This window comes from Humulus lupulus, chromosome 5 (assembly GCF_963169125.1).
Source record: "Humulus lupulus chromosome 5, drHumLupu1.1, whole genome shotgun sequence".
Classification (NCBI taxonomy): Eukaryota; Viridiplantae; Streptophyta; class Magnoliopsida; order Rosales; family Cannabaceae; genus Humulus; species Humulus lupulus.
In genome coordinates, this window is record NC_084797.1 from 17,953,140 (window position 1) to 18,025,228 (window position 72,089).

Below are 72,089 nucleotides of genomic sequence, written 5' to 3' on the forward strand. Positions count from 1 at the left end.
TATTTTTTAATATGTTTATGTTATTTTTTTATATATGATATTGTTTGTTTATTTGAAATTTATATGACAATCATACAAATTTAATAAAAATGATTAATAAATTCTATAAATAAAACTAAGCAAATGTGGGCTGTATATTATTTGTATCTAATATATATATATAAAAATATATAGCTAGTGCCCCAAAAGATTTACTTTGTTTAAGAAAAACAGTTGTGATAAATAGTTAATTAGTACAAAATCTCTGAAAAATAATCCAAGAACATAATTATATATATATATAACATACAATATATAGAGAGAGACTTTGAGACTAGTTATCTTTTTGATAACAATCAGTATGTAATTGTGCTTCATTTTCTACATATAAAAAACAGAAGAAAACCAGCTTTAAAGGTATAACACGTGGATCATATGATCACCAACCAATCCTAAAAGAAAATATAAATAAATAAAAGCTTTAATTAATTAGTAGAAGATCACCTTGGATCCCAACCTTTTTATTATTTGGGCCCAACATTTTTTTTCTTTAATTAGCTATGAAAAGTATGGCACCTAGACTGATCAATAAATATCTTCATTATTATTATTAATCAAACATTGCAACCACATGTCGAATATATATCCATAATTTACTATATGGATATATAGAGGTTGCTACTCGTTTGGTAGAGTGTTTTGGCCAGACGTGTCTACATTAGGACTAATGAGAGCACCGGTCCCACCTGGGGTTTTTTTTTTTTTTAAAAAAAATTATACTATTATACATAATAAGCCCACGCCTCTTGCCTTTCAAAAAAAAAAAAAAAAAGAGTTAAATGGAATATATAGAGAAATTATCTTAGAGGGACTTCATTTTAAGTCATATCGGTAGAACTCTCAGTGGTCTTAATCTGTGAACAGTTTTTGGCGCAATTTTTTTATGACCGTGTATGTTGTAGTTATTTAGAGTATCCTGCAAATTTTCAGAAAATTCTGAATGGTTTACAGTACCAAAAATTAGGTTCAAACATGTTGCTTTCCACTCGCATAAAAAAAATTAGTCACGCGTGCAACATGTTTGAACTTAGTTTTCGGTACAGTAAACTATTCGGAATTTTCTGAAAATCTGCAGGATGCTCTAAATAGCTATAATATACACGGTCATAAAAAAATCTCGCCGAAAATTGTTCACGGGTCGAGAACACTGAGAACCCCACCGGTAGGATTTAAAGTGAAACCCCTATAAGAGAATTCCCCTATATATATTTGTACATTAAGGAAATTTTATTGTAGGGGCTTCAAAAAGAGTCTCACCGGTAGGGCTCTTGTGTATTCCCGACCCATAAACAACTTTTGACACATTTATTTTATGACCGTGTATTTTGTAGTTATTTAGAACATCTTTCAAATTTTCAGAAAAATTTGAATAATTTGCAGTGCCTAAAACTAAGTTCAAAATAGGTTGTTGCACATGGAAAACAACTTATTTTGAACCTAGTTTTTGGCACTGTAAATTATTCAGGATTTTCTGAAAATTTGTAGTATGTTCTAAATAACTACAAAGTACACAATCATAAAAAAAATGCGTCAAAAGCAACCTGTTTTGAACCTAGTTCTTGGCACTATAAATTATTCGGGATTTTCTGAAAAAATTTACAAGATGTTCTAAATAACTACAAAATACGGGCTCTTGTCTATTCCCGACCCGTGAATAATTTTCGACGCGATTTTTTTATGACCATATATTTTTTAGTTATTTATAACATCCTGCAAATTTTCAGAAAATTCTTAATAATTTACAGTTTTAGGTTTAAACATGTTGTTTTTCATGCGCATAAAAAATTTAGTCGCATATGCAACAACCTATTTTGAACTTAGTTTCTGGTTCTGTAAATTATTTGAAATTTTCTGAAAATTTGCAAGATGTTCTAAATAACTACAAAATATAAGGTGATAAAAAAAATTCACAAGTGCTCCACCGTCGAGGCTTTTTTGAAAGTCCTCTAGTTGAATCTCCCTATATGTATAAAACTCACGTGATGTTTGTATTAATATTATATGTATTTTTTATATCATATTTTAATAGTTAAAATCGGTAAAGTAAGTGTCAAAATAAAGAAAAAAAATAGTTTATATTTGGTTGAAGCTTCATAAATCATATTGGCATTCACTAGAGAAGAAAGTTGGAGTAAAAGTTGCAACAGCTTTTAAAATTACATTTGCATCTATTTCCTCGTCTTATTTAAATTTAAGGAAGAAGTGTGAAGCCTAAAAAATGTAATTTAATAGGAATATCAATATGATTATGTTAATTTATTGTTTGGTTTGGTATTTTTTTGTTGGAAATGACTAATTATTTCACTCGTTGCGGTTATGGGTTTAGTCCATTTTAATTCCGACTTTGAGAACATTTGATATTGAAGAATTATTTTTGTTTTAGAGTAAGCCTTGTTTAATATTAAAGACTCTAATATTTTTTTAAGAGGAGAAACTAGACGGTTTATGGGTTTTTAATCCATTAATATACATTGCACACCAAGTGTTTGTTAAAAATCTTGAAACTCTTTTTTGTTTTGTTAATTGTATTTTGTATTGTATATATGATGTCGTCAAATTGTGTAAGCATTATTCTATTTGGTATGTTATCGTTATGTGTAGCCGATTCAATGATTTGGGGTTACAAGGGTTAGAAATATGGTAGGATAGCTAATTCAATGATTTGGGGTCGAAGATTTATGATTTGATTCGATTCTTAGGTTAAGAAATTGTAAGTGCGATCTCTAAAATTAGAGACCTAGCGAGATCGCGCCTAACCCTAGCGCGACCGCACTACATAGTTGGATTGGCCTCGCGCTCTGTGAGCGCGACCCTGCCAATTTCCCAGAAACACATATTTTAGAGATTTTAATACACCCTTTAGATATAAGATTGTACATTTTTTGGAGCTTTATGAAGTAGAGTTTTAAGACTTTCTAAAGGGTATTGTGTGGATGACTTAGCTTTAAAAACAATATGAGTGTATCTTAATATGGTGTAGTTTGGTTGGAGATTTTAAACTTTGATGTTATGTGTCATGTTTAGGCTCGCTAAGGATACTTGAAGAGATGCGTTAGGATGTGTGGATTGCTCCTGCTTTTAAGGTAAGAAGAGTGGGCACCTGAACACAGAGTGTACGCTTGACGTACTCTATGGTAGCAACTGTTTTATATGATATGTTTATGCTAATGTATGAATATGCTAGTGTATGATTATGTTTCATAGCTTACATGTAATTGTTGTTTATGTGTTTTATGTGTAAATGTGATAATTGTGTGGCACGCTTACGTTTTAAAATACATGTCTACATTACGAAACTACATGCTTATGATATGTTGAAATTGTATGCTTACATTATACGACACTTGTCTAACTCAACTTGGGATATGTTATTCATGATTTATGTTGTATTGACCTTTATTGTTATTGTTTTGAACTCCTGGTTAAGATTATGGGGTTGTGTGTTACACAACTTTTTTTGCTAGGCTTTGGCTCATGGGTAGTCTGTACTGCAGGTAAATGCAAAGATGTGGTTACAATGCAATAAGTTGGAGAGCTTTGGCAGAGAGTGTACATGTCAAGGATTTAACGACCATAAGTGATCAGGCCTACTAAGGAAATTTATTAAGTAGTTTTAGAATAATGTTTTAGTTTTGTTTGACTGGATTTAAAGTTGTTTATTTTACTTTATTCACAATAATTACGATACTTCAGAGTTTCATTCTTTTTAAACGCTCGGTTTGTACTCGTGATGGATTTTCTATAAATAAAGAGTATTTTTATTTCAAAAATCAATTATGCTAATAGTGAGTTAACGTTTCCAGAAATTGGGCCTTACAAATTTGAATAATAAAATTTTATCAATATAACAAAACTGCCTTAAGTTATATGTAATTAAGTAATTAAATTTAAATTTGAAACTAATATAATTGAGAGTAGTTTGATCATGTTGATAAAAATTTATTGATCAAAATTGAGTTCAAGGTACCAAATATGTATGATTTCAAATTACAAAGTACCAGATAAACATTATTGAAAATATAGGGTACCAAGTACGTATTTTGATCAAACAGAGTACCAAATGAGTATTTATCCTTAAATAAATTATCTTATAATAAGAAAATAATTAAACTCTCCCAAATATTTATCCAAACATGATTAGTATTTATTTTAACATAAAGTTTTTAAAATAAAAAGTATATAGTTAATTAATCAATTAATTCACCATTAATCAATTGTCCATAATTATCACATAATTATTTCCTTGCCCTGGAAATTTTTTTCCTTTGCAATTAAGTCATTCTCTCTATAAATCTTTCTTGTGACATCCTTACCATTGACAGTGTAGGACAGAGGCAACCCGGGGACCATGGACCTATAATACGAAACTCCAATAAACCATATTATTAATTAAACTCTTCAAATCAATAATCTTATTTATTAATTTCATGATTACTCCACTATAAATATGAAATTGCACTCTAAGTATTTATATAATCATATTTACAGAGTTTTCTCTTATAGTCCATCGATATAATCAATAAATATAGTTCTATCCTCCATTTATTGGTTCGTTAATTAGAGTTGGTCAAAATTACCATTTTACTATTATAATTACCTCTTGTTCTTTAAGTACCATTAATTCACTATAAAATAATTAATCTATAATCAAATTATAGATTTGAGCTCAATAACTATTCAATTCCAAAATTAACCCTTAAGGGAACCAATATTCGATTCGTTAGGAAAGCATAGATTCCATTATTGTAAAATCATGTTCTCAGCCATTCATGATATTGAATCTCCAAAACAAAAGTCACTAGCCTCATTACATCAAGAGATCTTACTGAATGAACCAAAAGATCCAATAAGAACAAACAGGAGTTAATGACAACTCATGATATAGACTGATCTACATATGATCATCTATTATGATAAGAATTAAATAGTTATGTCAAATGACAAGTTTATAAAGATTGTTAATTCATATTCGTCCTGTCATATATAATCACTATTATATACAATACATTTACCAAGATGTATATCCACATCAGTAGTATCTGAATCTAGACTACTTGCATCTCGTATGCTTAGTAAACCAGACAATCATTCATTAAAGATTTCATACTTTAATATGTTATTGGCTATTTTTTTCATTATATATGATCTTAATTCTCTCGTACTAATACAAGATCATATCCTCATAAATGAATATAAAATTTTCTTGCTATTTATACAAATTATTCAAAAAATAATTATAACATTCAAATATAATAAAATTGTACTTAAAATTAGTAAAATATCATTTTACATGCTTTTAGGACATAAACATTACCAGGTAGTTGGAGAACCAAAACCATTTATTTTGTAAGAGAGAAAGTGAGAGTACATTTATAAAGAAAATTACATAGATATCCTTCAATATATAAAAATTAAATATATATTATATAACAAGTAATTTAATACTTTTGCATGAAATTTTAAATTCATCCTTATCTCTGTCCTCTCAACACGAAACAACATAAAATAAATTTATTATCCTCCCCATCTGTCACCGTGGATATATTTTTTTCTTAGTCTTTTCTAAAAATTATACTTTCGGCCCACCTAAAAAAAAGTTCATCTTTTGACCCTCCCTACCATATTATTCTACCTCCGTCCCTTTCCATTATATACTCCCCATCGTTTTAAACTTTTCATCTGGGTTAATATCAAGAGAGGTCCCCAATCTTTCTGAAAAGTATCACTTAGGTTCTCAAAATTTATTTTGTATCACTTAGGTGCTCAAACTTACTGGATGTGTATCACATACATCCTTTCTGATGGAAAATGATTTACAGAATGCAAAACGTAATGCAATTTATGAGCAAATTAATTTAAAAAAATGGGTCATAAATCGCTTTCTACTGCGCATTCTAAAAATTATTTTCTATCGAAAAAAGACAATATTTATATATATATATATATAGGTCAAGATATTGGTCGCATAAATACCTAAGTTCATGCTTCTGTTGCACTTAAATACCTAACTTATTATTTTTACGGCATAAATACCCAACATTTATTTTTTGTTGCAACCGTTACTTTTTTCTGTTAACAGGAAAATATTAAACTTTTTATTTAGGGATATTGGCAGCATTAATATTGTTGACCCAAGATTTGGCCAATTGACATGGAGTCAGAATATGCTTGATATGAATGAATATGATGAGAAGAACGTAATGACAAAAGTAAATAAGACACAGTATTTTATAGTGGTTCGACCCCAAGATCTGGTAATGACCTACGTCCACTTAGACTGATATTGATCTAAGGGTCAAATGAGTGATCAAAGAACTAGGGTTCAATGAGTTTCACTTACCTCTGAAGAACAATACAATATTGCTAGGAGAATTGCTATAGTCTCAAATGATTCAAAAGCCAAAAAGTCGAAAAGTCCCTTCCTTGAGCTATCTTTTGCTATTTATAGGCTCAAGGGGAGTTACAAAAGATTGTTACAGATATTCTCTCCTGAATAATCAGATATCCAGGAGATTGTGTGAGATAAATTCAGGATTCACAGAGATCTTCCCATAAATGTTGCTTTGTACGCGGAACTATCGACTAGACTGGTCGCAGGTAAGACTGGTCCGCACTACTTCTAATGTGTCTTCTGGTCGATACTCTAGCAGAACGTTTCCAGGTGTCAGCCACGTGTCCAGGGATCACTTGCCACGTCATCAATGCTAATTTTTTGGATAACATTTGCCCCCCAAGTTTATTTATCACGAGCAGTCAAATAAACTTTTGGACGAACGACTCTTCGGTAACCCCGTCTTACGTGTCAGAACCCTTCGTGCGTTCTTGGAAAAAGTAACCCACTTCTGTCTAATCACGTCCTTTCGGTTCCCCAGAAATGATTTCGACGGCCATCCCGCTTCCCCATACTTTGAAAAAGGGAAACTAATGATTACACTTTTTAATGCCAGAGACAAACTTATATAAGATCTTCGAGGTCTTCCTTTTTATTTTTACGTACGCTACTGTCTTTGCAAGAAACCCTAAAACCCAGAGTTTTAAACTTCTCCGGAGACCGTTCTCCTGCACTCCCAAGACTCAGACCGAGAGTTCCTTGATCTCCGAAGACCATTCTTCCATCTCCACGATCATTTCTTGGTAAGTTTCCGAATTCTCATGCTTCAGATTTTTGTGGTGCATGCCTCTAAATGTGGGCTGGTTAGAGATGCTTGTAGGCAGAATAGAGTTACGAGTTAATTTAAAATTCAGGATCATTCTTTTCAGGACGTAAATCGAAGTAAAATTTCGATCTTTAGGCTAGTTGGAAAATAGGTTTTTCCCGCCCTAAGGGGACTTGAAAAGCTTTCTCAGAAAAACTTTTGTTTTCACCCTTTGAACCGTTTTTCAAACTGTTCGTGTAGAACAATTTAGCTTTTTGTTAGAATGCTGTTGTATAAAAGCTTAACTTTTATACTCGACCAGCGTTATTCTAAAAAGCCTTTAAAAGTTTATTATCCTCACCTCCCCATTCTTCTATTTGCAGACATTGATGCCAGATTTGTGGGGAGGTGAGCGGCCCATTGACGACGACCTTCTCGCCCAGTTGCTCGAGGGAGAAGAACAACCGGCCGACCGTGTCCACAAGATTCCTTTCTCGCGATCCTCTTCCAGACCCCACCTTTCTACTCCAATGGCCCGCTCTAAATCTTTAGGCAAGAAAAGGCCTGAGTCCGAAAAGAGCCCAAATTCTCCTGTCCAGCCTGATTCGCAGGCTAGGGCTCCCTCGACCAGTGGTCGAGAAAATCTTGTTCCTGACCCTAATATCCAAACCAGGGCCCGCCCTCGCCATCAGAATTTGCCTGATGTCGAGTGGTACACTTCCCCGGCCAGCTCAGTGACCATGCGAATGGTTGATAATTACTTCAGGAAATACCCTCTCACAGGGGTTTCCATTATACGTCCTACCGCAGACCAAAGGGCTAACCTCCCCGGAGGTGTAAACAGCGCCTGGTCTCGGTATCACATTGAGGCGGGAGCTTATCTCCCTCTTCATCCTTTTTATGAGGGGGTGGCCAATTATTTCGGTGTCGCTCCCTTCCAAATAACTCCAAACGGATATAGGATGATGGCCGCACTCTATATCCTGTATAAACTTAAGAAATGGCCAGAACCTTTCCCTCATGAGGTCAACTATATTTTTGACCTTAAATCTAACCCGCAACAGCATGGAACGGGCTTCTTCCACTTCTGTCACCAGGAGACCAACCGGACGTTCCTGAGTGACACCACGCACATCTCGAATGTGGGGTAGAATAGTAAGGAGTACTTTCTTACCCCGGACATAACCAGCAACAACCTGGCCTTCGCCCGAGGAGGTAAGCGCTTGTACTTGACTGGTCGATACTTTTAATCAAGTTGTTCTCTTTCATTTTTCTCAAACTGAAATCTGTTTTTCAGGCCCATGGTTACGTCCGACCCCAACACCAGACATGGTGTTAAGGTCCAATACCTTGGCCAGGATGACTGACGCAGCTAAAAGTGTCAAGATCCTGGTTACTGATGAAAACCTGAGGCTGTCTGGCCTCCTGGCTCCTCGCCATGAAACAAGAGGGTCTGTGGTGGATGAAGCCACTGCCGAGGGGGTTCCCTAGCAGCAACCTCCTGCGTCCCCTCCTCGGAGGAGGCCAACGGGGGTTACTATCAGGGAGCCCACGGGCAATCCTTCCGCAGAAAGGTCTTCTGCTCCCCAAGGCAAGGGGAAACAAAAGGCCAAAGAGCCAGTTGTGGACTTGGGGGAGTCTTCTGATGAGAACGGTAACACCATTTTACTTTTGAACAGTTTGCCAATTCCCTGTCACTTGTTTGATGGGGAAGGAAACTTTACATATACTCCTAAATTAGGGCTAGACTTCTTCATGCTAGATAGTGAGTGTATGACTAATAGAGTCAATAGTATAGCGACCAGTAGTTGTAGCTCGGGTATTCACTTTGTTACCTCTTTTCTGTTGTATAAAGAATTTTCATCTGCCTCTTGTCTTATCATTTGATTGTGTTTACTTGTATGCAGACATGGCCACTCCCAACATATTTGACATGTACCAGGCCGAGGAGGAAGAGGAAGTTCCCCAACTTTGGCGAAAGTCATCAAGGAGGCATACCGGCGAGACCAGTTAGGGGCCCACCAAAAAGAGTCGAACCGAAGATCCTCCAAGGGACGCACCTACTCGGCAAACTTCTGCTCATCCTCCGAATCCTACGGAGAAACAGACTCCTTCTGCCACGCCAAAACCTCCGGCTGCGCCTACCGGAGAACAAATTACTCGGGAAGAAGCTCTCGGGGCCAAAATCCTGAGCCGCACTCTGTGATCAGCTAAGGATCTCCTTGTACACATTGGTAAGAATGCCCGTGTTAAGGATACCATGGTTGAGGCTGAAAACATGTCGGTTGACCTGATCCTGAACAGGACCCTGAACGAAATTTCCAGCGTAAGTACTTCTTCGTCTCTCAAGCCTTGGTCTTTTATTTTTCACGATAGGTTCTAACTCCTTCTTGTTCACAAGCCTTGCTGTCTGCTACTACTGCTCGAACCCGTGCCCAGGCTTCCATCGAGCAGGCCACGGCAAAGGCCATTGAGGGGTATCAGGTGAAGGCAGCCGAGGAGCTTTTGGCTGCAGAGGCTAGGCACGCCAAGGAGTTGGAGGCAATGGCTCGAGAGAGGGACGCTGCGGTGACTAAGCTGTCAGAGGTTGAAGCTGCCAAGGAAGCTGCAATAAAGTTGAGGCAGCAGTATCGAGATTCCAGCGTAACCCACCTTCGCGAAATCAAAAGGTTGGAAGGGCTGCTAAAGTCTAAGGACGAGGCCACTGCCACTCTTGAAGGCAAAGTGAAGCAGTTGGAACTTGAAAACTCCAAAAATCTGGAGAGGTACAAGAGGACGACGCTCTGATGTTTCTACAACTTCTGGAAACACAATCAGGGTGCCGACTTCAGCTATCTTTCTGAAGACGTTAGGACTGCCGAGCTGGCGCGCTGTGCTGCCCAACTGGCCGAAGAGGAGGCAAGAGCGAGGATCCCTGACTCCCCAAGCCTGGCTGTCGTAGAAGAAGAAGTTGCTGCTGAGGATGCTGCTATCCAGGATGCCTGCGAGGACCCTCCGGCCCCAAATGCCTCTTAAACTTTTCCATTATTTTTCTTTCTTTCTGGCTACACGACCCACGGGTCGTGATGTAAAGACAATATTTTCTTTTTTGAATTTATTGCACGGGCAGTAAATCTTTTCTTTTACTTGAACAGTTACATCCAAGCAGTGATGCTTGCGGTGTAAAAGATTGCATGATGCTATAATATTTTCATTTATTATAACACTTGTCCGTATGACTGAACTTAGCATAGTACTTTGGCATGATTTAACAAAATATAAATTTTGAAAAATACTCTAAGTACTCTAGCATGCTTTCACTCATTTTGTTCATGTGTTTACATACCTTGCAGGTATGCTTTGCTATCGATGTGCCTTATATGCCCCCCAAGTGATCGAGGAGCTTTAGGTCCCTGGTCACTTGCCTTGACCATGACCTGTTCGAACATTCCTGTTCGTGTGCGAAAACGATACTTGTAATACAGCAAAACAACACACGTAATGAACAAATACTTGTAAATATAAATTCACAAAGGTTGGCAAGAATGACTGGTTGCGCACAGTCCCTTATAATCTCATATTAAAAATGGACTAAACATGTCTTTACGAGTGATTCTGAAATAGAATCTAACAAATACGAGCGATTAGCCATATAGCGTGGCTCACCCTCTTTGCTAAACTTGTAAAAAAGAAAAATTAATACAAGCCAGCCCTTTAAAAAGGGCTGTTTATTGATAATACTTGCGCAGGTGTTCTCCATTCCAATAACGTGGAACGAGATCTCTGTTTAAGTGTGCAAGTTTGTAGGTGCCTGGATGAAGGACTTCTTCAATCTGGTAAGGTCCTTCCCAATTAGGTCCGAGCACTCCAGCAGTAGGGTCGCGGGTATTTAAGAAAACTCGTTGTAGCACCAAATCTCCGACGTTGAGTTTTCTTTCTTTAACTTTGGAGTTAAAGTACCGGGCGACTTTTTGTTGGTATGCAGCGACTCGGAGTTGGGCCTTCTCCCGTATCTCGTCAATCGAGTCTAGGGATTCCATCATTAGTTGGCTATTCTGATCCTGGTCGTATGTTAGACGTCGATGTGAGGGGGGATCTAACTCGACAGGTAACATTGCCTCATATCCATAGGCTAAGGAAAATGGGGTATGTCCTGTCGTAGTTCGGTGAGACGTTCTATACGACCAGAGGACTTCAGGTAGCTGCTCCGGCCATGCTCCTTTAGCTTCCTCAAGCCTTTTCTTCAGGGTGTCTTTAAGAGTTTTATTCACGGCTTCGACCTGCCCATTCGCCTGAGGGTGTGCAACTGAAGAAAAGCTTTTAATGACTCCATGTCTTTTGCAAAAATCGGTGAATAAGTCGCTGTCAAACTGAGTCCCATTGTCTGAAACTATCTTTCTAGGAAAACCGTATCGGTAGATGATGTTCTTGATAACAAAGTCGAGAACTTTTTTGGTCGTGATGGTAGCGAGCGGTTCAGCTTCGGCCTATTTGGTGAAGTAATCGACCGCTACGACTGCGTATTTTACCCCGCCTTTCCCTGTAGGCAGGGATCCAATCAAATCTATCCCCCATACTACAAAAGGCCACAGACTTTACATCTGCCTCAATTCGTTTGGAGCTGCCCGTGGAATCTTGGAGAACCTTTGACATTTGTCGCATCTTCGTACAAACTCCATGGAATCTTCGTTCATCATTGGCCAGAAGTAGCCCTGCCTTAGGATCTTTTTTGCCAAACTCTGCCCCCCAGCGTGATCTCCGCAGAAGCCTTCATGCACCTCTTTCATGAGTTCCTCAGCTTTTTCTAGTGTAACGCACCTGAGTAGTGGCATTGAATATCCTATTTGGTACATTACACCGTCAACCAGTATGTATCTAGCAGCTCGCCTTTGTAGATTTCTAGCTTTGTTCCTATCTGTTGGCAGCGTACCATTCATCAGATACTCCAAGAAAGGCACCATCCACGTATCCTCCATTCGAATCTCCATACTGGATTCCGCGACTTGTATGCTCGGCTTACTCAGTCTTTCTACTGGCACGATGTTCAAGGTGTCAGCATCCTTTGCGCTCGCGAGTTTGGCTAAGGCATCTGCGTTTGAATTCTGATCTCGCGGGATTTGCTGGAGGGTGTACTTCGTGAACTGGGCTAGCAAGTCTTTTGTCTTATTTAAGTAGGCCGCCATTTTCAAGCCTCGCGCTTGGTATTCTCCCAGGACCTGATTCACTACCAGTTGTGAATCACTGTAGATATCAAGCGTCTTTATGCTCATATCCTTTGCCATTCTCAATCCAGCGAGGAGTGCTTCGTATTCCGCTTCATTATTTGATGCAGTAAAGTCGAATCTGATGGCGCAGTGAAATCGATGCCCTTCCAGCGTTATCAATATCACTCCCGCTCCAGTGTGGGATTCGTTGGATGAACCATCCGCGAATAGCTTCCACGAAGGAGTTTTGTCTTGAGGCACGGGCGCTTCAGGCTGTTCGCACTGCTCGCTGTCTGGAAGTTCGGTGAACTCCACAATAAGGTCGGCCAAAACTTGTCCCTTGACTGCTGCCCGCGGTGAATAAGTTATATTGAACTGTCCCAGTTTGACTGCCCATTTTAATAATCGCCCAGCCGCTTCCGGTTTTTGGAGGACTTGCCGAAGGGGCTGGTTAGTTAGAACTGTAATAGAATGGGCCTGAAAGTAGGGGCGTAACTTCCTAGAGGCCAGGATCAAGCAATATGTTAACCTCTCTATAGGTGGATATCTTAATTCTGCCCCAATCAGTCTCTTGCTGACATAGTAGACTGCTTTATGTATGCCTTCCTCCTCTCGTACTAACACCGCGTTGGCAGCAACTTCAGTAATCGCCAAATAAATAAACAAAGTTTCTCCTTCGATCGGCTTTGATAAGATGGGAGGCTGTGCCATATGAGCCTTCAAGGCCTGGAATGCTTGCTCGCAGTCTCCTGTCCATTCAAACTTCTTGTTTTCTCTAAGTATATTAAAAAAGGAACACACTTGTCTGTTGATTTCAAAATGAATCTACTTAGGGCTGCGATCCTCCCGGTTAAACTTTGTACCTCTTTGATCCTTTCTGGCGATTTCATGTTGATCAGGGCTTTTATCTTGTCGGGGTTGGCCTCGATTCCTCTTGAATTTATGATAAACCCCAAAAAATTCCCTGATCCAATTCCAAAGGAACATTTGAGGGGATTTAATTTCATTTGGTACTTGTTTAGCACACTAAAGCATTCTTGTAAATCCCTTACATGCCCTTCTGTCTTTTTAGACTTTACCAGCATGTCATCCACATATACCTCCATGTTTACACCAATTCGCTCCTTAAACATGTGGTTGACTAGCCGTTGGTAAGTCGCACCTGCGTTTTTCAGTTCGAAGGGCATTACCTTGTAACAATATAAGCCCGTATCAGTCCGAAAGCTGGTGTGATCCTCGTCAGGGGGATGCATGCTAATCTGGTTGTAGCCTGAATATGCATCCATGAACGAGAGGATCTCGTGTCCTGCAGTTGCATCAACCAGTTGATCGATCCTCGGGAGTGGGAAGCAGTCTTTTGGGCAGGCTTTATTGAGGTCTGTAAAATCCACACAGGTCCGCCACTTGCCGTTAGGCTTGGGAACTAGTACCGGATTGGAGACCCACGATGGATAAAATGCCACCCGGATGAACCCATTCTCCTTTAGTCTTTCGACTTCTTCTTTTAAGGCCCTTGATCTATCTTTATCGAGCAGCCTTCTTTTATGTTGCACAGGTGGAAAGGTCTTGTCTATATTCAGGACATGGCTGATTACTGCAGGATCTATCCCAGCCATGTCTTTATGGGACCAGGCGAAAACCTCCTGGTTCTTTCGCAAGAATTCCACCAGTGCGTTCTTCGTGGTAGGTTCTAAGTTTTTTCCAACCTTTATGACTCTGGTCGGGTCTTTCTCATCGAGTAAGACCTCCTCTAGGTCCTCAACAGGTCCAACAATTTCTTCAAAATCCCCAAAGCGAGGATCTAAATCTCTATCCTCACTTTGGGCAACACCCTATTTGGCGACTTCATCACCAGATTGGGCTTGCGTATCAACTGCCATCTGCAACCTATCTGAGTTAGTACTCTTAGGTGTTCCACTCTTCGCCTTTGTGATCGAGGCGTTGTAGCACTCCCTGGCTTCCCTTTGGTTTCCCAAAACGCGTCCTACCCCCGCGTCTGTTGGGAACTTCATGGCTAGGTGCCACATAGAGATGACAGTCCGTAGATCAACCAGTATGGGCCTTCCAATAACGGCGTTGTACGCCGAAGGACAATCGACCACTACAAAAGTGGTGAGTAATGTCCTTGTTGCAGGCGCTGTACCCGTCGTTACTGGGAGTTTGATCAATCCGGCTGGGGCGAGTCCTTCTCCAGAGTAGCCGTATATCGTTTGATTGCAGGGTTCCAAGTCCTTCACGGACAATTTCATGCGTTCCAGTGTTGATTTATACAGGATATTCACTGAACTTCCTGTATCGACCAGTACCCTCTTCACCATCATGTTTGCCATCTGGATGTCCACGACCAGCGGATCGGAATGTGGGAACCTGACGTGTTGGGCGTCGCCATCAGAGAAGGTTATCTCCCCTTCCTCTGACCGAGCCTTTTTTGGCGCACGGTCCTCCACAGTCATCATCTCGATGTCCTGGTCATGGCGCAGAGTCCGAGCATATCGTTCTCTGGCCTTTCCGCTATTTCCCGCGAGGTGCGGGCCTCCACAGATGGTTAAGAGTGTTCCAGTCACGAGGGCAGGCTGTAAGGGTGGCGAGCGCTGGCGCGTGGGCGCTCGCTCGTTGCTTCCCGGAGCTTCTCATTGGGAATTTCCCGAGGCCCGTATGTACCTTCTCAGGTGTCCTTGTCTAATAAGGAACTCGATTTCATCTTTCAACTGGTTGCATTCATTAGTGTCATGTCCGTAGTCGTTGTGGTAACGACAGAACTTGGTGGTGTCCCTTTTCGAAATATCCTTTCGAATGGGGCCAGGTTTTTTGAAGGCACACTAGAGCTCGTGGCCTGATAAACCTCCCCCCGACACTCAACGAGGGCAGTGTAGTTAGTGAACCGCGGTTCATAATGATTACCCTTGGCTCGTTTGTTGTCGGAGGTGGAAGGCTCGTTATACGGCTGTTTTCCACCACTCTTGCCATTGCCATTACCGTTCCCGTTGCCCTTGCCGTTGCCATTAGGTTTGGACCCATTGGCAGCTTTGGCGGGTTCGGAAGCCTTCTTATCCTTGCCTGAGGGCTTTCCATCATCGGCAATGGCTTCTTCGAGCTTGATGTAGCGATCAGCCCGATCCAAATACTCTTGGGTAGTTCTCACTCCTTCCTTTCGAAGACTTTTCCAGAGGGGAGAAAGACGTTTAACTCCTGCAGTTATGGCCATCATTTTGCCTTCGTCCCTGACCGTTTTCGCTCCAGCTGCTGCTCGCATAAAACGCTGGATGTAGTCCTTCACTGACTCCCCATCCTGTTGGCGAATTTCGACCAACTGGTTTGCCTCGGTTAGATGCACAAGACCTGCGTAGAACTGTCCGTAGAATTCCCTTACGAACATTTCCCAGGAAACTATGCTTGCAGGAGGGAACTTAAAAAACCATTCCTGTGCTGCTTCAGAAAGTGTTGCAGGGAAGATCCTACACCAAGCGTCTTCGGACACTTTCTGAATGTCCATATGAATTTCAAACTTGTTGACATGGGACACTGAGTCCCCATATCCGTCAAAGTTTGGGAGTGTAGGCATTTTGAACTTGCTGGGAGTTTCGGCATTAGCTATCCTTTGTACGAAAGGAGTGCCTTTCCTCCTATCGTGGTCGATGTAAGAAGTTCTTCCCCCGACCAACTGCTGCACTGCCTGGTTGAGGGCATCTATCTGGGCCTGTACAGCGGCAGGAATCGCTGTGGCCTCTGTCGCTGGCGGGACGTTCTCGCCATGCCGCTCACGGCGATCGTTGAGTACATCTCTTAGGTCCTCGTCTCTTCTCCGCTGCTCGCTACCCCCGAGCCGGTTGAAGACATTATTTTTTCTGGGCTGCCCCCCAGCGTCCCATCTGTTGGGTTGTTCATCTTGAGGTACCTGGCTCCTGCCTTTACCTCTTTCTTCGCCTCTCTCACCGGAATTTCTCTTTCCTGAGTCGGCCTCATTATATCCGTGGCCATCTTTGAACCTCGATTGGCTATGGTGGGAGTGATTGTTCCCTCTATTCCCGTCTCTGGCTGAAACATCCCGAGCGTTAGAGGGTGGCCTGCGCTGGTCGTGGTGTCCCCGTGCATTATCATGCCGTGGGGGACCCCGGACCGCAGAGCCTAACTCTGAGTCCCTCCTGTTACCAGGAGGGTGCTGACCTATGTTCGGTAGGTTTGGCCCATCATCCCTACGACGTCTAGGACTGCGAGGCTGATGCTCGGCCCTATTCTGCCTCTGTTGCGGGGGGTTACCCCAAGCAGCTTGGGATGGTGGTTACGCCTCAGGATCCAGTGGGACATCGTCACGAGACATCTGGGGCTGCTCGGGCCTCTGCGGACTTGAAGGCTGGATCGGTGGGCTAGGATTGGGACCCCTCTGAGGTGGCCCATTAACAGGTTGGTGAGGCTGCGAAGCAGGTGCAGCCTGATTTGTAGCCAGTTGCAAGGCTGCCTCGAGGGCTGCCATGGCTTCGCTCTGGTGGCGGTCCACCTCTGCCTGCCTTTCGCTCAATTCCGCGCGCTGCAGTTCAATCTCTTGCTGCTGCCGCGCCATAACTTCAGCGGCAGTCTCCTGACTGGCTCTCAGACTAGCCAGCTCTTCCTGCAACGCGCCCAGGATACTTTTCAACGTTGCATCATCCATTTCTTCCTCCTCAAAGTCCATTTGTGGCTCATCCTCTGCCATGCTTGCAGGAGGAGGAGGAGGCGGGTTTGACGGTGCAGCGGCGGCCGCCTGTTCAGTTTTCTTTCCAGCTTTCTCCATTAGTTCTCTCAGCAATGATATGTCAAGCTCTCAATGAAAGCACCAGAATGTTGACCCAAGATTTGGCCAACTGACACGGAGTCAGAATATGCTTGATATGAATGAATATGATGAGAAGAACGTAATGACAAAAGTAAATAAGACACAGTATTTTATAGTGGTTGGGCCCCAAGATCTGGTAATGACCTACGTTCACTTAGACTGATATTGATCTAAGGGTCAAAGGAGTGATCAAAGAACTAGGGTTCAATGAGTTTCACTTACCTCTGAAGAACAATACAATATTTCTAGGAGAATTGCTATAGTCTCAAATGATTCAAAAGCCAAAAAGTCGAAAAGTCCCTTCCTTGAGCTATCTTTTGCTATTTATAGGCTCAAGGGGGGTTACAAAAGATTGTTATAGATATTCTCTCCTGAATAATCGGATATCCAGGAGATTGTGTGAGATAAATTCGGGATTCACAAAGATCTTCCCATAAATGTTGCTTTGTACGCAGAACTATCGACCAGACTGGTCGCAGGTAAGACTGGTCCGCATTGCTTCTAATGTGTCTTCTGGTCGATACTCTAGCAGAACGTTTCCAGGTGTCAGCCACGTGTCCAAGGATTACTTGCCACGTCATCAATGCTAATTTTTTGGGTAACAAATATATAAGTTTATGTAATTATTGCACTTATACCTTACTTTTAATATTTGTAGCATAAATAATAAATATATTTTTTTTTTAAACTAATTTTTTTATTATTTATGCAACAAAAATTTAAAGTTAGGTATTTAAGTGCAACAGTTACATAAACTTAAGTATTTTTATGTCGTCAATATCCATATTTAAAAGCATTGGTATTTGTTACCTAACGGGAAAAAGTAACGGTTACAATACAAATTAAACGTTTGCTATTTATGCCGTCAAAAATAGATATTTAAGTGCAATAAAAACATGAACTTATGTATTTCTGCAGCCAATATCCCTATATAGGTCTTTAGAACTTAAATAATACTTTATATAAAAATTAAGGACTTTGCTCGTGCAACAAAGGGTTATTTGCGGCATAAATACCAAAAATCTTGAATTTTCTACTGATATATACCCAAACCCCAAAAGTGGCGTCAAAAATCCTCAAACTCCCAATTTGGACAGTTCTGTTGGTACCCATTTCGTTAACACCAAGTTTGGACACTAACCAGGATACATGTATGGCCAATATTAATTCCTGGTTTTATTTTCTGTTTATTAATTGTTTTAAATAATTATGTAAAACCGAAAAAGTAAAATTAAAACAACTAAAACCTAAAAACTAAAATCAAAACAAAATAGAAACCTAAATACCTAAGCTCAGTCGAAAAAGAAAAAAAAAACACAGGAAGGAAAGATTAAGGGTTTCGATTTAGGGGAGGAAGACAAAGACAAAGATATCGACAATGGTGGAGGAGGATCATTTTGCAATGGACGAGGAGGACACAGACAATGGTATGTTTACTGTCTATTTTTTTTCTTGTTAAAATTCCTTGCGTGATGGAGAGACTGGTTGCATTTTAGTAAGAAAATGTTACTAAAATGGTATGGTCAGAGTACAACTGAGTGTAATGTTAACATTAGTACACATTAGTTCTTTGGGTTATGGTAGGTTTGGTTGGTGATACATTTAAGTCCAGTTAAACATGGTGTTGTGTGGGGCACTCGGGGATGATTTTTGGTAAGATTCTATGTGGGGTACAAGGCATTGACTAACATGTGGGAATCTTTATAGATGGTACTAAGGTGTAGTTCAGTGAAAGCATGTGACAACATTTTATTTTTTGGCAGGTTTGTTTTTTACTATGAATATGCACCATGGGGGTAATTGGTGTAACAATATTGGCAAGAAAAAAATATGAAGGTAGAATTGTTACTAAATTCGACCAGTGCCATGTTGACAAGTTCAATATTCTTGAACTGGAAGGGATGGCTATGCAACTTGGGTACGAAGGAGATCTTGGGTTTTGGTTTAAGCCAAAAGATAAGAACCTCAATGATGGTTTCATGGTGATTTCAGATAAGGAAGTATTGATGATATTTGAAGACATGAAAATTATGCAGTATAGGGTTATTGAGATATACGTGAAGATTCGGGAACCAGCTGCACCTTTAAGAAGATGCATAATTGAAGAATTACCAGATGATGCAGAGGTACATGTGATGATGAAGATGGAGTTCAGTCTAATAATTTTAACAACTAGTTTGATCCAAAGACTAAGCCTGAGGATTTCTAGTCTTTTTTGGGAATGTTATTCCCTACTGTTGAGCACTTAAGAGGAGCTTTGAAGGAGTATTTCATCAACAATGCTAGAGAGTTCTTTTACCAGTTTAATGATAGAACAAGACTTCAAGCAAAATGCAAAGGCAAAGGGTGCAAATGGGTTCTGTATGCTCGGGTGATGAGAACTGCTTTCAAAACCTTCAGCATAAACACTCTAGTTGACAAGAACGATTGTGGGATAGTTTTCAACAACAAACATATAGATGGAAGTTGGCTATCAAAGCTCTACTTAGAGAAGTTTAGACTCAACCCCAACATGGACTTCACCTCATTTAGGCAGATGACTTCTGATAGTAAGTATTCTCAAACTTCTTCATGAGTTTTTTTATTGAGCTAAAAATAAAGCTAAGATTATACTGGAAGGTTCAATGAAAGACCAATTTGCTATTCTTGAGAACTACTGTAGGCAAATACTTAACTTGAATCCAGGGAGCACAACTTTGATAAAATCAAGATCAGTGGGTGAAAAAAGAGTGTTTGAAAGAGAGTACATATGTCTTCAAGCATGTAAAACTGGTTTCATGAGTTGTAGACCTTAATTGGCTTGGATGGATCTTTCTTGAAAGGTTACTGTAGAGGTATGTTGCTTGCTGTTGGAATTTATGCAAATAAAATCACCAACAGAATGGACAAAATCACAATTTAGGACTCATGTAAAGTGTGATATGCTTCTTAACAACCTCTGTGAAAGCCTCAATTCAGCTATTTTGGATGCAAAGGACAAACCCATCATCACTCTATTACAGAAAATTTGCTTTCGGTTAATGGCTAGATTGTGCAACAAAGAGAAAGTGTCCATAAATGGAAGTATCCAGTGGGATAGAGAATCTTGGACATCATTGAGAAGAACAAAAAGGTGGCTAGACATTGCATATGCACTAGGTCAGTTTGGGGATTGTTTCAGGTCACATATCATAGTGGTGAGGTGTTATCTACTAACTTGGAGACTAGGTCATGTACCTGCAGAGTGTTTGAACTCACAGGCATACCATGTGGTCATGCTCTAGCTTGCATATGGTTTTCAAATCTTGATGTGTTTGAATATATTCATGGATGCTACAAGAAGGAGGCCTTTCAAGCTACCTATGCAGGGGTCATTGCACCAATGCCCAATCCGGATAAATGGCCTGAAACTGCCACAAATCCAATCCATCATCCTCCTGAGACTGTATTACCTGGGAGGCCTAAGAAATCAAGGAGAAGAGAAGTGGATGAACCTCCACCACCAGGTGCAACTAAAATGAGGAAAAGTGGACAGCCCAACCTTTGTTCAAACTGCAAACAACCAGGGCATACACGTGCCTCTTGTAAGAAAAAAACAGTCACTGAGGTAAGTTTATTAATTTCCTTTTAGTTATGTTTGCTTAATTTGGTCATTTTGGTAAGTTGTACCTTGTATCTTCCCTTTTGTTTATGTCTTAGAAACCTACTGAGCCAAAGAAAAGGGGTCGTCCCCCAAAGAAGAACCCAAACCCATAAATTGTGAAGAGGAACATTAGGAGAAGGAAGCAGATGGCAAGAGAAGCCAGTTCATCCCAACAACCAACACTCTAGATGTTTTTTAAGACATTAGGCCACATCTGTTTTGGCCAATCTTTTGTGTATGGGTTGTATAAGACCCTTTAACTTATGGATGTAATACCATAATATCTGTGGCCATTTTTTTTGGCATCTTTTGGAACTCTATTTTAGGCCTTTAAATTATGGATGTAATACCAAACTATATGTGGCCAATTTTTTTTTTGGCATTTTTTGGAACTCTGTTTTAGGCCTTTAACTTATGGATGTAAATTCTAACTATATGTGGCCATTTTTGGTGATATAATGCATGTTTCAGACACTTGTCTATTAATATTATGGTTTATGTCAATTTCACTAATTTCACTCTTTGTATTAGGGTATATTATCAGTTCTAAGTTCACAGAGTTATAAGTTTTAATAACACTACTTCAATAAGGGAAAAATGTCTTTTCAAGTACAACATTACAACATGAAAGTAGAGTGTTTCACCCCCATCAAATATAGAATTTACAATGGACATTTACACTAATTTTCTAGCAATATCACGATAGCAAATACACAAACAACCAACATCATTTTTTTTTTCCAGATTTTGGAGCACCCACATATGACCACAACCACGATTATGAACATGGCCACCACTCTCAATTTTCCCTATCAATTCTTCATCTGTTGAACCACTTTTGTTTGTCAATCTGTGATTTGCTTCATCCTACATCAATCTTTGCTCAAGTTCATTCATCTTTCTCAGTAGTCTAGGAATCACTTCTCTACACCTTACACAACCTTCCACATCCACCCATTCAATGAAATTACAGCCCCCTCATCTTGGAAATAGAGGTGAAATGAAAAAAATCAATAACTTATTTGTCTTTCTAACAAGGAGACACTTACAAGATTCAAAGCTTACCCTGAAAAATCGGCAGGCTTTGAAATGTCGGCCTAGATTTCGCTTCATCCAGGAGGTCCTCGTCACCCAGGGCATGCCACAATAACAATTGTGTTCCTCCCTTACCTCAACCTTACCAGCTCTTCCTTTTAGCTTCCTATGCTTCGTACTGTAGCAACTATAAGAACCTTCACCCTCCATTGTTGCTAGCTTTCGAGTATTAGGTTGCAAGATGAAGCTTCGACTTTGGAAATGGAAGGGGACGACAGTGTTACGTTTTAGTTGTTTTAATTTTAGTTTTTAGGTTTTACATAATTATTTAAAATAATTAATAAACAAAAAATAAAAAACGTGAATTATACTGGCTCTACACATGTCCTAGTTAGTGTCCAAACTTGGTGTTAACAGACTAGGTACCAACGAAACCGTCCAAATTGGGAGTTTGAGGATTTTCGCTGCCATTTTTGGAGTTTGGGTATATATCAGTAGCAAATTCAAGAGTTTGGGTATTTATGTCGCAAATACCCCTGCAACAAAAGCATAAACTTAGGTATTTATGCCGCCAATATCCCTACATAAGTCTTTAGAACTTACATAATATTGTATAGAAAAATTAAGGACTTTGCTTGTGCAACAAAAGCATGAACTTAGGTATTTATGCCGCCAGTATCCCTATATAAGTCTTTAGAACTTAAATAATACTTTATAGAAAAATTAAGGACTTTGCTCATATAAACCCTTTTCATCATTCCTTCTAACCAAACATAGTATTAGCAGTGAGCACACACAAAATCCTAGGGAGTTTGTATAGCATATATTGGATAATAGATAATACTACAAGACAAACGAAAAATAATAAGGGTCGTTTGGTATGCAGGAATTTGGAGACGGGAATGAGAATCTGAACACTTTCCCATGTTTGGTACTGGATTTGAGTTTTCTAACCTGGGAAACTGTACTCCACAGGTTTTAACTTAACTTATTCTGATTCTGAGTTTAAGTGAAACTCATCTGATAGGTGGTTTTCAGATACCTAGGAATGTGAAACACTTCAAAATTATTATTATTATTTTTAAAAAAATAATCTTAAACCAATAATTTTTTAGTTAATGACTTATTTTATTTTTGAAACTTATAATATAAAAACAAATATACATATATCAAACTATGAAATGATAAATAATATTTGTTTATTTAAAGAAATTGATATGTAAAGAATTTATATCACTACTTTAGTTTAAAATAACAAATAAAATATTATTAAAAATAAAATAATAGTATTTTTGTATTTTTAAAAATTATACTTGATAAAATTATTTATAAATTATAACCTAAGAAAAAAATTAGTAATTTTTTAAAATATCATTTAATTTTTATAATTAAATTATTTTTTATTTTAATAAAATATATTATTATATTAATTTTATGAAAATTTGACAAATTCTTATGCATAATCAAATACAATAATATTCTCATTAATTATAAATAAAATTTCAATACACACCTAAATACATTGATATAAATTTTCAAACAATCCAATTACTCTATTCAATTTTCCCATCAATATAAAAACGGTCTTCTCGTAACAAACGGCCTAAGTAACTAGCTGTTATTTAAACAGAACCGGACGTTTGCTTTATCTCTTTTCTCCCTAAAAGAATCAGCACGTGCATTAATATATTCAGATTCAGATACAGAGACAGCTTTGTACGATTGATCTATATGTACCCACGTGGCCATATCGATCAATTTATCTTCTTAATGTGAGGTTGTTAATATATCTGATATTTTTGTGATTCTATACATTGTCCACTTTCAAATGGTCTTTCATAACGTGAAGCTTATCCTTTATTGTAAATTAACTATGAAAGCTTTTACTATAATAATCTTTATAACATATGGATATGGTAAGTGATAATTGGACCACATAGTTATTTATTTTGTAGTTTTGTGAAATTGTGATTCATGCTGTGACAATATTTAGCCCTTTGGTAATCATACGAGCTTTCGTGAATCGTGCTTCTAATGAAAGTAATAATCTGTGATTAACCTTTTTCAATTAATTAATTCACCTTTTAACACACATGGCAAAAAATTACATACCAATTATTAATTTAAAATAGCTCTATAGTCCGTGACTGATTTTATATATTGTCTTAATTTGACTAAGAATTTTTTATATAAATATATTAAGTAATGCTTTAATAAGAAAACTATTATGTATATTTTTTATATATAAAAAAATCTAATTTAATTATTATCCTATCACCCAATGCAATCACAAAGTTGAAGAAATTTTTTATAAAATAATAATTAATTTCATCTGTAGTTATCAATTAATACAAATGCTATTTTTGGTGTTAGATAATTCAGTTAGGTGTTATAATCTGTTGTAAAAGTTTGTATTTTTGTAACAGAACATTTCTTGATTCAGTTTGTATTCTCTCAGTATATAAATAAGACTAACACTTCAGTTTTATAACTAAAGTTTTTCCAAACTATTCTTGTCAATTGTTTCTAAAGTTTGTTAAGAAGCTTCTTGCTAAACAAAGTTCTATATGGAATCAGAGCTTTTGACTAACGTCAATGGCGGACTCTTCCTCTGAACCTACTTTTGACACTGATGCTCCTACACTCCCATCCCAGACGACGCTTGCTGCTCCAGTGACCCCTGCTCCGGCTCCTACGACTTTTCCGAAATTACCATGGAATCCTTTCTCAAATTCATTGTCTTCTTCTCTTACGATCAAGCTTGATCGTCTCAACTTCTTGGCATGGAAGTCCCAAGTTGTTCCTACTGTTATAGGTCATGACCTTGATGATCTACTTTTTTCTGATGTTAAACCTCCTCAGTTCTTGGTCTCTGGTGAATTGAATAATGCGTACAGTCAATGGAAACGCAAAGATAAACTTCTGTTGTACTGGCTTCGCTCGTCAATGTCCAAAGCTGTTTTGGCTTCAGTTGCTTCCCACTTGACTTCCTTCTCTCTCTGGCGTTCACTTGAGCAACGTTTCTCCAACCATTCCAAAGCTTGACTTTTCCAACTTAAAGGTCAATTGTCTAACATTCAAAAAGGTAATCTTTCTATCTCTGATTATGTTGAAAAAATCAAGAATCTTTGTGACAATTTGGCTATTGCTGGGTATGTTGTTATTGGTGATGATATTGAGCTTCAGTTACTCAATGGTCTTGGTCCTGAGTATGATCCTGTTGTGTCTGGGATTACTTCTAACAGCCAGTCAAAGACTCTAGAGGAAATTCAAGCTCTCTTGATGGCTCATGAATGCAGATTGGAGCGCCATCAAAGTACATCCGACATCACAACAAAGATGTCTGCTCACCTAACTATTGGATCCTCAAGAAACTCTTCTGCTGCTCCTTATAGACCTCCTTTTCTGAACAATCGTGGCTCCTCTTATGACTCATCGTCAAGAAATGGTCCAAGAATGTTCAACCGTGGTCCATCTTCCTCTGTTTCTCGATCTGTGTGTCAAGTTTGTCTGAAAATTGGTCATACAGCTGCTATTTGTCATTATCGTTTTGACAAAACCTTCATCACACCAAAGGCTCCACCCTATCAACCTCGTGCATACATTGTTGAACATGATATTGATCATGATCCTCAAGCTTACACAACTTCTACAGTTCCTGATTTTGGAGATGACTCCATATGGTATGCTGATACTGGGGCTACGAATCATGTGGCATTCGGAATGGACAATTTGGATACTGCTCAATCTTATTTTGGTACTGACTCTCTAGCAATGAGGAATGGTAATAAACTCTTGATATCTCACATTGGTCAAGCTACTCTTCCTTCCTCTTCCAAGAACCCATTATTTTTAAATTCTATTTTACATGTCCTTGCCATTACCAAAAATCTTGTTAGTATTTCCAAATTGACTAAGGATAATGATGTGTTTCTTGAATTTCGTAAATCATGTTGTTTTGTCAAGGACAAGCATACAGGGAGTGTCTTGCTCAAAGGGAGAGTTAAAAATGGACTCTACATGCTTGGTGATGAATCCCAAAGCTGCTCAACCAATAGTCTGCAATGCCATTTAGCCACCACTTCGGACCAGTCTTCTTTTACTCAACTTTCTAGTACAAAATCTTGTCCTCTTACGTGTAATACAGATTCTGTATTTCCCTCTTGTACTCAACATTTCATCAATAAAGATTCTGTTTCTCAGTTCCAAATTAACTCTTCTCCTGAAACCTTTACTACTACTGTTTCAACTGATATTAATGTGTGGCATTGCAAACTTGGTCATCCCTCATCTAGAGTTCTAAGTAAAATTTTACTTAAAATTCCACATTCAGGGTCTCTCAAATCACTTGTTTTTTGTGAATCATGTAAAAAAGGGAAGAGTCATAAATTGCCCTTTTCCTTATCATCTAGTCGAGCAAATCAACCCTTAGAACTTATTCATACTGATCTTTGGGGACCAGCTCATATTACTTCTAAGGATGGGTATAAGTACTATGTGCACTTTATAGATGATTATAGTAGATTTACTTGGATTTTCCCACTAACACTTAAGTCTCAGGCATTTGAAGTGTTCACAAGATTCAAGAGCTTAGTTGAAAAGCAATTTAATCTACCCATCAAGTGTGTCCAGTCAGATTGGGGTGGAGAATACAGAATTTTTGAGAGATATTTAATGGATCAAGGTATTCGATTTCAACATCCTTGTCCCCATACTCATGAGAAAAATGGTAGAGCTGAGCGCAAACACAGGCATATCCTAGAAACTGGTTTGACATTGCTTGCAAAATCTGGTCTTGACATGTCTTATTGGTGGCATACTTTTCAATGTGTTGTATATTCTATCAACAGATTGCCTACTCCAGTACTTGATGATTTTAGTCCCTATGAGTGTCTCTTTGGTAAAGCACCAGATTACAATTTCTTGAAAACATTTGGCTGCATTTACTACCCTCATTTGACACCGTATAATACTCACAAGCTCAGCTTCAGATCTGAACCGTGTATCTTTTTGGGCTACTCTCCTATGCATAAAGGGATATTTGTGTGAAAATAAAGCAGGAAGAATTTTTATTGCTAGAAATGTCATCTTTAATGAGACTCAATTTTCAGTTCTGTCTTCATCAACTGATAATCAGGTACCCCATTCTGCTTCTAGCATTTTTCCTTCTGCTCAATTTTCTACTGCTCCTCTTTCACATACTCCTATTATCTCTTCTGTTATGCCAACTACCCGAGTTGATACACCTCCGATTGTTCCTGCAAAATCTGCATCTCCACTTGTTCCTGCACCATCATCTTTAGCTACTGTGGTGTCACCTGAACTGCCTTCAACTCAACCACCTTCTCATTCTCCAGTTGTTCCTGTTGTCTCCTCTATACCACCACCTGCTTCTCCACCTAGAGTTCACAAGATGGTTACTCGGTCTCAACTTGGTATTTACAAACCAGAAGCATATCTTGCTACTAACCATCTTCTTCCTGAAGCTTTGTTGCCCACTGAACCCTCTTCTACTTGGGCTGCCTTAAAAAATCCAAACTGGGTTGCTTCCATGCAAGAGGAGTTTGATGCTCTCATCAATCAAGGTACATGGACTTTGGTTCCTTATGATCCCAGTATGCATCTTATAGGTAACAAATGGGTGTTTAGAGTGAAACTCAAAGCAGATGTCACATTGGAGAAGTTCAAATCGAGGTTTGTGGCTAAAGGGTATCTTCAAGAGCCGGGCATATATTATGAAGAAACTTTCAGTCCTGTTGTGAAGCCAGCAACTGTCCGAACAGTTCTTACTCTAGCTGTCTCTTCTCAGTGGGATGTCAAGCAATTAGATGTCACTAATGCTTTCCTAAATGGAACTTTAAATGAAGTTGTGTATATGCAACAACCCCAAGGATTTGTTGAGCAAGACAGACCGAGCTATGTATGTAAATTGAATAAAGCATTGTATGGTCTTAAACAAACACCACGGGCTTGGAATAAGAAGCTGAAGACCACATTGATTAACTAGGGTTTCACTGCATCAAGGTCTGATACGTCACTTTATGTCTATGGTTCTGGATCTACCCTAGTTTATGTAGATGGTATCCTTGTTACAGGGCCTAACACCACTCTTATTGGAAAGATCATTTATGATCTTAATGCCAGTTTTTAGCTCAACGATCTTGGCTCCTTACACTATTTTCTTAATGTTGAAGTTCATCGAAATTCAGTAGGAGTGTATCTTTCTCAGAACAAATACATTACTGACCTACTGGTTAAGCTACATCTTGAGGGAGCTAAACCTTGTCCTAGTCCCACTAGTTCCTCTCACAAATTGTCTCTCACATCTGGTGCACCATTCGGTGATGTTACTCTCTATAGAAGTACTTTTGGAGCTCTTCAATATCTAACATTGACACGCCCTGATGTAGCTTTCATAGTGAAAAAACTAATTCAATTTGTTCACGCTCCAACAGTCACTCATTGGGAGGCTTGCAAGCGATTACTTAGATATTTAAAGGGTACCATTTCTGACGGTTTATTACTTAAACCAGCAACTACTCTAAGTCTCCATGGATATTCTTATGCAGATTGGGCAAGTTGCCCTGATGATAGAAGGTCCATTGGTGGTTATGCTATGTTTCTAGGTGGCAATTTAATTTCGTGGTCTGCCAAGAAACAACAAGTTGTAGCACGAAGTAGTATTTAGAGTGAATTTCGTGCTTTAGCTAATGCGGCTGCTGAGATTAAATGGCTTGTTTCTCTTCTTACTGAGCTTCATGTTGTTTTGCCTGAGCCTCCAATTCTTTGGGTTGACAATCAGGGAGTTGCTGCTTTAGCTGCCAACCCAGTCTTCCATGCTAGATGTAAACACATTGAAATAGATTTGCATTTTGTTCGAGATCAAATGCTTGCAAAAGAGTTGTATGTGCGCTATGTACCTTCCTTGGACCAAACTGTAGATATTCTCACCAAATATCTGCCTATTGATCGTTTTGTTTATCTGAAATCCAAACTCAATGTGGTTCACACCCCTTTTCGTTTGAGGAGGGATAATAATACATATGCTATATTAGGTGTTAGATAATTTAGTTAGTTTTTATAATCTATTGTAACGGTTTGTATTTTTGTAATAGAACATTTCTTGATTCAGTTTGTATTCTCTCATTATATAAATAAGACTAACACCTCAGTTTTATAACTAAGGTTTTTCCAAACTATTCTTGTCAATTGTTTCTAAAGTTTGTTAAGAAGCTTCTTGCTAAACAAAGTTCTATATCAATAAATATTACTAGTCAAATATTCCTTCAAAAAAAATTTACTAGTCAAATATATCTAAATTAATTTATTTTAGTAAGAAAAAAATATTTTAAAATTTTAAAATTTTAAAATCCAAACACCCTATACGAAAAAAGGAAATTAGGTTTTTTTTTCAAAAAAAAAAAAAAAACAACAAATTTGCATCTCGACCACTTGTGGAGAGTATAGTTGCTTCACTAACTACTATTAGTCGTGAGTCTGATGTGGCATTGCTTGATGCATTGCCAAGCACGGGAAGAGAGTGGGTTGCCTAACAAAGTTACTTGACAGAGACAATGATTCTTACTTTAATTGAAAAGAAAAACACAAAATTACCATTGGTATATTTTAAAACATATATTAGTTCAATTTTGCATAAAAAATTAATTTATTTCTTTTTTACTTCTATAAATACTCATTAAATTAATTCATTTTCTCACCTTTTCATATATTCTTCTACAAAATTTTCAATATCACTAAATCTTTTTTTTTTTTTTCTAAAATAGATTCTTGAATTTCCCAAAATTATCCATTTACAAATCCCAAAAGTCCAAATTTGTAATATTCTTAAATATTTCAAAATTCATTAAATTCTCCACATACCAACCCCCAAAATCCAAATTTTCAATATTATCAAGTTACTCAAAATTTAGTAAGTTCTCCATGGACCAACCCCCAAAATCCAAATTTTCAATATTTTTAAGTTAACCAAAATTTTCAAAATTATTCTATGTCCTCCTTCCCTTATCTAAATTTGGCTATTTTGAAACACCTCAACATGCTCCATTCTACACACTAGGAAATTCACTACTATATGTCTTTCATACGCATTCCCTACACCAACTCGAAATGGTATCAAGAAATTATAGGCCAAGTATGGAAAAGTCTAGTAATAATTTAAATCTTGAAACGTCATCCAAATCTATATCCATAACCCAACCTATAGATGGTCATGAAGGGTTGGAAAATGTGGTTCTACTCAATGAAGAGGAACCAAGCCAAAAAGGTATATCCAATAAAAAAGTTTTTATTTTTATTTTTTATTTACTATGTTTTATAGTATTAATACAATTCCTTATTTCTAGGTAAAGTTAAATGGAGCAAGGAAGCAACTATACTTCTGATAAGTGGATGACTTAATACATCTAAGGATTCCATAGTGGGGAATGATCAAACTTTGACAAATTTCTAGGATCAAATCACATAATACTTCAACACCAACCACAAAGGTGAGCAAACAAGATCTGGAAAGCAATGCAAAGAACATTGGAACAAGATGAATCAAAATGTGGCATGTTTCGATGGGTGTAATAATCGAGTACAACAAGCATGTTGTTGACCACGATTTTGGCCAACGACGAATAGACATCAAAACTACAGTAAGCCTTGAATAGAAAATACGACACCAATAATTTTATAGTGGTTCAGCCCCAATTTATTGGTAATAGCCTAATCCACTTGGAGTTGTGATATATAAAGCCTACACTTAAGATCAGATGGACCCAAGCCAACTGAGTTTCTCAAGTGTAAGTAGAAAAATATAGAGTTTCTCTCTCTAGAGAATACAAGCTTTCTCTCTCTAAGCTCTCTCATAAAATGCCCCAAGAACGCCCCAAGTAATAGTCCCAAAATCTCAAAATTAGAAAGACTCCAAGTCTCCAAAAGATCAGATCCTTAAAATGATGTCATAAGCTCTTTATTTATGGGCTCATGGATCGTACATGAAAAATATCTAGTTTTGATGGGATCCTTGGTTATTTCAACCAACTTTAATTAATAAAATAATAAATAAGTCTAAATTATAACAATATAGCTATTACTTCGGGATATCTGAGAGATTCGCGTGGTTGTTACGAATGATTCGGGTTAGAGTTGTTAAGTCACTGGGCAGTTAACTCCTGAGATTCTGACACATCCGGTCGGCTACTCCTTTAATTTGACATAGCTGGTCGGATGAAACCCATTTCTGAGACGACTAGTCGGATGAAAGCCATCTATGAGATGACTGGTCGGCTATATCACATTACTGAAGTGATTGGTCGGCCAAAACACATTACTGGTCGGCCAAGACACATTACCAGTCCGCCAAAATACATTACCAGTCCGCCAAAACACATTACTGGTTGGCAAAACACATTATTGGTAGGCCAAAAGACATTACTAGTCGGCCAAGACACATTACCAGTCGGCCAAAACACATTGCTGGTCTACCAAAACACATTACAGGTCGACCAAGACACATTACCGGTCGGCCAAAACACATTACTGGTCGGCCAAGACACATTATTGGTCGGATAACACTATATTCTGAAGTGACTGGTCGGACATAATTTTTTACTGGTCGGTCAAGAACCTTACTGGTCGGACAAAATCCTTACCTGGTCGGTCAAATTACTTCCTGACCAGATAAATCAATTTCTTCACTAGTACAACTCCAAAGATTAATTTCCAACCTTTTCCCTTCTTGGTCAACACATTTATTGACTATTAATGTGTAATTCACTACCATGCATTGCCACTTGTCACTTTTGATTGTCACGTCATCGTATTCAAATTTTGGGATAACATTTGCCCCCCAAGTTTATTATATGATTTTCTCATATGATAAACTTTTTCTCTAGCTGATAGTTATTCACGTCGTCCAAAAGCTTCCACCCGGTCAGTAACTTTCACTTTTGAAGTAAACCCACGATTGAACTTTTCTATCCATAAAAACGGTAGTTATCAGTTTCCCATTTCCATTGCTCTTTCAGTTCATGGGTATAGTATAATCATTAATTTTATCTTGAAGCTTGTTGAACCCTTGAAATTCAACTTGTTGATCTTGTTTGCATAGCCCAAGAATAAGAAAATATGTTTATGCATTACTCTATGCTCCATACCTTTTAGCAGAACAGAATCGTATTTAGCCATCCCCTTCTGACGTTTTAACTGCTCAGATTCCACTAAACCGATCAGACACCCAAGCAAATACCTAGCCAACCAAACTCCTTTTGGCCCTCGGAACCCAAATAGCTCCTGGGGTGTTTTGCCTCCTCGGGCCCCTAGTCGCTCAGACTCTGCTAGCAGATCAGGTCTTCTCGGCTGCCTTAGTTCTTTGAAACTCCTGCAAGCTGCTCGGATGCCTCCCTGCTCCTCAGACACCACTCCTCATATATGCCTAACCTCTCGGACATGCAGACTCGGATGTGCCCGGCTCTACGGCATGAAATCTCTTCGGAAAGCAGCCCTCAGCATGCCTGGCCCCTCGGCACGCGACCCCTTGGATACTTGGACACGGAGCTCCTTGGATGGCCAGCCATTCGGATAGCCTTCTCCAGCCGCTCGGACACGGAGCTCATTAGATGGCCAGCCTCAGACACGCATCCTCTCGGATGCACACCCCCCTCGGTGTGCCTGGATCCTCGGATGCGCATCCGCTCTCGGCGTGCCTCTCAGACACATGGACTGCTGCTCGGACACATGCCTCCGCTCGGACACGCACCCTGCTCCTTGAACACACGCATCCGCTCAAACACGCACCCTGCTGCTCAGACACACGCCTAGCCATTCGGACACCATAGCCGCTCAGTCGCGCGCCTGGCTGCTCAGACACCACAGCCGCTCGGCCGTGTCCCTGGCTGCTCGGAGACCATAGCCTAACCGCTCGGATGCATGCCCTTAAATTCTCGGGCTTGTACAAAATATTTATGGTTCATTCATTTAGGTACCAAAAATTTCTGATTATTATTGTTGGTCTCATACATTTTTATCTGGGCAATAAAATATTTTTACTGCTTAGAGAAAATATTTTACTGGGTAGTAAATATTTTTTCTTTGCATTAATTTGTTTGTGTTTGTTTGGTTCACTCTAGGGACTCGTCACTGTTAGTCATGCTCAACACCAAGCAGTAGACTATAAGGAGCTGATCAAGGTCTTGAATGATCAATTGGTGGAAGCCCAGGCAAAGATTGATGTTGACGATGTGTCTGCCTCTCCTGCTCTATCACTCCGACTAGACGAGGTCCTGGATGTTGACAATGGCATTAACCAATCAAGGACTAGTTTACCCGACCTGTAGACACTCTTAGCCTACCCAACAATAGAGTTTCCTACTCGACCAGAGATATATGCTCAGTCGACCAGGGAAGTTGTATCCGCTCGCCCGACCAGGAAAAATTTGCACTTGATCAGTTAAACTTTGTACCTGGCCAGTGGTTTACTCTTTTTTCTTATACTTTTGTGAAGTCAATTGTTGCTTAGCAGCTTTGATATTTTTCTCTTACAGTCGAGCTGTTGGCATTTATACTTTACTTTTCTTTGCTAACTTGAAACATTCTAAGTCTTTTTAGACTTAAAACATTATAAGTTTTTTGTGAATAGTAAAGTCACTCTGATGTATGCCTTATATTTTCGCATGAGTACTTAGTTTTCTAACTTAGAAATTCTAGACATTTCATAAGTCCCTACTAAGTATACTTTCTCACACTCTTATTGCTCTAACATTTTATGAGCATAATGTTTAATGTCATACGAATATCTGCTTCTGACTTGAAATTTTAAAAAATTCCAAGTTACTTAAGCTTTGTCAAACAAGTTAGCTTAATGGCCTTTTTTGACTTGAAAATTTTACAAGTCAGCCTAAAAAAAAATATCTTAACTCGTGCTCTTATTGCCTGTGTTAAATTATATACTAGTATACATGTGCCCCCCAAGTGATCGAGGGTTAAAAGATCCTTGGTCACTTGCTACTTGACCGAATTTGTTCGAGCAGTTAATGTTATATTATTTTATAATATAATATAATGTAATATTATATTATATTATAATATAATGTTTTAGATTAAATAAATGTGACAAAGAGTTTCACATATTGTAACATATAATAGAGAGTTACAATATTTAGATATATAAGATATATCCAAATAATGTAACATATTTGGTGTTACAAATTTGTAACTTCCAAATATTACCCTTTATTGTGTAAATTTGGTGTTACAAAATATTGAGATGAATTTCATAAAGCCATATGTGAAATGGTTGTTAGAGATATGATTTTAACCCCAATAATGTGTTTTGAGAGTTACAAAATCATTTGGGAGGGTTTGGAACCGTTTGGAAAAACAACACATTTTTAAGTGCTGAAAATGGTCAGTGGTCGTGGCCACTGAATGTTGGTGGCCACGGCCACTAATGTCTTTGGTCGGGGCCACAAGCCAAAACTGACCATTTTTTTTTCCAGTTTTTTCAATCTTTGTTGAACGGCTCAAAAACCCAAATAACTCCCAAATCTCATTTTTAATTCCATATTAATCCAATTAAATATTGGTAACAGCCATGGGCATTGATGGAATTTGAAATTCAAAGGGTGTCTCCAAACACTATAAATATGAGCCTATAGCTCACTTGAAAGACACAACATTTCTATCCATTAGAGCACTTGGCTAGAAACACCTTGAGGCTTCATAATTCCATAAAGCATTTCCAAAATCTGAGAGAGATCCCTTGGTGCTTGAGTTAGGGGGAAATAAGCTTTTGGACAAAGGTTTCAAACCTTGTTCAAGTTGGTGATCCCCAACACTCTTCACTTTGGTTGTGTGAGTGAGAGTATCTTATTATTTTGTTCTTGTTCTTATTTTCTTCTATTGTTTTTCTTCTTATCATTCTTGTTATATTTACTTGTATCTTTGCTTAAGAGTTGTAATCTCATCTACATCTTTCTTTTTACTACCTCAAGTTTATTTGTATCTTTTTGTCAAAAGTTGTATTTTATATTTCAATCCTCTTCTTCTTCTTTCTCTATATTTATTTGTATTTTCAGTTATAAATTGTAACACTCTTTTTAATCAATCAATATTTATTTGTAATATATTGCCTAGAGTTGTAATATTCTTACCTATTTCCATCGAGGCAATATATTTTTCCCTAACATTCAAAAGCTTAGTTTGTTTCAATGGAAGGTGAGACCATCAAAATCATGAATCAAGACCTAGTGAGGTTGGATAGGTTTGATGGGTCCAATTTCACTAGGTGACAAGATAAGGTGAGATTCATTTTACCACTCTCAAAATTTCCTACATCCTAGAATCCACTCTAGAACCTCTCCCAACGCCATCCGACAAGGACACTCCCGAGGAGGTGGAGAAAAGAAGGAAGAGGGAGGAGGACAATCTCCTTTGTATGGGTCATATCCTCAATGCCCTATCCGATAGGCTCTATGACCTCTACACCGAGACCAAATCGGCCAAGGAGATATGGGACGCACTTGAGAAAAAGTTCAAGGCGGAAGAGGAAGGTACCAAAAAGTTTTTGATATCTCAATACTTTGATTTCAAATTTTTTGGTGATAAACCTATTCTTCATAAAATTCATGAATTACAAATAATTGTTAACAAACTGAAAGTTTTTAAAGATTGAGCTTCCCGAGGCCTTTCAAGTTGGTGCTATAGTGGCTAAATTACCACCAACTTGGAAGAGCTATAGAAAAGAATCCTTCTTAAAAATGAGGATTATTCTTTGGAGGAAATTCAAAAGCATATTCGAATCGAAGAGGAATTGATATGTAGAGATAAACTTGTGGAGGGGTGTAATGGAGAGACTTCCAAAGCAAATGCGGTGTCACAACCAAAACATTCCCAAAACAAAGGGAAAAATGGTAACGAGAAATCTTTGGGTCCAAAAACCGACCCAAACAAGTTTAAGGGCGAGAAAGGTCATTGTTTTGTGTGTGGGAAAAAGGGTCACTATGCTAGAGAGTGTAGGCATAGAAAAGACCAACAAGGACCTAAGGTGAACGCAACTCAAGAGGAAAACATAGTTGCTACCCTTAGTGAGGTGAATGCGGTCCAAGGCAAGGTGAAAGGGTGGTGGTATGATATATGTGCCACCGTCCATGTCACCTATGACAAATCATTGGTCAAGACCTTTGAAGAGTCATAGGGCAACCATGAGATTCAAATGGGCAATGAGGGGAAATCCAAGGTACTTGGCAAAGGTACCATTGAAGTCTTTTTCACCTCCGGCAAGAGAGTTACATTAGTGAATGTACTTTATGTTCCCGAAATGAGTAGAAACTTGGTAAGTGGTGATTTGCTTGGCAAGCTCGGCATTAAAGCCGTTTTTTAGTCCGGTAAACTTATACGTACCAAATCAAATGTATTTTAGGGAAATGGGTACTCTTGTGAGGGTATGGTTAAATTGTGCACCAATGATGTAACTTTCAATGTTATCAATAAAAATGCTAATTCTGCCTATATTGTTGAGTATGATTCTTTATTTTTGTGGCATTTTAGACTATCGCATATAGGTTTTTCAACCATGAAAAGAGTAGTAAAATGTGGTATGATTGCATGCAATATTAAAAACTATAGTAAATGTGAAACATGTGTTAAGACAAAAATGATTAAGAAACAATTTCTTAGTGTAGAAAGATCATCTAATTTACTAGATTTAATCCATAGTGATCTTTGTGAATTAAATGGTGTTTTAACTAGAGGTGGTAAAAGGTATTTTCTTACTTTTATAGATGATTTTAGTAGATATACCTCTGTGTTTCTTTTAAAGCATATAGATGAAACTTTTGATGCTTTTAAATTGTATAAATTAGAAGTTGAAAATCAACTAAATAAAAAGATTAAGGTGCTAAGAAGTGATAGAGGAGGAGAGTACTTCTCTAATGAATTCAATACATTTTGTGAAGAAAATGGTATAATTCATGAGTGCACTGCACGTTATACACCACAACACAATGGTGTTGCCAAAAGGAAAAATAGGACTTATCTAGAGATGATAAATTCTATGTTGGTGTTTTCTAAGTTGAACTTCAACTTATGGGGTGAAGTGCTTTTAACCGGTTGTCACATTCTTAATCGAATACCGATGAAGAAAAATGAGATATCTCCAAATGAGTTATGGAAAGGAGGAAAACCCAACATAGGGTACTTCAAAGTGTGGGGGTGTCTTGCATATTGCAAGAAAAACGAACCTAACAGAACAAAGTTAGGTTCAAGAGCCATAAAGTGTGATTTTGTTGGTTATGCCAAGTAAAGCTTATAGGCTATTAAACTTAGAGTCTAATATTATGATTGAATCTAGAGAAGTTGAATTTTTTGAAAATATGTTATGTGACAACAATTCTCAAGCTTCAACATCTCTAAAGAAGAATTTGTTATATGAGAACAATTCTAAGGCTTCTACATCTAAAGTTTATTCTCAATAGGAGAATTCTCAAAAGGATGTAAAGCAACCCTTTGAACATAGAAGAAGTCAAAGGCTTAAAAATCATAAAAGTCTATTAGTGGACGAGATAGATTCTCAACGAATTTCGTTCTACATGGTATAAGGAAATAGAGAGGAAGTTATTAGGAAAATTCCTATTGTATTTCTCGTTGAGGATGATCCTAAGACTTATAGAAAAGCAATGCAATTGAGAGATAGTTCATTTTGGAAAGAAGCCATCAATGATGAGATGGATTCCATTCTTTCCAATAACACTTGGGAATTGGTAGACCTCCCACTGGGGTCTAAACCAATTGGGTGTAAGTGGGTATTTAGAAGAAAATACCACACTGACGGCACTATCCAAACCTTTAAAGCTAGATTAGTAGCTAAAGGGTTTAGGCAAAAAGAGGATATCAATTATTTCGATACCTATGCGCCTGTTGCAAGAACAACTTGTATAAGAATTTTGTTCGCTTTAGCTTCTATACACAACTTGTATGTTCATCAAAATGGATGTCAAAATGGCATTCCTTAATGTTGACCTCAATGAGGAGGTTTATATGGAACAACCCGAAGAGTTTGTCCTACCAAAATATGAACATAAAGTATGTAGACTTGTAAAATTCTTATATAGATTGAAACAAGATCCTAAGCAATGTCATGAGAAATTTGATCAAGCCATCATGTCTAATGGGTTTAGACATAACAATGAAGACAAGTATTTGTATTCCAAAAATGGTAAGGGATATGTGATCATTGTTTGCTTATATGTGGATGACATGCTTATTCTAAGTAATAGCATGAAAGGGATAGAAGAAACGAAGAGGTTTCTATCATCAACCTTCAAGATGAAAGATCTTGGAGAAGTTGACACCATACTTGGTATCAAGTAAAGAAACATAGTGGGGGTTTTGCGTTAGGGAAAGCCCACTATGTTGAGAAAGTATTGAACAAATTTAACCATCTCAAGGTTAAAGATGCCAATACTCCATTCGATCATAGTGTAAAACTAGAGAAGAATGAAGGAAGAGCAGTGGCTCAATTGGAGTACGCTAGTGCTATAGGGAGTCTATTGTACACTACCCAATGTACTAGACCTGATATAGCATTTGCGGTAAGTAAACTTAGTAGGTTTACAAGTAATCCAAGTGTGGATCAATGGAAGGAAATTGGAAGATTCCTAGGTTATCTCAAGAAAACCAAAGGACTAAGCCTTCAATACTCCAAATTTCCTTCAATTTTAGAAGGATATACAAATGCAAGTTGGATATCCAATCTTGGGGACAACTTGTCCACAACTAGTTGGGTATTTAAACTTGGTGGAGGTGCAATTTCTTGGGGTTCCAAGAAACAAACCTGTATATCTCATTCCACTATGGAAGCAGAGTTCATAGCTCTAGCTACTACCGGCAAAGAGGTCGAATGGTTAAGGGATATGTTGATAGAGATTCCCCTAATCAAAGAGAATGTATCTACTATATCGATACATTGTGATAGCCAAGCGACATTGGCTAGAGCATACATCAGAGTGTATAATGGGAAGTCTAGACATATTTGTCTAAGACATGGATATGTAAGAGAATTGATTCAAAGATGAGTCATCTAAATATCCTATGTGAGAACAAGTGAAAATCTGGCGGATCCTTTCACTAAGCCACTAACGAGGGATTTAGTGGCTGCATCATCTCAAGGGATGGGACTTAAACTCCCTAAAGAGATTCACGATTGATGGTAACCTATCTTAATACTAGTTATTCAACTAGTGTTAGGTTCAATAGGTAACAACAAGTCAATCAAGTGAATATTAGTTGTACTCAAAACAAGTCCCCTCTAAGATATTGAGTACTTGTGTGTTACCAAGTTGAGGGTTAAAACCGAAAGGATTTTTAATAGAATTCAGTTTTGTGAAGACAAGTATTTTGATAACAAAATACTGTAAGAATTCTACCTATATGGACCTAGGGGTGGTGCCGCCTCTCATGAGAATTGGGAGTATTCTCAAAAACGTCCATGAATGGAAAGTGCACATGGCCATTAACGGTGCAAAGTGATACATAGTGGTCTCAAGTGAACATCGCAAAGGTGTGTGTGTTATCACCAATTTTTTATCATGAAAAGATGGTTCAATGCCTAGTGCAACCAAATTTTTCACAAATTTTGTGATAATTACACTAAGTTGAAAAACACTTTGCTTTATGCACTAATCAATGACTCTTATAAGAGATTGTTCTTATTTAATCAAGGGGGGGGGGGGGGGGGGGGGATATGTTATATTTTAAAATATAATGATTGATTAAATAAGTGTTACAATAAATAACTATTTAATCAAGTGGGGGAATGTTATATTATTTTATAATATAATATAATGTAATATTATATTATATTATAATATAATGTTTTAGATTAAATAAATGCGACAAAGAGTGTCACATATTTTAACATATAATAGACAGTTACAATATTTAGATATATGAGATATATCCAAATAATGTAATATATTTGGTGTTACAAATTTGTAACTTCCAAATATTACCCTTTATTGTGTAAATTTGGTGTTACACAATATTGAGATGAATTTCATAAAGCCATATGTGAAATGGCTGTTAGAGATATGATTTTAACCCCAATAATGTGTTTTGGGAGTTACAAAATCATTTGGGAGGGTTTGGAACCGTTTGGAAAAACATCACATTTTTAAGTGCTGAAAATGGTCAGTGGCCGCGGCCACTGAATGTTAGTGGCCGCGGCCAATGGGACAGAGAGCCAGTGGGACAGAGAGTAGTGACCGCAGCCACTAATGTCTCTGGCTGCGGCCACAGGCCAAAACTAACCATTTTTTTTCTTCAGTTTTTTCAATCTTTGTTGATCGGCTCAAAAAACTCAAATAACTCCCAAATCTCATTTTTAATTCCATATTAATCCAATTAAACATTGGTTACATCCATGGGGTTGGTAGAATTTGAAATTCAAAGGGTGTCTCTAAACACTATAAATAGGAGCCTATAGCTCACTTGAAAGACACAACATTTCTATCCATTAGAGCACTTGGCTAGAAACACCTTGAGGCTTGATAATTCCAGAAAGCATTTCCAAAATCTGAGAGAGATCCCTTAGTTCTTGACTTAGGGGGAAATAAGCTTTTGGACAAAGGTTTCAAACCTTGTTCAAGTTGGTGATCCTCAACACTCTTCACTTTGGTTGTGTGAGTGAGAGTATCTTATTATTTTGTCCTTGTTCTTATTTTCTTCTATTGTTTTTCTTCTTATCATTCTTGTTTTATTTACTGGTATCTTTGCTTAAGAGTTGTAGTCTCATTCACATCTTTCTTTTTACTACCTCAAGTTTATTTGTATCTTTTTGTCAAAAGTTGTATTTTCTATTTCAATCCTCTTCTTCTTCTTTCTCTATATTTATTTGTATTTTTAGTTATAGAGTTGTAACACTCTTTTTAATCAATCAATATTTATTTGTAATATATTTCCTAGAGTTGTGATATTCTTACCTATTTCCATTGATACAATCTATTTTTTTCCTAACAGTTAATTACTTGTGAAACACATAGAATATATGGAAAATATTCGAGCAGCTGAACACTGAACGTATCGACCAGTTGAACACTGTTCGGATAATTAACACACATGCACATTTGTAGCAAGAATCGACCACGCTACGCGTAATCTCTTTTATTACTTGTAAATAAAAAAAGGACAAAACGTGTTTAATAACGAGTCTTAAACATAAAAAATTGTTCAAAAATAAATAAATGATTGGTTAGAAAATAACCAACTCATAAACCTAACTCAAATAACAAGTTAAACAACTTGAAATTAAGCTACCACTCTGAAAAGCAGAATTTTAGTGATAATATATCCTCAGATGCTCGCCATTCCAGTGGTTCCTGATCAGGCTCCGTTCACCAAATCTGATCCTAGCACTCCCGCTCATGTCGAAGTGTCTGTGCATTCCTCTCCCTTGCTTTGTTACTATCCTCAACCAAGTGTGGACCTCCACATATAGTGTCTAAGGTAAAGTCCACAGGCTCGGGTTGCAAGGGTGGAGATCTGTGTCGTGTGAACCCAGGATTGCTGCTGCCTCCTTCTCCTTGTGGTGTCTCTGCCCGGTACTTTTTCAACTGGCCCGACCGGAGAATAAATTCTATCTCGTCTTTGAGGTGATTGCATTCATTCATGTCGTGACCATAATCTCCATGGAAACAACAAAACTTATTCATGTCTCTCTTACTCATCTCTTTCCTGATGGGTGGAGGTTTCTTGTAGGGAACCTCTTCATGACTAGCAAGATATATTTCCGCCCGACTGGCCGAGAGAGTGGTGTAATTAGTGAACTGAGGCTCACACTTGGTTGGCTTTTCATTTGGACTCGACTTAGCCTTCTTTTATTCATGGCGGTTAGACCCATTATTCCCACAATTCTTTCCACCATTCTTGTAACGCCCCAACTCTTGGGACCGTTACGGTGTGCCTTGTAAACAGTGCTAAACTCGCTAATCGACTCATTTGGCCAAAATCGTGATCTAAGTATGATTAGCGGTTTAGGGATTAAACATTTTGGTTAAGATGTAACGTTTCACTAGAACGTTTAATATATACATTAGGATCGCGAAAATATAAATTTCAGAGTTTATTACAGAAAATATTTACAACAGGCCGTTCTATGCGGCAAAACAGGGTTCAACCCTAGTTCCACTTTAAACCTCGCCCGTGGCGGTCGAGCAGCTGCATATGTACACGTCATCACCTAAGCTCTCCAACTCAAGGATGGTCCAGCTTCCTCTTGCCTTTACCTGCACCACATAGCACCCGTGAGCCGAAGCCCAGCAAGAAAACATAACACTATACATAAACATTATTAAATGATTATCGTTATAATCAAACGGAGCATAAAGCTTCCAAACCAATGAGTAAACATCACATAATTCAAGCGGGAGAGTGGCTGTCAAGTAAGCCACCAGCCTCCAAGCTCTCTTTCCTAGCGGGAGAGTGGCTGTTAGGTAAGCCACTAGCCTCCAAGCTCTGTTTTCATTCATCGACCCTCAGGGTCGGTCAGGCATTAATGCTCCTTGAGTCATTCAATGCTAGCAGTCGATTAGATCTAATCTCCGTTGGCTTGCATGAACCACGCTAAGACCATTCTGACTAATCAGTCAGCGCTATGTGACCAGTGTCCAGTATCACTGCCGAACTTGACTAATCAGTCACAGCTTCACAGCTGGTACTAACACCTTTGCCAATTCTGGGTGACCAGTGTCCAGTATCACTGCCGAACTTGACTATTCAGTCACAGCTTCACAGCTGATACTAACACCTTTGTCAATTCTGTCTGGCGATTCAGTGCAACGTGACCAGTGCCTAGTACCACTGCTGAACCTGACTAGTGAGTCACGACTTCACAGTTGATACTAGCACCTTTGCCAAACCTGACTAATTAGTCAGTGCCATGCACAAGTAAGCAATGCAATCAATATGTATCATATGCCAATTATCCAAGAATAGGGCATTTAGCATGCTTACTAAACAGTTGCTAGCATAATCTTGATCATGCACAAACTCAGAGACTCAAGCTCTGGCCAATCTCATATTCATCATTCATGGCATGCCCTAATCACATGTTTCTCGTGCATCACATGCATCACACTTAATCACCCAGCATGCTTCATTAATAATCATATGCAAATGGGCAAGATCGCCAAGCATTCATTATGCTATCAATGTTTACATTTAAACATCCAACATGCATCAATCATAGCCATGCATGTCACATACGGGGTGCCGTTTTCTTTCCACGGGTTCGAGTGAGAATTAATAAAAGAAACGACCTTTGAGAACGATCAGCTTTTAATCCTTTAGCGATCACCTAGTCATAACCAAACATATGGGATACCATTAATAAAATGAACAATAAAATGTCCCCAAACCAAAACCTAACCTCCGGGACCTCAAATACTACTCAACCAGGTAGTAGGTTCAACCCCGAGGCCTAAAGCTTGAATCCCCAAGCTAAAAACCCCATTATGGCAAAAATGACCTTAAGGGCCGCGGCCCTCCTTGGCCATGCCGCGACCCGCCCCTCAGACAGAGGCGCCCAAACCCAGTCTACACCAAGGGCCACGGCTCTCCCTGGCCATGCCGCGGCGCAACCCCCAGTTCAGCAAAAACCCCTGTTTTTCTTCCCCTACGATTTCTCTTAGAACCAATCCATCAAACCCAGTTTAAACACCACTCAAACCTCCAATACAATCCATAAACTTGTTCTATACCACACCCTTAGTAAAACCCAAAGCAAACCCCAATAAAAACTTCCTCAAATCCAAACAAGCAACCATAAAACACAAGCTGAAATCTAACACTAAAACAGGGTATAACCAGAAAGTTAGTGGATAAAGCTCACCTTAAACCCAAGCTTGAACCTCCTTTAATGGCTGTGACAAGTTCCTAAGCCCAAACCTCAATTCCTAGCTTGTTCCCTTTGACCTCCATGCCTAACTCCTCAAGGTGGCTCTCAAAATTCAAAGAGAAGGATGAAGGAAAGACTTGTACGGGAAGGAAGGGAGAAGGATAAAGATTGGCTCTGTTTTGGTTCTGTTTTCCACAGCCTTCCTATGTCATATATATCCAAAACCCAGAATGACCAAAATACCCTTAAGCCAACAAAAGCCTCTAAACCATTTCAAGGGTAAAATTGGTACTTTCCGCCTATCCCGTTAATCATAATTAACGCTTCCCAATTTCCACTAATCTTCATATTCTCAAATACCAATAACTCACATCCCATTACCCTTTAATTCCTGGTAATGCTCTAATCATTAAATTCACCCCGAGCCCCGATCTTAAGCCCGTTATGACTAGACCGAACACTTACATCCCATGATCGTCTCATGTCGAAAAGCTCGAACCAATCCACATACAATGTGGTAAAATTATAATTAATCTCAACCATGCACTCAAAATATACAATTACGCTCACAGTGGCCAAATTACCAAAATGCCCTTGCATTTAAAATATAAGCCCATATGCATGCATTCACCATCATATACTAATATAATTCATATAAACATGCATATAAGCATTAGATATCATAATAAATCAATTATGGCCCTCCTGGCCTCCTAATCAAGGTCCTAAACCTTATTAGGAAATTTGGGGCATTACAATTCTGATCGTTTCCACCATTCTTAGAAGGGTCAGCTGATCCGCCCGGATTGTTTATGCCATTCTCCTCTTTCTTGATTGCATCATCCAATTTCATATACTTGTCTGCTTGGTCAAGAAACTGTTGACGTGTTGAAATTGGATTTCTATGTATAATTGTAGAGTTCAAGAACTTTATTAGCTAGTTAGATAGTAGTAGTAATAGTAATAGCTAGTAGTAGTTGTAGTATGTTTATTACTGTGGATTTTTGTTCAAGCCGGGACTTAGTTGGAAACTCCTAGCAATAGTTATGGATTTTATAAGTTTAACCTATAGTTTAAGAATATTAGTTATAACATAAGGTTTGATTAATATTGCTGGTTATTAATATGATAATTATTATAACCTAAGGTTTAGATAGAGCCAATAAGAATATGACACTTGTCATGAGCATGGTTATTCCTAAGGTTTAGATAGAGCCAATAGGATTATGACACTTGTCATATGCATGATTATTAAGGAATTATTATTTTAATGATAAAATAAGAGAAATATAAGACTTAATCTTCACCATAATCTATTAGGAGTATGACATTTATCACAATTTTATTTATTTGTGTATTAGGTTGTTATTTAGATAATTAAATAGATTTTTTGTAACATTAGGGTACTGTAACTTCCGATCTATTTTTGACCCAGTTATATTATGAATTTCGAAAAATAGTATTTCTACAAAGTTGTAGATAATTGAATTAGCTTTCTAACAGTATAAAGATGGTCTAAATCTAAGTCCTATAGCTTCAGTTATGTTGATTAAGTTAGGATTCTATTTGTTTTTATTTTTTTTTTTGTTTTTAAAAATCAAGCTTTGACTCCTTAAACCTCTCTCTCAACAATTTGACCAAGTCCTAAGCATTTGACTGAAGAATATTCAAATATTTTCAATTTAATTCATTATTTTTATTCAAAGCCAAAAAGAAGATTTTTATTCCTAGAACTCTATAAATATGACCTAGCACCAAGCCTTTTCATTCATTCTTCAAGCATTGATCAGAGCCTTCCAGGTGCTAGTGAGACTATAGAGTGATAAACACTTGAGTTGGGGTTATAAGCTTAATAAACACTTGGGAAGTAAGGTTATAGTGTATTTCAGTTTCGAGGTATAGTTCGGTCATAGAAGCATTCAAGGTATTCCTAATTTTAGTTCCTTTCTGTATTAATTCTTATAGTTCTTCTCTACTCAAATCCTAACTCAGTCTTTTCTATTCTTGGTTACACATCTAAGTTCTTGAACTTGAGGTTCTCGTTGGTAACTTCTCGATGGTTTAGTTCATTCTTTTCATCTCTTTTCTTTTAGAATACTCACCTCTCTATTAATGGTTTTTAGGAGTGTTCCAAAATCCTGACCTTGTTCTCATCATCCCGGTATTTTGGTAAGGAAAATAAGGTAGATTTGTATGCTTTTATGTTGTTGATATATGTTTATGTTGTAAGTATGATATGTTTTTAGTTGTTGGATTGTTTAGATAACAATCACATAATTTGTTTAGATAACAAATAAATAACTTGTTTAGATAACAAGTCCCAGTAGTAGATTCCTTGGGCATATGAATTTTTAGATAACGAGCCCCATGAATTTATGTGACATATTTAGATAACTAGCCCCGTAAATTTAGGGGCATATGATTTCTTAGCTAGCAAGTCCCAAGAAGTATGATGGCCATTGTAATAGATGTTGTATTTATATAGTCATATGATTATAGTTTACCGTTTATAGTTTATAGTTTATAGTTTATGTGTATGTATATGTTTCATTCTTGTAGTAGATTTTCCTTGCTGGGCATTAGGCTCATTCCTTTATGTTTTATATGTGCAGGAAAATAGTTTTGGCGGCGGGAAGGTTCTTGGCAGCTTGGGGATGTGTATTGAGGCAAGATGGAAATAGTGGACTGCGCGTACGATTTGAGGATGAAGTTTTTTTAGTCTTTTAGTTATGATTTCTATGTATTATTTTTTCGCACTTAATTTTGTAACCAATTTATTTAAGTTATGTTTTGTTTTATTTTAAAAACAATGGGATCCCATATCCTAAATGAATTTTTATGTATTTAACCTTTACTTTACAGTTTTTAAATAAAGTTATGGTTATTTCATATGTACGTTTTCTTAAGAATAGTATATTAGTTATTAATGGTCCAAAGTCTAGAATAGTTGGGTCGTTACAGTTGGTATCAGAGCAACGATTCATTCGCATGAAGTTCTCCTCGATACACACACTCAAAGCTCCGAATCTAACCGCCAATGCAAGTGTTTATGTTTTAGTTGTTTTGATTATGTGTTTAGTTAACGTTTTAGCCCTTATGTTTTCAGTTAAGAATATTTGTAAATTAGTTTATTTTTCGTTATTTATTTTATGTATTATCTTTGCATTTATGACTGTACATAGTGAAAACTTTTTTTTTTCCAAATAAATATCATTGTTATTTTTGAATGACATGAATGAGTTTGATTTTTTTACAATCATAATAAATAATAAATTTAATAAATAATGACCAAGTTCGGTGAGGGTGGATACAAATCAATGGACCGGGTTCTATATTGAGAGTTTAGGGGGCCATAGTAGTGGGAACGATTTTACTGATCCCAACCCTCCCTCATTATGGTTAACTTTGGAACGACGATGAGTTTCGAGCCTGAGAATTAAGTCATATTGGATGATTAGAAACAGACTTAGTAAATTATAAAGATGGTTTATTTTTCTAAGTTTAGAAACAGACCCTAATCATAAAGAAGGATTACATAATTTTTTCATAAGAAATCATAATTAATAGGTCCGAGTTATGTTTGCTTAGATTAAGTTTTGCCTTAGAGCCTAATAGGGTAAGTTCTATTACAACGCCAATACCTCAAGCGTTCAGAAGATCTACTCGCAGCAACGCCAATACCTCAAGCGTCGCTCTTGAAACTGATGAAGCCCCTACAGTTCGGAGAAGGGGAAGGCGTGCAACCAATGCTGCTGCTAAAGAAAGAGCGTCGTCGTCGCCACTGGTTAACAACACTGCAGAAATTGCAAGACTACGACAACAAGTGGAGGAATTACTACAGCAACAGTGAAAACAGACTCAGCCTCCACCTCAGCCGCAACCACAGCCTCAGCAGATGGCTCAAGTACCCCATCAAGTAGGTCCTTATGGGGCATGGCCAATGGAGAACTATGCGCCATACCCAGCTCAGCACATGGAGCCAATCTATGAGTGGTTTTGTAAGCAACACGCTCCAAAATTTGAAGGGACAATAGACCTCTTTGAAGCAGAAGAATGGCTCATAAATGTAGAGCCGATCCTAGCACATATGAATCTCGGCAACGCGGATCGCATATCCTACGTTTCTTCTCTGCTTAAGAAGGATGCTAGAATATGGTGGGACTTAGTTCAGCATACTAACAATGTCGCTACCATGATATGGATAAGATTTTTGGAGCTGTTCCACAAGAAGATTACAACTCGGTAGTCATCGCTACAAGGGTCGAGGAGTTCGCTAGTTTGAAGCAGGGCAACTTAACGGTAGTAGAATATGCTCGCCATTTCGACAGATTAGCCAAGTTTGCACCAGAGTTGGTTCCAACTGACTTTATGAGGGTGACCAAGTTCGTTAGAGGACTTAGACCAAAGATTGAATTAGGGGTTAAGCTAGCAAACCTGAGAAATACTACCTATGCCAATGTTCTAGAAACGACAATAGAAGTAGAAAGGATTCAGACGAATGTTAGTAAGGAGAAGAGGGATTAAACAATGGTTCCAGACCAAAGTCTTTGCCTTGACCCAGGGAGGAGCCCATGCTAGTAACAAGCAGTTACAGGTGAGATTCCTATCCTCGATAGTATATATTCTAGTATCGTTTGATTTGGGAGCAATATACTCGTATATCTCATTAGGAATGATAGAGAAATTAGACAAACCTTGTAGAACTAGGTTTGTGACATAGTTGCCTTAGGGTGAAGTAGTCCTATCATCACGGATAGTACGAGGCGTACTGATCAAAATTGAGGACGTAGAACTAGAGGGAGACCTGATAGAGCTGGAAATCAAAGAGTTCGACATGAAATTAGGCATGGAGGGGCTAGCAAGGCATGGCGTAACCATCGATAGCAGGCATAAGCAAGTGATGTTCGAGACTCCTGACAGTAAGAAATGATGCTATATGGGAAAAGTTTTAGGACTACATATGCCACTTATTTCATCTCTCAAAGCTCAGAGGATGATAGAAAAAGGATGTCACACATTCTTAGCTAGTGTTGCACATGTGGTAAAGGGAACACCACTAAAGGTCGGAGATGTACATATTGTAAGGGAATTTCTAGAGGTATTTCCTGACAATTTGCCAGGAATGTCGCCGACACAGGAAATTGACTTCACAATCAAATTAGTACCGGACATCGAGCCTACCTCCAAGGCACCATACCGGATGGCTCCTACCGAACTCAAGGAGTTAAAGATGTAGTTAGAAGAACTCTTAGACTTGGGTTTCATTAGAACGAGCCATTCACTATGGGGAGCACCGGTACTATTTGTGAAGAAGAAGGATGGAAGCATGCAGATGTGTATAGATTACTGCGAGCTGAATAAGGTGACAATTAAGAATAAGTACCCGCTACCCCGGATTGACGACTTGTTTAATCAACTCTGAGGAGCGACCGTATTTTCAAAGATTGATCTACGGTCCGGGAATCACCAGCTCAAGGTACGGGAAGAGGATATTCCCAAGACGTCTTTTAGAACTCGTTATGGACATTATGAGTTTCTAGTTATGTCTTTTGGTCTTACCAATGCTCCAGCCGCGTTTATGGATTCAATGAATAGAGTCTTTAAGGACTACTTGGATAAATTCGTTGTAGTTTTCATCGACGACATCTTAGTATACTCCAAGGACGAAGTCGAGCACGAGGCACATTTGAGGATGATTTTGTCTCGACTAAAGGAGCATCAATTCTACGCCAAGTTCAAGAAGTGTGAATTTTGGCTTTTATAAGTAGGATTTCTCGGCCACATAGTATCCAAGGACGGGATTGCTGTAGACCCATCTATAGTAGAGGTCGTGAAGGATTGGCCAAGACCAAAGAACGAATCTGAAGTAAGGAGCTTTCTGGGATTAGCAGGTTATTATAGGAGGTTCGTAGAGGGATTTTCTAAGATAGCTGCTCCACTCACCAACCTGTCCTAGAAACAGAAAAGATTCAACTGGAATGATAGATGTGAAGAAAGCTTCGAGTTGCTTAAGGACAAGTTGTGCTCAACACCAGTACTCTATGTGCCGGCACCCAACGGTAAGTTTGTAGTCTACTGCGATGCCTCGAAGCAAGGGTTGGGTTGCGTGCTGATGCAGAATGACAAGGTGATAGCCTACACCTCAAGGAAACTGATGGAGTATGAGCAACGCTACCCAACTCACGATGTGGAGTTGGCAGCAGTGGTCTTTGCGTTTAAAATCTGGTACCGTTATCTTTACGGAGAACAGTACGAGATTTATATGGACCACAAAAGTTTAAAGTACCTCTTCACTCAGAAGTGAGCACATGAGGCAGCGCAGGTGGTTAGAGCTAGTGAAGGATTACGACTGTGAAATCCTATACCACCCGGGAAAGGCAAACGTAGTGGCCGATGTGCTAAGTAGGAAAAGTTATGGAAGTTTAGCAGCTCTAGCTGGAATAGAAAAGCCGCTGCAGCAATAGCTGGTCAGAGCCAGAATAGAAATAGTTGTCGGTAAGCTGGCTAATTTGTCTATCCAGTCAAATCTGCTAGAAGATATACGGATCGGGCAAGGGCGTGACGACACACTAACAACACATATATATGCAGTCAGAGAAGGCAAGGCCACAAATTTCTCAATATCAAGTCAAGGATTATTGAGATATAAGGATCGTGTATGCGTGCCAGATAATCAAGGGATTAAGATGGCGATTCTAGAAGAAGCGCACAATACCCCGTACTCAGTTCACCCAGGGTCGACCAAGATGACTCACAACATCAAGGCAATCTATTGGTGCCCAGGGATGAAGAAGGACATAGCGGAGTTTGTGTCTAAGTGTCTAGTATGCCAGCAAGTGAAAGTAGAACATCAGTGGCCTGCAGGCTTATTGCAACCACTTAGCATTCCAAAATGGAAATGGGATGATATAGCCATAGATTTTATGACAGTTTTGCAACGAACAAGTAAGTAGCATGATTCGGCTTGGATAGTAATAGATAGATTAACCAAGTTAGTTTATTTCCTGTCTGTTAAGACTTCATACACAGCAAATCAATACGCAAACGTTTAAGTCCAAGAAATAGTACGACTGCATAGAATCTCTAAGACAATAGTATAAGATGGAGGATCGGTGTTTACATCGAGATCTTGGAGTGAGTATCTGTCGCTGATAGAATTCTCCTAGAATAATAGCTACCAGTCAACAATCAGGATGGCACCCTACAAGCTACTTTATGGAAGAAGGGTCAATCTCCATTGCATTAGGACAAGATAGGAGAAAGGCAACTACTTGGAACTGAAGCTGTTAGAGGAGCTCAGGATGTAGTAGCGCTGATTATAAAGCGTATGATCGTTGTTCAAAGCCATTAGAAAAGTTGTACGGATGCCAAGCGACGTGATGTGGAATTCAAAGTCGGAGATCAAGTTTTCTTAAGAATATCTCCTATGAAAGGTGTGAAGCGGTTCAGGAAGAAAGGCAAACTTAGTCCCCGATTTATAGGTCCTTTTGAGATATTGGACAAAGTGGGAGCAGTTGTGTATAGACTAGCCCTACCGCCAGCCCTAGCAGATAGACACAACATGTTCCACATCTCAATGCTATGCAAGTATGTGTCAGACCCATCTCACATCCTTAAGTACGATACGATAGCACTCTAGAAAGACTTGAGTTACAAGGAACGACCGGTTAGCATCCTGGATAGAGGGATGAAGTAGTTACGGTCCAAGAGTATTCTGATAGTCAAAGTTCTATGGAGTAATAGTTCTGACAAGATGAAACGTGGGATTTGGAGGAAGACATGCGAGGCCGGTATCCGGAATTATTTGGTAAGTAAATTTTTAGGATGAAATTTTTTTTAGTAGGGGAGAATTGTAGAGTCCAAGAACTTTACTCAGTTAGTTAGATAGTAGTAGTAATAGTAATAGCTAGTAGTAGTTATAGTATTTTTATTACTGTGGATTTTTGTTCAAGCCGAGACTTAGTTGGAAACTCCTAGCAATAGTTATGGATTTTATAAGTTTAACCTATAGTTTAAGAATATTAATTATAACATAAGGTTTGATTAATATTGCTGGTTATTAATATGATAATTATTATAACCTAAGGTTTTAGATAGAGCCAATAAGAATATGACACTTGTCATGAGCATGGTTATTCCTAAGGTTTAGATAGAGCCAATAGGATTATGACACTTGTCATATGCATGATTATTAAGGAATTATTATATTAATGATAAAATAAGGGAAATATAAGACTTAGTCTTCACCATAATCTGTTAGGAGTATGACATTTGTCACAATTTTATTTATTTGTGGATTAGGTTGTTATTTAGATAATTAAATAGATTTTTCATAACATTAGGGTACTGTAAATTATGACATATTTTTGACCCAGTTATATTATGAATTTCGAAAAATAGTATTTCTAAAAAGTTGTAAATAATTGAATTAGCTTTCTAACAGTATAAATATGGTCTAAATCGGAGTCCTACAGCTTCAGTTATGTTGATTTTACTGTAGGTGAGTTTAGAGTTAGGAGATTTAGGGAGTTAGAAGTTAGGATTCTATTTGTTTTTATTTTTTTTTTGTTTTTAAAAATCAAGCTTTGACTCCTTAAACCTCTCTCTAAAAAATTTGACCAAGTCCTAAGCCTTTGGCTAAAGAATTTTCAAATATTTCCAATTAAATTCATTATTTTTATTCAAAGCCAAAAAGAAGATCTTTATTCCTAGAACTCTATAAATAGGATCTAGCACCAAGCATTTTCATTCATTCTTCAAGCATTGATCAGAGCCTTCCAGGTGTTAGTGAGACTATAGAGTGATAAACACTTGGGTTAGGGTTATAAGCTTAATCATTATTAGCTTAATAAACACTTGGGAAGTAAGGTTATAGTGTATTTCGGTTTCGAGGTATAGTTTGGTCATAGAAGCATTCAAAGTATTCCTAATTCTAGTTCATTTCTGTATTGATTCTTATAGTTCTTCTCTACTCAAATCCTAATTCAGTCTTTTCTATTCTTGGTTAGGCATCTAAGTTCTTGAACTTGAGGTTCTCGTTGGAAACTTCTCGATTTTTTAGTTCATTATTTTCATCTATTTTCTTTTAGAATACTGTAGAGTCCAAGAACTTTACTTAGCTAAGTTAGATAGTAGTATAATAGTAATAATAGTATTATCTTTATGACTGTGGATTTTTGGTTCAGACCGGGATTTAATTGGACACTCATAGTAACACTTGTAGATTTTCTAAGTATAGTTTAAGAATATTAATTTTAACCTAAGGTTTGATAATTTAATTAGCTTTCTAACGGTATAAAGAGAGTTCAAATCGGAGTTCTACAGCTCCAGATATGTTGATTTTATTGAAGGGGAGTTTAGAGTTACGAGATTTAGGGAGTTAGAAGTTAGGATTCTATTTGTTTTTATTATTTTAAAAATCAAGTTTTGAATCCTTAAATCTCTCTGAAAATTTTGACCAATTCCTAAGCCTTTGGCTGAAGGATATTCAAATATTTTCAATTAAATTTATTAATTTTATTCAAAGACAAAAAGAAGATTTTTATTCCTAAATAGGACCTAGCACCAAGCATTTTTCATTCATTCATCAAGCTAAGTTCAAAAGCTGCAAGTTGCTAGGTTATTGTGAGAGTGTAAACTCTTGGGTTGAGGATTATAAGCTTAATCATTTTTAAGCTTACCAAACACTTGGGAAGTAAGGTTTATAATACATTTTGGTTCAAGGTTTAGATTGGTCATAAAGCATTCAAGGTATTCCAAAACTCTAGTTCATTTGGTATTATTTTCTTCAAGTTCTTATAGAATTCTACTCAGCCCCTAACTTTATTCTTTATTCTTGGATATGAAATCTATGTTCTTGAGCAAAAGGTTTTTGGTAAGTATATTTTGATAGCATAGTTCCTTCATCACTTTCATCCCCTTTTCTTCAATATACTCACCCTATTATAAATGGTTTTTAGGAGTGTTCCAAGGTCCCAAATCAGTTCTCATATCCCGATTATTTTGGTAAGGAAAATAGGATAGGATTTATGTGCTATATGATTTTATATGTTATCTTATGAATGTGTGTTATGAAAAATGCTATGTTAAGTATACTTGTAGACTTGGGCATATGACCTATACAACTAACAAGCCCCAAATAGATTATGGGCATATGACTTGCTTAGCTAGCAAGACCCCGCTAATCTAATGGGCATATGACTTGTTTAGTTTATGGGACCCCAAGTAATAATGGCCATTATAGTATGTATGTGACATAAGTGTTATAGTATGTTTTATGTTGCATTATGAATTTTTATGTATATTGTTATATGTTAGATTTTTCCTTGCTGGGCATTAGGCTCATTCCTTTTATGTTTATATGTGCAGGAAAATAGCTATAGTGGCGGGAAAGGTTCTTGGATGCTTGGGAATGCGTATTGAGGCGGAATGGATTCAAAGAGCCGAGAGTTTCGATTTGAGGATGAAGTCTTTATTATGGTTTTATGTGTATTTTTCCGCACTTATGTAATCTCTTTTTATTACAATTAAGTTATGTTTTTCCTTTTTAAAACAATGAGATCCCATATCCTAACTTAAATTTTATGTAAGTTTGACCTTTGTTTCTACAAGTTTTAATAAAGTTATGATCTTTTCATTTGTAAGTTCTATTAAGGATTAGGGTCTATGTGTAGTTTTCATTAATGGTCCAAAGTCTAGAGTAGTTGGGTCATTACAAATACTCACCTCTCTATTAATGGTTTTTAGAAGTGTTCCAAAACCCTGACCTTGTTCTCATCATCCTAGTATTTTTGTAAGGAAAATATGGTTGATTTGTATGCTTTTATGCTGTTGATATATGTTTATGTTGTAGGTATGATATGTTTTTAGTTGTTGGATTGTTTAGATAACAATCACATAATTTTTTTAGGTAACAAATAAATAACCTGTTTAGATAACAAGTCCCAGTAGTAGATTCCTTGGGCATACGATTGTTTAGATAACGAGCCCCATGAATTTATGTGACATGTTTAGATAACTAGCCCCGTAAATTTATGGGCATATGATTGCTTAGTTAGCAAGTCCCAAGAAGTATGATGGCCATTGTAATAGATGTTGTATTTATATCGTCTTATGATTATAGTTTCCAGTTTATAGTTTATGTGTGTGTATATGTTTCATGCTTGTAGTAGATTTTCCTTGCTGGGCATTAGGCTCATTCCTTTATGTTTTATATGTGCAGGAAAATAGTTTTGGCAGCGGGAATGTTCTTGGCAGCTTGGGGATGTGTATTATGGCAGGATGGAATCGGTGGACTGCATGTACGATTTGAGGATGAAGTTTTTTTTTTTAGTCTTTTAGTTATGATTTCTATGTATTATTTTTCCGCACTTAATTTTGCAACCAACTTATTTAAGTTATGTTTTGTTTTATTTTCAAAACAATGGGATCCCATATCCTAAATGAATTTTTATGTATTTAACCTTACTTTATAGTTTTTAAATAAAGTTATGCTTATTTCATATGTACGTTTTCTTAAGATTAGTATAGTAGTTATTAATGGTCCAAAGTCTAGAATAGTTAGGTCGTTACTATAACGCCCCAACTCCAGGGATCATTACAGTGTGCCTTATAAACAGTGCTAAACTCGCTAATCGAGTCATTTGGCCAAAATCGTGTAACTAAGTATGATTAGCGGTTTAGGGATTAAAATTTTTGGTTAAGATGTAATGTTTCATTAGAACGTTTACAATATATATTGGGATCTCAAAAATATAATTTAAAAATCTATTACAAGAAAATATTTACAATAGGCCGATCTAAGCGGCAAAACAAGGTTTAACCATAGTTCCTCCTCCAACCCTCGGCCGTGGCGGTCGAGCAGTCGCATATGTACACATCGTCACCTAAGCTCTCCAACTCAAGGATGGTCCAGCTTTCTTTTGCCTTTGCCTACACCACATAGCACCTGTGAGCCGAAGCCCAGCAAGAAAACTTAATATGCTCATGAACATTAATAACATGTCATCAAATCATAAGGCATACGCCTAACAGATATAGCCCTATTCCAGCAGGCAAACAAATCCATGTAATGTTGAGTATAACACATCAACCAATGACCATAATAGTCATCCAGGGCTTTTTGCCCCAAATAAAAGAGTGACAGTTGTACTAGTCACTGAGGTGGGTTTCATTCCCAATAGCCATGTGACGATAGGGTCACCAGGGCTTATAGATAAGTGATCCTTTCACTAGCTTAAACAAGACAGGTATCTGGTGAAATAGTCACCAGCATAAACCTATCGAGTAGATAAGTGATCCTTTCATTAGCTTAAATAGGATAGGTGCATGATGACTAGTCACCAACATAACCTTCCTCATGACCATAGAGTCATAACCATGGAGAACTGCTCCCTAGCCATGTGACAAGCTGTCACCTAGACCTTTGGCCCTGGCTCTGAGTAACTAGTCTTAGACTAGCCAAGCACTTATAAGTTTCATCGACCTTAGGTTCGGTCCAGCATTAATGCCTTAGAGTCATTCAACGCTGATATCGATTAGATCTAATCTTCATTCGGCCCTGCATTCAAGACGCTTATGCCGTTTCTGACTCTTAGGCCAGTGATACTCGACCAGTGCCATCCCTGACTAATCAGTGCCATACACAAGTAAACAACATCCGCTAGCATTTAATATGCAATCAATGTCCACATTTATCAACCAACATGCCTCAACAACAATCATGCATGTCATATACACAGGGTGCAGTTTTCTTACCTCTGGTTCGAGCGAGAATTAGAACAAGAACGACCCTTGAGAACAATCGATCCTTAATCCTTTAGCGGTCACCTAGTCATAACCAAACATAACCTCCGATTAATGAAAATCAACAAAGATAGGGTCTTGATCTAAACCCCACTCTCGGGACCTCGAAACATGCCCACACGGTGAGTAGATTCGATCCCGGGCCTTAAGGATTGAAACCCTGAGCCAAAAACCCTTAAAAACACTCAAAACGGGGTTCTAAAGAAACAGGGTAGTGCTACAGCGCTACCCTCCTAGCGCCCCAGCGCTTTTCTCAGAACCACAAACTTCCCATCAGCAAACCTGTGTAGCGCTATAGTGCCCTTTGATGGGCTCTGTAGCGCTACCCCCAGATTGATGCTCCCCTGAAACCTCCTTCTTCGAATCCTTCAATTCTAACTCAATTCCAATGCTTCCAAACCCCAATTTTGATGCCAAATGAACCCAAAAACCATCCTCACATGCCCCAAGCATCACAACCACAAAAACCCTAGCCAAAACTCCAATCAATTCCCAACTTTCTAACTCAAAAACCACCTGAAACTTAACTAAGAAAACAGAGCAAAACCAAGAGTTCTAATGGATAAATACTCACCTCAATCTCAGAAACACACCCTCTTCAATGGTGGAGCATAACCCTAGCTTATCCCAGCTTGGTTCCTTGGCTTGGCTCCTCAAGAGAAGCTTGAGAATCCAAAGAGAAATGGAGGAGAAAAACCATCGGGAGAGAAGGAAAGCAACACCTGTTTTCCTCTTCTTTCTACAGCCTTAATGGCTGATATCTATCCTAGCGGTGAAAAGACCAAAATAACCCTAGGTCTAATAAGGGTTTCTAAAGGCTCCCAAGGGCAAAGTCGTCCTTTCGCACCTATTTTGTGAATCATAATTAACACCCTCCAATTCCCGTTATTCTCGATATTCTCAAACACCAATAATCCATGCCCCGTTACCCTTTATCTCTCGGCAATGCTCTAACCATTAAACTCACCCCGAGCCCCGAACTTAAACCCGTTATGACCAAACTGAACACTTGCATTCCATGATCGTCTCATGCCGAAAGGCTCGAAAAAATCCACATATAATGTGGTACCATCATAACTCACCCACATGCACGAAAATACACAATCACGCCCTCAACGGGCCAAATTACCAAAATGCCCTTATAATTAAAATACACCCATATGCATGTATTCGTCATCATATAATAATATAATTCACATAAACATGCATATAATCACTAAATAACATCATAAATCAATTATGGCCCTCCTGGCCTTCTAATCAAGGTCCTAACCCTTATTAGGAAATTCGGGGCATTACAGTTACAATAATATCCCACAAAGGGCTCCAATAAGTTATACCAAAGGATATGAAAACCATCTTCCCTTCGTCTCCTACAACAGTTGCTCTATTGGCTTCTCTCATGAATCTCTGTATATAATTCTTTAAAGACTCATCTTTTCCTTGTTTGATATCTGCCAAGTGGTTCCGTGCAGCGCTGAATTGTCTACAAAACTCCTTCCTGAATGTTTCCCAAGAGGTGATGGAATTTGTCTTAAACTTCCAATACTACTCCTGGGCAGTATCTGACAATGTAGTCGGGAAAACTCTACATCGATAATTGTCACTTACCCCTAGCAGTTCCATCTGGTCCTCAAATTTCCCAACATGTCTGATGGGATCCACCTTTTCTGTATATATCGACAGCACCAGTGCTTTATATTTTGCCGGCTGCTGGACTGCTCTAATCTGAGCACGAAATGGACTACCACTCCTGTTGTCTACAGCATCCATTCTGAAAGGTCATTTTGACAAACCTTGAACTACAGTCGCTAACGCATCAAGCTGGCTAGGGCAACCGTCGACGGCTCAAGGTCTTGACCGCCTGGTCGGGCATTTCTATCTGGCACACTGTCGTCAAGTATTTCTACTTGACTGGCAGGGTAGTTTAGATCTCGCCCTTCGACCGGGACAATCCTTCTCTTGTCACTGACAACATCCCTTAGATCCTTCCAGGAAGTGTGTCTTCCTAACCGATCAAACACTGTGCTCTTAGATTTTTCAGATGGCTTATTGTGTGGGACTTCCTCTCTCCCACTACGCTGCTGGCCAGGATGTAGTGGAGGCTTTTTGGTATATACCGGGCAGTCTTTTCCTCCTGGCTGGTATTCTTGGGAGCCATATTGATAGGGTAGTAGTGTATTTCTTCTATTCAGGATCTCAATGAAAGCATAAAAAATGTTGACCACAATTTTGGCCAACGACGAATAGACATCAAAACTAAAGTAAGCCTTGAATAGAAAATACGACACCAATAATTTTATAGTGGTTCAGCCCCAATTTATTGTTAATAGCCTAATCCACTTGGAGTTGTGATATATAAAGCCTACACTTAAGATCAGATGGACCTAAGCCAACTGAGTTTCTCAAGTGTAAGTAGAAAAATATAGAATTTCTGTCTCTAGAGAATACAAGCTTTCTCTCTCTAAGCTCTCTCAGAAAACGCCCCAAGTAACAGTCCCAAAATCTCAAAATTAGAAAGACTCCAAGTCTCCAAAAGATCAGATCCTTAAAATGATGCCATGAGCTCTTTATTTATAGGCTCATGGATCGTACATGAAAAATATCCCGTTTTGATGGGGTCTTTGGTTGTTTCAACAAACTTTAATTAATAAAACGCCCCAAGTAACAGTCCCAAAATCTCAAAATTAGAAAGACTCCAAGTCTCCAAAAGATCAGTTCCTTAAAATGATGCCATGTTCTCTTTATTTATAGGCTCATGGATAGCACATGAAAAATATCCTGTTTTGATGGGGTCCTTGGTTGTTTCAACAAACTTTAATTAATAAAATAATAAATAAGTATAAATTACAACAATATAGCTATTACTTCGGGATATCTGAGAGATTCACGTGGTTGTTACGAGTGATTCGGGTTGGAGTTGTTAAGTCACTGGGAAGTTAACTCTTGAGATTCTGACACATCCGGTTGGCTACTCCTTCAATTTGACATAGCTGGTCGGAAGAAACCCATTTCTGAGATGACTGGTCGGATGAAACCCATCTATGGGATGACTGGTCGGCTCTATCACATTTCTGAAGTGACTGGTCGGCCAAAACACATTACACATTACCGATCATCCAAAACACATTACTGGTCGGCAAAACACATTACTCGTCGGCCAAAACACATTGCTGGTCGGCCAAAATACATTACTGGTCCGCCAAGACACATTACCGGTCGGCCAAAACACATTGCTGGTCGGCCAAAACACATTGCAGTTCGACCAAGACACATTACCGGTCGGCCAAAACACATTACTGGTTGGCCAAGACACATTACTGGTTGGATAACACTATTTTCAGAATTGACTGGTCGGACATAATTTTTTACTAGTTGGTTAAGAACCTTACTGGTCGGACAGAAACCTTACCTGGTCAGTCAAATTACTTCCTCACCAGATAAATCAATTTCGTGACCAGTAATATCACAACTTCAAAGATTAATTTCCAACCTTTGCCCTTCTTGGTCAACACATTTATTGACTATTAATGTGTAATTCACTACCATGCATTGCCACTTGTCACTTTTGATTGCCACGTCATCGTATTCAAAATTTGGGATAACACATGTCATAGTGGTTGGTCCGATGAGAAAATTCTTGAAAATGCACATCAAATGTATAAATCTTAAAATAAAAACTCAAATTTCCTGCTTGCAGACTATTGGAGATTGCTAAAGGATGAGTCAAAATGGAATACAATGTACCAACCAGAAAGTGCAAAGAGAACAAAAGTGTTAGAATCAGTGGCATATACTTCGTCATCCAATGCAAACATCAGTGATGATGAAGTACGTGAAGTGCGCCTTATTGGACAAAGGGCGGCAAAGAAAAGGGGAAAGGAAAAAAAGGACACACATACTACATATATAGAGAATAATGCACGAACAACATCTACACTGGAGAAATTAGTGGCGATAAGGGAGAAAGAGGCTGAAGATAATAGGATGACAAAATACATGGATTATTTTGTTATGGACACATCGCATATGAGTCCTGAGCAAAAGAAAGATGATGCAAATTTGTGTACTTATATTAAGACCAATATCTAGAAATTCTAATTGTTATGTATTTTTTTCCAAATCATTATTATGTATTATTTTAATCAAATAAATTATCTTTTATTATTTAATGAGTCAACAACGGTTATATTTTGAACGACTATTTTGTAACAGATATTTCTTAACGGCTACTTTTTTACCGGCTATTTTGTAATTGTTATGGTTTATGCCCTAAAAGCATGTGAAAAAATATTTTATTGATTTAAATAAAAGTACAGTTTTATTATATTTGAATGTTATAATAATTTCTTGAATAATTTGTATAAATATTAGAAAATTCCATATTCATTTATGAGAATATGATGTTGTATGCATATGAGAGAATTAAGATCATATATAATAAATAAAATAGTCAGCAATATATTAAAGTACCAAATCTTTAATGAATGGTTGTTAGTATGGTTTACTAAGCATATGGGATGCAAGTAATCTAGATTCGAATTACTTATGTGGATATACATCTTGGTACATGTGTTGTATATAATAGTGATTATATATGACATGATCGATATGAATTTATTATCTTATAAACTTACCGTTTTCCATAAAGATTTAATTCATATCATAATAGATGATCATTTGTAGATCAGTCTAAATACTGAGTAATCATGAACTCTTGTTTATGTTTATTGTATCTTTTGATTCATTCGTTAAGGTCTCTTGATACAATGAGACTACTAACTTTTGTTTTGGAGATTTAATATCATGAATGGCTGGGAACATGATTTTACAATAATAGAATTCATGCTTTCCTAATGGATTGAATATTGGTTCCCTTAAGGGTTAATTCTGGGATTGAATAGTTATTGAGCTTAAATCTATAATTTGATTATAGATTAATTATTCGCTAGTGAATTAATGGTACTTAAGGAACAAGAGGTAATTAGAAGGGTAAAATAGTAATTTTGACCAGCTCTAATTAGCGAACCAATAAATGGAGGACATAACTACATTTTTTTATTACATCAATGGACTACAAGAGAAAACTCTCTAAATATAATTCTATAAAGACTTAGAGAGCAATTCCATATTTATAGTGGAGTAATAATAGAATTAATAAATAAGATTATTGCATTAAAGAGTTTAATTAACAAATTGGTTTATTGGAACTTCGTATTATAGGTCCATGGTCCCCGGGTCGCCTCTCTCTTACACTGTCAACGGTAAGGATGTCACAATGAAGATTAATAGAGAAAAAAAAGACTAAATTGCAAATGAATTAATTTTTTAGGGCAAATAGATAATTATGTGATAATTATGGGCAATTGATTGATTGTGAATTAATTAACTAATTAGTTTTTATTTGAAAAACTTTATATTAGTTAAAATAAATATTAATCATGTTTGGATTAATATTTGGGAGAGTTTAATTATTATCTTATTATAAGATAATCATTTTAAACGGATTATGTTTTAAGGTGATGTTAATTTTGAATTAACTGATTTTTATTTCGAGAATAAATATGTTGTCTTAAAATTAATTAAACAAACTACAATAAGAAAATCAGGGATACCACAATAGTGGCACACGCCACTCACTGTGCCAGAGAGTGAGTGGCGCCACACATGTGTGTGTCACATCCTTGGGATTTGAATTTTGAATTTCAAATTAATTTGTTTATTTAATATTATTTTTTAAATAAGATTTAAATTAAATAATTAAAATGGTTATAACTAATCACTCTTTATTTATTAAATAAAGATTATTAAAATAGTTTTAATTATCTTTATAAACATGAAAATAAGCGATTCTTTTAAGAAGTTGTTTTCAAGGTTATCAGACTCTCTATAAAAGAAACGATCAAAATTTAAAAACCTGAAATTCTAGAAGTTTCCTTAGTCTTCTTTCTTCTCAAACCTCTCTAGATATCATGTGTTGAGAATATCTAGAGAGCCTAAAATTATCCTGTGAATCCTATGTTGATGGTTTAGAGTTTTTATTTCTTGTATCTAAACTCTACACGAGAAGTGGGTCATCAGAGGTGTATTAATGGCTCAATTTCTTAGTGGTCCGCATGGACGCTAAAGATCTTGAAGCCCTGTGTGAATCCCTCAACATCGACGATGACGAGGAGGATGTTACTCAAGTAGATTTCGATACACACCTGTAACAAGAGGGGGCATCCAGTATAGCGAAACCACTTGTTGGATGTGTCATTACAACGAAGCCAATCCCAAGAGACCTGTTGATTTCTTTCATACTATAACGCCCTACTAAACTAGGACCATTACATTGTGTGTTTAAAATAGTGCTTAACCCATTAAGCGAGTCATTTGGACTTAAACGTGCAACTAAAGTTAATTAATGGTCTTGGTATTAAAAATTTTGGTCAAAGAAGCCAACGGTTCATTAAAATGGTTTGTGTGTTTACAAGGGATCCCAAGGGTTACAAATCAAAATACAGTTTATTTAAAAAATTACAAGTTGGCCGAGCAGGCTGAGTATGTACACACCGCCTCTATAGCCCTCCAACTGCTGGTCCAGCTTCCCCTTGCCCTTACCTGCACCATATAGCACCCGTGAGCCAAGGCTCAGCAAGAAAACTCAAATAAACAACAACAGATAATCAACCAAATACAGAACATAACTTGCATACTTAGTAGTTATAGCCAAACTCAAGCAGGCACACAATATAATTATAAGGCCATAGGGCTTCACGAGTGCATACTGCACCCCCGGATTGGTTCATCCATAATGACTTGCATCCCACATGATATTTCCGACCACGACTTAGTAGCCGAGCTTTCCAAACAAATACAACAAATATGCATTTGACATATATCATAATTATACATAACTAGAATACATTCACATTTAAACAAATATACTAGGCGTAGTTATAACCACATTGAGTGACCGGGCCAAGGCCCCAATATCAATACAGGTGTTGGTTTTCATACCCCAAGTTTTGTGAGAATAGTGATACGACCTCAAGTGTGATCCGTAACCCGAGCCTTGCGGAAATCTACTCACAACATAAACATTACTCTTAATAAAGATTTAATCGAAATCTCGAGCTTCAAACCAATCCCCAACTCATAAAGTTACTATTCCCAATTAATGACACGTTAGAAACGTCCCCCGAGCCCTCAAGTGGGCCCCCAAAACAGACTCCCGAACCTCCCTAAGCCTTAATCCTAAAATCATAAAATCCACCTTTCGGGGCACCTGGTGTGATCGCCCCGCCCTTGCCGCGATCACACCCACACAAACTTTGGATTTTATGGGGCACTGGCACGATTACGCCTGCCCAGCGCGGTCGCGCCCCAAAACTCAAAACCCCAAATTAAATCCTAATTCCTAAGGTTGTGGGATCCTATTGCGGTCGTGCTACAACCTAGCGCGATCGCGCTAGGTCGTCAGAAACCCAAAAATGCCCATAATCAATGTGTTCTTCCCCAATTCATGAACCACGATTTGCCCTGCATTCACAGACCCATAAATCGATCCAAAATTGATTTTCAACAAGTTTATGACCACAAAACACCTCATATAACCTAAACAACCTACTACCAACATCAACATACCACCAAAAACTCACTAAAACTCATAAAAACATCAAACCACCAAAATTGGACAAGTTTGAGCTAAAGGTTTAGAAGCTTACCCGAATGTGAAAATTCTAATTTGCATTGCAAATTTTAAGCTTAGTTCCAAACTTAGCACAACCATCAAAACATGCCTCTATAACACTAGCAACCCGAAATCACCTAGAAGCTCCAAAGCAACACATTTAAACTATAAAGTCAGTTTCTAAGAACCCTTCAAGCATTAATGAAAAAAAATCAAAATTTTCCTTACCTCCTCTGAATTCGAATCCCTAGTTGGTTGTTACTTCAAGTTTCCTAACCTTCTCACTTTGCAGCTCAATTCCCCAAGATTGCTTCCAACTTCACAAATTCTCCTCCAATTCAAATGCCTTTCCTTGGAAAAATGAGAGGAACAACCAAAGGGGGGAGAAAGAGTGAGAGAGAGTAACGTGAGAAGAGGCTGCAGCTTCCTTGGGCCTAAACCGATGGTCAATTGAACATACTACCCTCAACCCATAATTCCTCTTCAAAGCACCCCAAGAGTATAATAGTCATTTTGCCACGATTTCCACAAAACCTCGATTAACACCCTAAATTCCCAATTAAATCACTAATCTTCCAAATACTAATATTTTCCTCAAACATATTCTATAATCAAAGCATTTTCCCAAATTGTGTAAAATTACCAAAATACCCCTTGGTTCACCCTAAGTGGGTATAAGTACCAATTGTGACTTTTCTGCCAAATCACTCTAAAGGGTCGACTCATGCTGAATATTTCAAATATATCCACGTAATAATGTGGTCTCAATCACATAGTATACAAAATTACAAATATACCATCAATGAGTCAAAATTACAAAAATGCCATTTTTTTTTAACAAAACGGGGTTTTAAGCACATTTAATACACGTAAACATGCAAAAATTCATATCATAATACAACTCATGTAGTTCACATAATCACAGATATATTCAATTAAAATCACATAAACCACAAGTAAATCCAATTATGCCCTCCTTGCACGCTAATCAGGGAGGTGACACATGCCTCATTAGAAGTTTTGGGACGTTACACATGCGGTCTATTTGGAATACAAGAGGAGCATATGAGATAGATTGAATCCCTTAGGGATAATCTCGTAGTAGTAGTAGTAGTAGTAGTAGTGGTAGTAGTGGTAGTAGTGGTAGTAGTGGTAGTAGTGGTAGTGGTGGTAGTAGTGGTAGTGGTGGTAGTAGTGGTAGTGGTGGTAGTGGTAGTAGTGGTGGTAGTGGTGGTAGTGGTGGTAGTGGTGGTAGTGGTGGTGGTGGTAGTGGTGGTAGTGGTAGTGGTGGTGGTGGTAGTGGTGGTGGTGGTGGTGGTGGTGGTGGCGGTAGTAGTAGTAGTAGTGGTGGTGGTAGTGGTAGTAGTGGTGGTGGTGGTGGTAGTAGTGGTGGTCGTAGTGGTAGTGGTAGTGGTAGTGGTAGTGGTAGTGGTAGTGGTAGTGGTAGTGGTAGTGGTAGTGGTAGTAGTGGTGGTAGTGGTGGTAGTAGTGGTGGTGGTGGTAGTGGTGGTGGTAGTGGTGGTGGTAGTGGTGGTGGTAGTGGTGGTGGAAGTGGAGCAGCAGCAGCAGCAGCAGCAGGAGGAGTAGTAGTAGTATTGGCAGCTAGTAGTAGTTATAGTATGTTTTATTTTGTGGATTTTGGTTCAAGCTGGGACTTAGTTGAACACTCGTAGCAACACTTATAGATTTTATAAGTTTAACCTATAGTTTAAGAATATTAATTATAACATAAGGTTTGATTAATATAGCTGATTATAAAGATGCCATTTATTGTACTATAAGGTTTAGATAGGATTAATAAGAACATGACACTTTTCGTGTGCACGATTATTTAAGGATTTAACTATAGTTTAAATAGAACGAAAGTTCAAGAAAGCTCTAGAATCTTCCAAGACCATTAAGAGTATGACATTTGTCACAACCTTGTTTATTTGAGGATTTAAGCATTTAATTCAAAAATAGAAGTTTCTAAAAGTTCTACACCCTTCCAGAACTTGCTGGAATCTCGTATTACTCAGTCAAACCTGATTAATCAATTCAATTATGCTGAAAATGTGCAATTACGTGTTTAAAATATTGACATATGTCGATATATCACAGCCTAGGAGCTGATGTATCGCCACACGGGGAATACAAAATACACGTGAACTTCGCACAAATGAATCGATGAGCACTCGGGGCATAAGCCCAGACAATATATCACCTATAATGGGCGATATATTGGCTCTAGGGTTATATTTTCAAACATTTGTGAAACCGAGCTCAATTCATTCCTTAACCTCTTGACAAGCCTCTGAACGTTTTGACTGAGTCTTCAGCACCTGTTGAATGAATATTCAAATATTTTCCACTTAACACTCATTATTTTTAGTCAAGCTAAAAGGAGGCAGTTCACTCCTTGAACTCTATAAATAGGATCTAGTACCCAGCCATTTCTCTAATCCTTCAAGCTTCTAGGTTTACTATAGAGTGATAAAAACTTGGGCTGGGTTATAAGCTTTATCATTTTAAGCTTTATAAACACTTGGTAAGTGAGATAAATAGTGTGTTTTTCAATATCGAGGTGTAGCACAGTTCTAGTACATTCAAAGGTATTCCTAATCTTAAGTTCATTTCTGTTTAATTCTTTAGTTTTCATTCAGATCCTAACTCATTGTTTTCAATTCTTGGTTAGGTATTTAAGTTCTTTGATCCTAAGGTTTCTTTTCGGTAAGCTTCATCTTGGTGGCTTAGTTTATTTCTTTATCATCTCTTTCTTTAGAATTACTCACATTCTTATTGTTGGTTTTAGGAGTGTTCCAAATCCTGTCCTTGTTCTCATATCCCGGTATTGGTAGGGAAAATATGATAGAATTATATATGTTTATATGATATGTTATGTTTATGTTATGTTATCTTATGTTTACATTATGTATAGTATGTTTATAGACCCTGGGCATATGACTTGTTTAGCTAGCAAGCCCCAATAATTTATGGGCATATGACTTGCTTGGCTAGCAAGCCCCACAAATCTAATGGGCATATGACTTGCTTAGTTAAAAAGCCCCAAGTAGTATAATGGTCATTGTAGTATATGACATATGTTTATAGTATATATTTATTATATAGTTTATGTATATGTTTTGTGTTATTAGTAGATTTTCCTTGCTGGACATTAGGCTCATTCCTTTATTTTTATGTATGCAGGAAAATAGTTTTGGCAGTGGAAGGATTCGTAGTAGCTGGGTTTGTGTATTAAGGAGGATGAGATTCGATGGACTGTGTGACCGATTTGAGGACGACGTTATTTTAGTCTTTTTATTATGTTTTTATGTATTTTCCGCATTTAGCTTTGTAAACAATTTCATTTAAGTTTAAAGTTATGTTTTACTTTCAATCAATGGGATCCCATACCCCGAACTTATGTATTTCAACATTTACTTTAGAGTTTTTAATAAAGTTGTGAATGTTTCTTATGTATGTTTTCTCAAAAATAGTGTCTATGTATAGTAGTTTTAGTGGTCTAAAGTCTTAGAATTAGTTGGGTCATTACAAAAACAAAAAGAAAATTAAATGGAAAGTAAATAACACAATCGATTTATAGTGGTTCAGCCCCAATAAGATGGTAATGACCTACGTTCACTTAGTGTTCATATTGAAATTGAATCCCAATAATGTGATCAAAGAAGTAGGGTTCTTGAGTTTCACAAGCCTTAGGAAGATTACAATTTCGGTGGATAATCACACTACACTTTTCTCTCTCAATACAAAGATCAAAAGTTCCAAACTGCAAAAGTCCCTTCCTTGGGCCCTCCTCTTCTTATTTATAGGCTCAATAGGGTTACATGGGTCGATGGGCCTTAATTACCATTAAGATCAGCCTATCAAGGTAATAAAAGGAAACGTTATAAATGTAATTATGTAACGACCCAACTATTCTAAACTTGGACCATTAGAAACTATTATACTAATCTTAAGAAAACGTACATATGAAAACACCATCACTTTATTTAAAACTGTAAAGTGAAGGTTTTAATACATAAAAATCTCACTTAGGATATGGGATCCCATTGTTTTGAAAATAAAACAAAACATAACTTAAATAAACTGGTTACATAATTAAGTGCGGAAAAATAATACATAGAAATCAGAACTAAAAGACTTAAAACTTCATCCTCGAATCGAACGCTCAATCCATCGTTTCCATCCTGCCTCAATACACATCCCCAAGCTACCAAGAACCTTTTCCGCCGCCAAACAATTTTCCTGCACATATTAAACATAAAGGAATGAGCCTAATGCCCAGCAAGGAAAATCTACTGCAAGTATGAAACATGCACATACACTTAGACTATAAACTATAAACATATATATATATAAAGACATACATCATACAAGACTATACTATTAATGCCATTAAAACATGTGATAAAACATCTACGTCCCCTTTCTATTATCTGAGGTAGGTTAGATCACATGGTAGGTTTATGATAACCCATCTACGTCCCCTGTCTAATATCTGAGGTAGGGTAAATCATAACCTTGAAACATAAGAAAACATAACATAACATACTATAGCATAACTTATCATAACATATCAAGATAACATATAAGCATATAAAACTATCCTATTTTCCTTACCAAAAATACCAGGATGTGAGAACAAAATAGGGACTTTGGAACACTCCTAAAAACCATAATAGAAAGGTGAGTATACTAAGGAAGAGATGAAAAGAATAACTACACCATCGGAATGATACTTACCAACAAGAATCTTACGTTCAAGATCTTAGATGCCTAACCAAGAATAGAGAATACGAGTTAGGAAACAATACAGAATGAACTTGAATTAGGAATACCGTGAATGCTTCTATGACCGAACTACACCTCGAACAAAAATATACTATAAACCTTACTTTCCAAGTACTCTAAGTACTCCTAGCAGCTTGTAGGCTCTGAAGTCAGCTTGATGAATTAAGAAATGGATGGGTATTAGGTCCTATTTATAGAGTTCAAGAATGAAAAGATCTTCATTTGACTTGAATAAAATAATGGCTTTTTAATTCAAAAAATATTTGAATAATCATTTAGCAGAGGCTGAAGACTCGGTCAGAAAGATGCTGGACTTATCAAGAGGTTAAGGAATTAAATCAGCTCGGTATACGCTGAAATATGATACAGGTAATTACACTTTTTCAGACTAATTTGAATTGAGTAAACAACCTTGACTAATTCCTTTAACGATTTCAAAGCTGCTGGCAGACCCTAGGATGTTCAAATATTACTCTTAATAAACTTATTCCTCAAAAATACTTAATTCTCATTAAACATACACAAGACAAGTGTTAATATCTTATTGGGTCTTTCTAAACCTTATAATATAATAAATATCACCTTCATAATCAGTCATATTAATCAACCCTTAGGTTATAATTAATATTCTTAAACTATAGGTTAAACTTAGAAAATCTACAAGTGTTACTACGAGTGTCCAACTAAGTCCCGGTTTGAACCAAAATCCACAGTCATAAATATACTACAACTACTACTATTATCTAACTAGCTAAGTAATGTTCTTGGACTCTTCAAATTATTACAAATATGAAATCCTGACCTTAGGCCCTTAGCGGTCACCTAACCTTAGGCCCTTAGCGATCACCTAATCATAAACAAATATGAAATCCCATCAATAAAATGAGTAATAAAAGATTCCTGGACCAAGTCCTAGCCCCCGGGACATTGAATCCTACCAAAACGGGAAGTAGATTCGATCCCAAGCCTTAAGGTTCAAAAACCTATGCTTAAAACCAAATAAAACTAAGCCTGGCTCAAAAAGAATAGGCAGGCCGGGACCTGCCCCAAGGGCCGCGGCGCGCCTCCAAGAAAGACAGGCCCCCTATCTAGGTGCCAGGGGCAGGCTGCAACTTTCCCTTGAGGGTCGCGGAGCACCCACCAGAAAGAGCCCAATGAAGGCTCTAGGGTTCACACAAGTCGCGGCATGCATGATCATGGTCGCGACTAGACCCTGCGAACCCAGCTCCCATGCATTTTCCTCAATTCAAACTCAGCCAAAAACACAACCCAACAATCCCAATATCAAAACCAAACCCCAACAAAACATTATCACCAATCTAACAATAAAACCCAAACTTCATAACACCTAAAACACCACCAAATAGCCAATTCTAAGATCAAATTATCAAGCTTATAAATAACCTTAAAAATAGAGTAAAACTTCAAAGGTTAAGCTTAGAATCTTTACCTCAAACATAGAATTATCCCTAAGCTTTACTCAAACTAGAACCTAGGTCAAATAGCTTCAAATCTCCTAAAGTTCAAGCTTAAAAAATATCAACCGAGTGAGAGAGAGTAGGATCGAAAGAGAAGAGAGAGAAAGGTGCCCTATTTTCTGCCTTAGCTCCTTCTACAGCCAGCCCTTGGTTAAGTATATCTAATGGTATAAAATGACAAAAATGCCCCTAGGGCCATCTAAAACCTTCAAAGCCACCCAAGAGCAATTTCATCATTTTTACCTACCCCGTTAATGTCCTCCAATTCCTGTCATTCACAATATCCTCAAATAATTACCAAATCATTTCCCATTACCAGCTTAATCCCGATAATATACTAAGCACCAAATTACCCCTAGGCTCACCCCGAGCCTGGTAAGTAACCTTGTTATGACTAAACCGCTAACTTGCTTCCTAGGATCGTCTCATTACGAATAGCTCAAACATAATCACATAATAATGTGATCTCACCCATATATCACGTGCATGCCCATAAATATACAAATATAGCCATATAATAATACAATGCATATAAATATGCATCCAATCATATAATAACGCTTTAAATCAATTGTGGCCCTCCTGGCCCTCTAATCCAGGCACTAACCCATATAAGGGAATTTGGGACAGTACAACTATCCCCTCTAGCTCCCAGGTCGCTTCCTCGACCTTGTTGTTCCTCCATAATACCTTAACCAAAGGTATAGTTTTATTTCTCATGACCTTGGCTTTTTTGTCTAGTAACTAGACTGGCCATTCATCATAGGAGAGATCTGCCTCAAGCTCCAGATCCTCGTAACTCAATACATGAGTCACATCTGACATATATTTCTGAAGAGCTAAAATGTGGAATACATTATGCACGACCGACAATGCCGGTGGTAAGGGCAACCTATAGGCCACCTGCCCAACCTCTCCAGGATTTCAAATTGACCTAATAATCTAGGGCTCAGCTTGCCCTTCTTTCCAAATCTTCTCACCCCTTTCCATGGCGAGTCTCTATGGAAGACATAGTCTCCCACTTGGAACTCTACGTTCCTACATTTGGGATCAGCATAATTTTTATGTCTTTTTTGAGAAGCGAGAATCCGAGCTCTAATCTTCTCAATGGCCTCAATGGTCCTCTGAACTTCCTCAGGACCCAAGTTGTTGGAAAAAACTTATACAGGATCTTTATTTATTTTCATGTATATCTAATATTAAACAAATTAATACGAGATAGCCTAAAACATGTTTCTAAAATTGAATTCAAAGAGAAACAAAAATAGAATACTTACAGTATACGCAGCGGAATTAAGAGTCCTTCCTTCAGTTTCTCTAACTCTTGTATCCTTTCTGTCGCAGAGTATTATCAAGAAACTGAACCGATCTTCTATTTTCTTCACGATCTTCCAATGTATCCTTAGAACCACCTAGACTAGTGTGGGCAATTCTCAACACATGAGATAGATATAGAGAGAAGAAGAGAAAATACAAAGAGGCTTAGAAAAGGACTTGTGTTTAGAGAGAATATAAAACTATCAGAAAATCTGACTTATCAAAAAACCCTTTTTTTGACTTCTCTATAAGCACTCCTTTTATAGACTCAATTAGGCCATTTAATTTAATTAAAAAATCAATAAAA

At 37.7% G+C, this 72,089-nt stretch overlaps 1 protein-coding gene across 1 annotated transcript; it reads left to right on the forward strand.

Annotated features, from left to right (window-relative positions):
• Positions 1–29,979: 29,979 nt before the first annotated feature.
• Positions 29,980–60,613, forward strand: LOC133778904 (uncharacterized). Its single transcript, XM_062218917.1, has 2 exons — positions 29,980–30,109; positions 60,222–60,613. The coding sequence occupies exons 1-2, from the start codon at positions 29,980–29,982 to the stop codon at positions 60,611–60,613; spliced, it is 522 nt and encodes a 173-aa protein (XP_062074901.1).
• Positions 60,614–72,089: the final 11,476 nt, after the last annotated feature.

Coding starts and splice junctions, on each gene's coding strand:
- LOC133778904 (XM_062218917.1), top strand. CDS start 29,980: ATGGAAAAGTCTAGTAATAATTTAAATCTTGAAACGTCATCCAAATCT. Junction 30,110..60,221: donor AGAGGAACCAAGCCAAAAAG/GTATATCCAATA, acceptor TCCTGCTTGCAG/ACTATTGGAGATTGCTAAAG.